The 69,420-nt window shown below is 41.0% G+C and overlaps 3 protein-coding genes across 6 annotated transcripts; 2 read left to right on the top strand and 1 right to left on the bottom strand.

Annotated features, from left to right (window-relative positions):
• The first annotated feature begins 13,053 nt into the window (after positions 1-13,053).
• Positions 13,054-21,225, top strand: lgi3 (leucine-rich repeat LGI family, member 3). The gene is made up of 9 exons (XM_031300758.2): positions 13,054-13,860; positions 14,710-14,781; positions 15,377-15,448; positions 18,039-18,110; positions 18,238-18,309; positions 18,604-18,773; positions 18,862-19,026; positions 19,559-19,649; positions 19,804-21,225. Exons 1-9 carry the CDS (start codon positions 13,658-13,660, stop codon positions 20,531-20,533), a joined length of 1,647 nt encoding a protein of 548 aa, XP_031156618.1. The 5' UTR covers positions 13,054-13,657; the 3' UTR covers positions 20,534-21,225.
• A 541-nt stretch (positions 21,226-21,766) lies between these two features.
• chmp7 (charged multivesicular body protein 7) lies at positions 21,767-28,915 on the top strand. Its single transcript, XM_031300754.2, has 10 exons — positions 21,767-22,427; positions 22,538-22,709; positions 23,112-23,297; positions 25,579-25,712; positions 25,945-25,993; positions 26,074-26,193; positions 26,287-26,385; positions 26,490-26,547; positions 26,634-26,867; positions 28,184-28,915. Exons 1-10 carry the CDS (start codon positions 22,165-22,167, stop codon positions 28,237-28,239), a joined length of 1,371 nt encoding a protein of 456 aa, XP_031156614.1. The 5' UTR covers positions 21,767-22,164; the 3' UTR covers positions 28,240-28,915.
• Positions 28,916-31,840: 2,925 nt separating this feature from the next.
• Positions 31,841-42,151, bottom strand: ccdc92 (coiled-coil domain containing 92). 4 transcript variants are annotated; one of them, XM_035998074.1, is made up of 5 exons: positions 42,067-42,151; positions 41,705-41,903; positions 38,549-38,723; positions 35,555-35,596; positions 31,841-33,841 (listed from the first exon to the last, which is right to left on the bottom strand). In XM_035998074.1, the coding sequence occupies exons 3-5, from the start codon at positions 38,682-38,684 to the stop codon at positions 33,033-33,035; spliced, it is 987 nt and encodes a 328-aa protein (XP_035853967.1). In that variant the 5' UTR covers positions 38,685-38,723; positions 41,705-41,903; positions 42,067-42,151; the 3' UTR covers positions 31,841-33,032. The 4 variants fall into 4 exon arrangements, with proteins under 4 accessions (XP_035853967.1, XP_031156615.1, XP_031156616.1 ...); XM_031300755.2 differs by having other exon boundaries at positions 38,549-38,720; positions 42,067-42,150; XM_031300756.2 differs by having other exon boundaries at positions 38,549-38,720; positions 41,705-41,906; positions 42,067-42,107.
• Between the last annotated feature and the right edge of the window lie 27,269 nt (positions 42,152-69,420).

The raw sequence follows: 69,420 nt of genomic DNA, 5'->3' as shown, positions 1-69,420 counted from the left end.
ACCGCGCTTATTTTTAAGACATTGTACCTTTAACTGCAGGGCGCAGAACGCACATTTAGAAGGTAAAGTTTTTCTTTCCAATATTGGTTAAAAAAAAAACAAATGGACAAGGGATCTTGAGGTGAAAATAGAAATTTTGTGGGCTGATGTCTGGAAAAATGCAACATCATTTCTGTGCTATTGAAGCATCATAATTACAGGGAATGCAACAAAGTCAATGGTTGGAAATTTCAAAAACATTATCTTACAGCAAAATTGGCATACCATTAACAAACATGTATTCTTGGAGATCTGCATCATTAACCAAAATAAAACCTATTTTTCTTTCAATCTGAATAGGAACAAAAATGATTGGGTTGACTTATACCTGCAGAGTGGATCAGTGAGCCACTTCTCATCAGTATTACTAAATTGAATGGGTGGATTGGAACATAGCACATGATTTGTTATTATATTTTTTTATATTATATAAATGTTTCTACTTTAGTTAAACCTTATGTTCTCTGACAAGCTAGATGAGTTTAACCACCCATCAAAGAAAAGCATTAAAATCAGAATCAGAATCAGAAAACCAAATACATGTGTCATTTCATATTACTTTTAAAGGTGCTGTAGGTAGGATTGCGAAGATCCAGGACTTGTGAAACATGTGAACATCAACAACTTCTCAGTCCCTCCCCCCTTTTTGCTAAAGCCCAAAACGTTCTCCTAAGCCCCTCCACCCACAAGAGAGAATGAATGTGTGTGCCCCCCGGCCCTGATTGGTGCATCTGAACGGCAGTGGCGGTGCCGGAGATTTTCTTTTGCTGGTGCTATGGGGTGCTCGACGTTTCAGTGAGGGTGCTCTAAAATTTAGAGTTTCCCTTGACACATGCAAACAATACACACACACACACACACACACACACGTGCGCAGATATGCACCCACCTCAGCCACGGTTTACTAAGCGAGCGAACAAGAGGTAGAGAGAGATTGATTTATGTTTTTTAACTAAAGTTAAAACTAAAGTTGCTGATACAACAGCACCATAAAACTCTGATTAGCCCACCGAACATATTTCAAATACCAGCCAACAAGTCAGGTTTACACAATCATTACTGCAGCTGTCATACAGTAGCATATATTTGCAGAGAAGTAATGCAGCAGGCCAAATACACCACAGACAGCCAACCACACACATAAACACACATGCACACATCCTCACACAGTATTCATACTTGCACACATGGTAAAAATAATGTAGTCATTTCTGTATATAACAGATAAAGTCTCCACAGATTCACGTTTAGGGAGTAAAAAATGACACTTTGCTAATGTTACACTCATTTCGCTAATCCTAACGGCTACCAAATGTTGCGTTGTTCTTCTTCTGTGTAAATACGTTATTGCGGTGGATTTTTGCAAATCGCACTACAGGCTGTAGGTGGTGCCAGAGGAGCCAGATTTTTTTTTTTTTAAATGACCTGCTTCATGTAGTTCTACTCGAACATAGTGCCAGTTTCAGGAAATATGACAGAAAGTTAGTTTTATAAGTCTTACCTACTGCACCTTTAACAGTAGGCTACATGAAGCTGGAACAATACATTTAGGTATTTATTGTATACTTGTCATAATATTAAAGCTATAAACATTACTATAGCTAGCTAACTATGATGTTGATATTTGTTTGTTTTTTTAATGTCTCGACAACTACTGGAAGAATTATCCTTCTTCAGACATTCAGCTTTATTTTGTGTTTACTGCTAATTAGCAAATGTAAGCATGCTAATATGCTAAACTAAGATGGTGACCACGGTAAACATTAGATTTGCTTAACCAATGTTAGCATTGTCATTGTGCGCATGTTAGCATGCTAACGCTAGCATTTAGCTCAAAGCACTGCTGTGCCCAGTGCCCACAGCCTCAGAGAGCAGCTGGAATGTGCGCGTGCCTGAACTAAATGTTTCTGCATGAATGCATTGCCATATCCTGAAGATATAAATGACTAAAAATCAACACATCATCGGCAAACATACATGTACATTTTTCCTAAAAAGTCAGTGATACGAGCAAGATGAGACCGATGCATGTTTAGTTGGTGGCCTGTTAGATGAATTGCTTTGTGTTCATATTTACCAGAGATTGTTTGATTGATTCCAGTTTAGGATTATCATCTCTAGGTCTAGAGAAAAGCCTGAGTCTCACCATTAATCTCTACGCTGTGCGTTTCCTCTCACTGGTGACAGATGACCTGCCCTTCAACTCTCTGCCACCCTGTGGAGACACATCGTCAATCAGAGTATCATTCTCAGCCGCAGTTAGGAGAGAGAGGGTCCTGGGAGGCTGACGCCGGTGATGATGGTACTGGTGATGGTGTGTATTTGTGTGTGTGTGTGTGTGTGTGTGTCTGTTTTTCTGCTTATTTGAGCCTTCAGGAAAACAAGGAGCGGTGACATCAGCCCGTTGTTGTGCACCTCTGTCTCCTCACAAATGAACTGGTTATTTATGGGAGCGAGGGAGGAGAGTTTAGTGGAGGGGAGCTGTCAATGCACATGAAGGGACAGAGAGGAGGCTTACAGCAGTGCCATACTGGAACTCATGAATATCATTCTGGCCAGCGTCCATTTGCAAGGTGAAGGAGACATGTCTCTTGTCCTTGCATTCCTTCCTATGACTAGGAAAGAAAAAAAGAGACCTCAGACATGAAGCGTGTGTGGGTAACCGCAGCAGACAGGCTTAGCCATAGATTGTTGATTTTAAAACAGAGGAGGAATTTTAATTTTCTGTTGTTTGCGCACCCTCTTTAACACTAGTCAAGATGATGAGCAGCTGTTTTGTGTCTAAGTGTGGCCACTGTGGTTTTGGGTGTAGTTCACTCTTGAGGACCTACTTTTCAGCAGATCAAAATATGTAATACTTTTAATTAGGGATGCACAGATACAGATACCAGTATCGGGTATCGGGTCCGATACTGTGCTCATGTACTCGTACTCATAAAACTACTCCTGCACCCAATACCAGTTCATGCATCACTGCTTGTGACGTTAGTTAGCACTACACTTGGCAGCAGGTAATGTTAACTTACCGTTGGCTAATAGCTTGCCCTAAACACGATTAAAAATCATAAAGCTAAACGGTCTAAATTGTCGCTGTATTTCACTCGAAAGGGTTAAAACACCAGTTGTCCCGGTCCGGGATGTGCAACATTCTGTAGCTAAAGAAACAGCGTAGCTTACGGTAGATGAAATGCAGATTGAATTTTCCAGACGCCATGGCCACTGCCGGAGTTGAAGATGATGGAGAAATGAACATAACACAGGCAAAATGTTACCACACAGGTGACCTCATGCTTCCCTGAAGTCACCTGTGTGGTAACATTTTGCCTTCCCCGTGAGTTATGTAAACAAGCCATTCAATTGTTAGAACTTTAATGGTGTTATTATTTTTTTATATATTGGTATTAGTACTCATATCAGTACTCGGTCGGCAAGTACCTAAATGTAACTTGTACTTGTTGGCCTGAAAAAAAGTAGTGGTATCGGTGCATTCCTACTTTTAATGATATTTTATAAATGTTTTGTCACCGGATGTCAAAGTCTCAGTGCTGCCTCTGTTGGCCTCCTGAAGCAGAAAATGACAGTAGACGAAGGCGGTGGTGTCCTCTCCTCGTCTGTGCTCTTTGGTTGTTGATGTTGACTGTGTCTCTCCACAGTGGGCCCGGGCCCCTGTTTGTGAGATGGCTGTCTATTTGACAGGTCCCCGGCGCCCTGGCTGCTCTGTGGGACAGACATAACAGAAGGGGTGAGCCCGGGGCACAGCCTGTCTCTCACTGCGTGTCTCACTATTGTCTCTGAGTCGCTGCCCTTTTCCTTCTTTTCTCCACATCACAAAAACCATAAGCAAGTTTGTGGGGAAGTATCCGTTCCCTACACTTCAAGCATTTTGTTAAACTCAGTTGGATAAAGTTTAAATGGGATAACACTTTAGATTACAGTCTGCAAATTGCAGTGTAATTATTTAGAAATTATTTTGTAAACGATTTTAATTTAATATGGAGTATTTAGTACCCTTATTACAAACTTTATTACACTGTATTGGACAACATACAGCATAAAGAATACTTTGACATTCATTAATTAATCACATATTTCAACTCACTTATTATGAAAAGCATGCTTGAGGAATTTCAGCTGAGGTGATAGATGTAACGTTTTAATTCTAGTAAACTACGATGAGGACAAAGCATTGAGAATATATTATAAGTTCCCATATCACAGTGTAGGTCCAGGCTGTGAAATAATGTGCTCCCTTGTTCAGCCCTATTTCACTGTAATTATAGTGCAGTTGGTTTGGTTTGGTTTTATTCTGTCGTGACCTATACAACAAACTTCCAAATATTCACCAAAAAAGACACAGTTTCAACATTAAACATGGACAATTACTGTGTTCGGTGTCCTAAGCCCCCAGCGCCGTCTTCCAGGCAGCACTGCCTGGAAGGTACTAGGATTAGGCAATGGTTAGGGTTCGGGTTAAGGTTAGGGTTAGGTGCTTAATACATCCATGGTTAGGTGCCTTGAAGTCGACGGTCGCAGCACTGCCTTGAAGTCGACGTTGGGGACTTAAAACACCATTGAGCGACAATTACAGTTAGAGTATTTCAAATAAAACTATCTTTACCCATATTTACCCATTTTTCATGGTAATTTCAAAGTAAATGTTGGGTATGTAGGTCATGATAGCATTACTGAAAACAATGGGGAAAACAACTATTGTGAAAGGACATGTAGGCTTAGCATTTTGGTCCACTTTTTGGCACTTTGCATGCACCCTGTAAGTATTTTTGTATACTGGGTAATAAAAAAAAGTTCTTAAAGTTGTTGTTATTTATTTCGAATTTCCCCTTTAACACAAATGTGTTACCCTATTCCCTGTAAATGTTTCTAGGTACCTGTATGCACAAAATAACATTGAAATTTATGGACTGTAATCCAAAACGTTACTGGATAAAGTCTGCAAAAGTGTCACAAATGATTGAAAATAAGAATCGTTTTGTAGCAATCATTTCTAGTAGCAAAATATATCTCTGGCATGATTGCGGTAAGAGTATTTATGGCGTCTGGAGGCACGGGTGTGGTCAGGTAAATGAGATGGGTGAGGGTGTTTGTTTGGTGTCGAGCTAGCAAGGGGGTGGAGAGGGGGCAGTGGTAGTGGTGTCTGCCCGACAAGTTGTGTGTTGGCGTCCATACAAAAACTGACGCCTACAGGCATGGCTCCGCCTCTTTCCCACCAGATCGACTTTCTTCAGCACAGGAATGAGACATAGACACCTCCTCCAGGCTGAGACATATAATCTGGGCCTGTCAGGGCCTTTATCAAACAGGATCAACTGGTGCGCTGGGCCTTTCTCCACAATCCCCACAGGCAGCAAGATACCTGCACACGCATTCCTTCGACACATCCCTATCCCAAGAGGCGTATCACCTATCTTTTATGGCAGCTCAGCTCGAAGATGAGGGGGGAGAGCTGGAGTACAGTTGCTCCTCTGCATTGTCCTGATTGAAAATGAAGACAGCAGCATGGCCTTCGGTTTGGAGGATTCTCTTGATCCCCTGAGTCTCAAAATGTCAGAATGCTGATCAACAGAAAATCCCTGTTTAGAAAAAACTGATTTTGTGCTTGTTTTGTCACTGCGGCGTGTTTCCATTGCAACGATAATGACAATATGACCTGTTGATTGTCAGAGATGAGTTCAGCAGGCCTTTTTATAGCCCCTTGAGGATACAGCAGCCCACCTGAGGGAGCCCTCCTTGGCTCAGTTGTTTCAGCCCATCACTGTGAGTGACCAGATAAAAGAGGGTATGAATCAAAGCAGCAGCGTCGTTGTGCACAGAAGTCTAATCATATCACGCGCCCCTGAGCCATATGTCTTTGTACTCTCTTTAATTGAATTGAGCCCAGGATGAGATTGGCTGACATACCTTCCAGTGACTGAGACGCACTTTAGAGAGCGAGGCGGGCAATAGGAGCAATTTGGGATGGTTGTTTTCTTGGCACAGTTTGGTATAAAATCCTTAAAGGTATCCCACAGCCTGCAGTTTCATTTCACAGGTTTCATTGCTGTTAATAGACTTGCCCAAGGCACCAACCTTTATTGTCAAATATAAAATAATTGGGAATTTTATTGCCGTGTTTGCAGCCCGACGATTGCTTATTAAAGACAGACTCATCAAACATGACAGATTTGTGCTCAGCAAGGCTTGTAGTGACAAACACTTACCTTATTGAATTTCTTGTCCACATGTGAATGCATTATTTGCTCCTGACTCACAGAGGAGGACATCTGACGTCAACTTGTCCTCAGACTTGGCCAACTGAATCACTGGCATCTATCAGCAAGTGGCCTCATGAAGACACATGAAGATCAAGTTAATGATTTAATGCCTCCGAATTGCCTCTTTATTTGTGCCCTTGTCCACCTCTGTTAATCACTTTGTATAAAGAATTGCAGAAGAGGTGCAGACATGTCAGTATCTCCAGTATAGAAACACCATAACGTGTGTATACATGTTTGAGTGAAGTCCCAACACTTTTGTGACTCCTGTATGAAACAACATTGCCTGGAGCAGATGGGATTTTCCCTGAAAAGAACTGAGGTGAAACACATTTGGTGTTTCTTACTATTTTGTTTTTCCTGCTTCCTATGCAACCAGGAGGCTAAACCGTGAAAACCAAACAGAAATGGAAACAGACAGACAGAGAGGTCTTTTCAGGCTCCTTGGCCCATAATCAGAGTGGGATGTGGGTTTAAAACCAACGTTCAACGTGGTTGTAATGTAGAGTTAAAGTTGTCCAAACAGGGTTAATTCCCGGCGAAGCGGGCTGGCCGCTAAAGAGGTGAGAAGCTCTGATTTTAGAATACATAGGTGCCAAACAGCAGAGGATATAATGAGATGGTGAGAGCCTGGCAAAGGAGACAGGAACACTTTGTGACTCATTTTTGCCAAACTCAGCATGGCCAAGTGTTCCTCCTAATGCTGTGCTCTCAGAGCAAGTGGTAGCTTGGCTGAACTTCTTTTATTACTTAAAGTTGATATGAAACGAGGGTGGCTCAAGAGGCACAGCTGTTAATGTTATACAGTACTTGACTGAGAGATGTGCTGCTCGTGGAAACACACTGAATCCTCACAGTTCGTCCTCACTGCTGCATTTATTTGCCTTAAAGTGGCTATAATGGATATTTTTAAAACAATGTGTAAATGACGTTGTGGAAACAGGGTAACAATGTGAAAGGGGTCGCTAATTCAATCAGGAGAGACTTTGTTGCAGATATGCAAATATTTATTGAAATAAAGCATAATATGAAATGTACAGAGTCTTTGGGGATTAGACTCCATCATTAAAAATATTTAAAGGGGTATAGAAGCCAGACATATTCCCCAGATGGAGCCTAGACACTGGTGATGGCGGAGAGGGAACATACTGGAGCATTTAGCAGCTAAGCTGTCGATTATTTGCTCAGGAATTGGCAGAGACCCAAAACAGAGCTAAAAGAGTTGTACTTACATTCACCAGGCTGCCTGAAACACGGCTCCAAATGAATGATAATGTCGCACACAACTGCTGGATGTGTAAATAAGCAACTGTTTGCTTATTAGCCATATCAACTTAAAGGACGATTTGTGTTCACAACTTGTTTTTGCTGCCCCAAGTTGCCAAAAAAGTACGTTTTTGCAGGTTTAAAAAAACAATTAAGATACATTTAAACGAAATAAAAAAATGAAATACAGTACATTAAAGGAGCAGTGGGACAATTTGCGGAATATGCTTCATCACTCTCTTTTCCCGATAGTTAGATGTCTCTAATATCTGTACGCTAAATATGAAGCTAGGGCCAGCAGCCGGTTGGCTTAGCTTAGCATGGCATAAGAAGTGGAAGCGGATGGAAACAGCTTACCTAGCTCTGTCCAAAGGTAAACACAAAAACTCCACCTACCAGCCCATCTAAAGCTAATTAATTAACACATTTACACTTAACTAAACAAAACAAGACATTACGTATTATTCAGTGAGCATTAGAGGTCCTGGTAGGCAGACAGGGCCAAGCTACCTGTTTCCCCTTTTCCACTATTAAGCTGCTGGCTCTAGCTTCATACCAGTATTTACTGTACAGGCATGCGAGTGGTATACATGTAACTCTCTGCAGAAAAGTAAATAAGCGTATTTCCCAACATTTTCAACTATTCCTTTAAGAGTTGCTGCCAAAGTTGTTTTGTATTTTAAAATACAAAACAGTTGCTTATGAAGACAAAATGGATGCATTCTTAACTGATTTATTTCACAGCACATTTTCCAAATCAGTATTTAGACTGAACCCTGTGATTTAGTTAAGTATACTTGTATAGAGAGAATTTTGTGGATTAATCTCAGCAGCATTTCAGATTCCTCAGCCTCACACAGGGCATGTTAGGGTTTCCAGCTGCTGTTTCATGCTCCGTTCTCTATGCCATGCAATTATACTGGTTCCCACCGGAGGTTTGGATTGGGTGGAGCTCAGCAAGGAGTAAGCTCAGGCATTAACTGCTCCTTACTGAGCGCAACTTACATGAATCCACAAATACAGTTAGAACAAAAGAAGCTAAGACACACGCAAACACACTGCACCAGAGCACAAAAGAAAATGAACCATAAAAATAGCTGCTGTACAGGAAATGGCATTCCTTAACTGGATAAGGCACAAAGAGACGCCACCCATAATTTTGTAACTGATTCACATGTGAAATCACTCTCTGTAAAAGTGTCTGTTACGTGCAATGAGGCCTCACAGACGGAGAGATTTCTGTTCAAAAATATTAGATTCTTTGGAAGCCCTTTCACATCAAACTGTGCCAAAGCAAAGAAAACGTCTCACAGATTTAAATTTTTCCAGAAGGACATTGAGCTTTTTCTCTTTCGTCCATCAAGAAAATGCTTTTTACTTAATTGCATAGCTTATGTCAGAGAACATGACTGAAAGAAAGAAAGAATATTTAAGGGAAAACTAAATCAATGAATTGTTAAATATTGTCTCAATAGTTATCCCCTGCTTTAAAATTAGAACAGAAAACTGCTGCTTTGGATCAGATGTTTAAAACAACATTCTGTTTCCCTGCTGCCTGTCTGGGTTGGGAACAATGTGCTGAGACCTGGGCACACAGTGTGTCGCACGGTCTCTTTGCTTGTGACAACAGAGTCCTTGTAAGGGAGGCTGGTAATGACTGGCACAGAGGCTGCAGCCATGCCAGTGGCCATTCAGCCACCCTGCACAGTCACCTGCCCTGGAATGACTTTATTTTGCGATCAACAGCGCCCTCTGGTGGCATGAGCCTGAGTCACAGGGACATGTCTTGTGTCTGTTTACTTATCTGTTGTGTGTGCATGAAATAATTCAAGGCAAGAAAACAGAAATTAATTCTCACACATTATGTTTCTAATGGTATTAAAGTGCTCATATAATGCTAATTTTCAGGTTCATAATTGTATTTAGAGGTTGTATCAGAATAGGTTTATGTGGTTTAATTTTCAGAAAACACCATATTTTTGTTGTACTACACATTGCTGCAGCTCCTCTTTTCACCCTGTGTGTTGAGCTCTCTGTTTTAGCTACAGAGTGAGGCATCTCACTTCTGTTCCATCTTTGTTGGGAGTAGCACATGCGCAGTAAGTACTGCTAGCTTGTCAGTTGCAGAGCATGAGGGAGTGCCACGCTAGCAGCTAGGCGAGCGTTATAACGTGTGTTACAAAGTGACGCATGTTCAACATGGAAGTAAAGGCTGGACTACAATAGAGCTGTTTGGAGCAGTTTGTGAACAGTGTTTTCTGTTGGAGATGGTAAGTCCCTTTGGGGTGGACTATGGGCTTTCTCACTTTGTAAACCTATAATGTGCAAAGGGGAAAAGCCAAAAAGCACAATATGAGCACTTTAAAGCAAAAAAAAGGAATTTTTTTTTAATCTAAAATCATATTAAAGGCAGGAGTTGATTTTACACATTAAATAAAGGATGTGCAGGCTTTCCTAATAAACAATGTATAAAAGTAAGCCCTCTTATTCATACCTTATGATCCACTACAAGTGTGGGTCTGTGTATCTGCAGAGACCCTGCCCTTTTACTGTATTTTCTCTTTTCTTCTTATTTTGCTGTGTGCAGGACGTTTATGGGCGTCAGCAAAGAGCCTTTGGGCCCCACATGGGTGCGTAACTCCCAGCCAATAACAGCGCAAGTAGTTCATCACTCCCAGGTTGTTAAATACCGCCGCTTTGTAATGCCCCTCGGCATTTGATACTGACACACAAGGCACCCTTTAGCATCTGTATTCTACAAAGTATTTGTATTTGATGACAAATGGGCTATTATTACATTGCTGTGTGTTTGTGTGTGTCTTCAAACACACACAGACACACACAGACAGGATGAAGCTCTGCATTCATAAACGATCCGGCAATGTGGCACCTTCATGCAGGGTTGTGGGGAGGTATGTGTGTGTGTGTGTGTGTGTGTGTGTGTGTGTGTGTGTGTGTTTATTTTTACTTTAGAATGTCACCGCAGTGAAACAATCAGAAAATAAGGTCTAATTCACGACCTTGTTCTTGGTAACGCCAAGGTAATTTTTATTCACTCTCTAGGTCGCTGGACCACCGCTGCTCTCTCTTTCTCTTTAGCTCATTGAGCCAAGGAGGGGGCGCCATCTTTGAATGCTGTGTTGAAATATATGATACCTTTTAAGGTCCCATAGTATGCTCATTTTCAGGTTCATACATACTATTTTTTGGTTTTTACTAGAACATGTTTACATGCTTTAATGTTCAAAAAACACATTATTTCCATACTGTCTGTCTGATTATACCTGTATTTACACTCTGTCTGAAACGCTCAATTTTAGTGCCTGTCTCTTTAAGACCCCCCCTCCTGAAAAGCCCAGTCTGCTCCGATTGGTCATAATTTCCGGGTCTTCGGCATCTGTGCTCTTGGCATCTCTGCACCACCATTGCAGCTGGGGAATGACTGTAACGGCATTGTAACAGCACTTTCGACCTATAGTATAGTTGTGACATCACAACCGTACAGAAGTCCTGACGGCTCATTTGAAGGCCCAGTTTCTGAATATGGGCTGTGTGCTTTTCTCTGTGGATTGAGCGTTATGATACTTTCACAGTATTTATATAGCACCTCACCTGCTTCATAATCAAAAATCTCACTTTTTACAATACAGGACCTTTAAGATTTACACTCACCTAAAGGATTATTAGGAACACCCTACTGATACCGTATTTGACCCCCTTTCACCTTCAGAACTGCCTTAATTCTTCGTGGCATTGATTCAACAAGGTGCTGGAAGCATTCTATAGAAATGTTGGCCCGTATTGATAGGATAGCATCCTGCAGTTGATGGAGATTTGTGGGATGCACATCCAGGGCACGAAGCTCCCCTTCCACCACTTCCCAAAGATGTTTTATTGGGTTGATATCTGGTGACTGTGGGGGCCATTTTAGTACAGTGAACTCATTGTCATGTTCAAGAAACCAATTTGAAATGATTCAAGCTTTGTGACATGGTGCATTATCCTGCTGGAAGTAGCCATCAGAGGATGGGTACATGGTGGTCATAAAAGGATGGACATGGTCAGAACAATGCTCAGGTAGGCTGTGGCATTTAAACGATGCCCAATTGGTACTAAGGGGCCTAAAGTGTACCAAGAAAACATCCCCCACACCATTACACCATCACCACCAGCTTGCCCAGTGGTAACAAGGCATGACGGATCCATGTTCTCATTCTGTTTACGCCAAATTCTGACTCTACCATCTGAATGTCTCAACAGAAATCGAGACTCATTAGACCAGGCAACATTTTTCCAGTCTTCAACTGTCCAATTTTGGTGAGCTTGTGCAAATTGTAGCCTCATTTTCCTATTTTTAGTGGAGATGAGTGGTACCCGGTGCTGTCTTCTGCTGGTGTAGCCCATCCGCCTCAAGGTTGATTGTGTTGTGGCTTCACAAATGCTTTGCTGCATACCTCGGTTGTAACGAGTGGTTATTTGAGTCAAAGTTGATCTTCTATCAGCTGTAATCAGTCGGCCCATTCTCCTCTGACCTCTAGCATCAACAAGACATTTTCGCCTGCCGCATACTGGATATTTTTCCTTTTTCAGACCATTCTTTGTAAACCCTAGAAATGGTTGTGCATGAAAATCCCAGTAACTGAGCAGATTGTGAAATACTCAAACCAGCCCGTCTGGCACCAACAACCATGCCACGCTCAAAGTTGCTTAGATCACCTTTTGTTCCCATTCTGACATTCAGTTTGGAGTTCAGGAGATTGTCTAGACCTGGACGACACCCTTAAATGCATTGAAGCAGCTGCCATGTGATTGGTTGATTAGATAATTGCATTAACGAGAAATCTTACAGGTGTTCCTAATAATCCTTTAGGTGAGTGTACATATCACAAGGAGTCAGCCTGTGAAAACAATTATATGTCTTCTGTGGTTTTGATGAAGCTTTTTAAAGTTTGAGAAAATAACCCTGATGATGTAATCAGGGTTATCTCGGATTGGACTTTACGTGTTACAAACTGGATGCAAAAGTTTGAAAAACGTGAGTGTACCAGACAGGGAGGGTCAAGACGCTATTGAGAATGCATTATGGGAATTGTAGGACCCAGTGGAGTTTGACCCATACTACAACCCAAATCAGAATATCACAGATTCTGCTGCTTTTATTTAGACCATTCCTTTTTAATCTGTCTTTCGCAAGTCCCCAAACCTAATGGAAGTGCAATATTTAATCACTGGAGCATCCCTTTAAGGGTGTTGCTCATCTTCTCTGTCATCTTAAAAGTAGTCTTTAAATTACAAATGCTAATAAACTCCCAGATCTAGCTATTTTTCTGGTACAGCACTCATTTATTCTGTTAAGTTTTTGGCATTCAAATTTGCTTCATCAATAGTGTTTCTTTATTAGTACCATCATGCTTTGAAAAAGTCTCAGCACTGGTTGCTGTTTAAAGCTGCCAGAATACAAACACCCTCCCACGCACACAGCCCCTGACACATAGATGCATGCACACACATTTCCCCCTGCATCCTTGATGCCTTATTTGTCTGCTCTCATGACTGCAGCAGCTCAACACAACTTCACACCTGATAGGAGCTCCACAGAACATGACAGTAAAATCTTCCATCATCCCTGACCCAACGTCCTCACCCCTCTCTTCCTCTCTGCTGCTGTTGTTCTAAGGTTTTCTGCACGTGCGATAGTAAATAATTCATTGTCAGCTACGTGGCTGCCTACAGGTCCTAGTGCGGAGAAATCAGCCTTACTCGTCATTCTTGCAGTGTGCACTCTGGCAGCGGCCCCTGAGAGAGAGAGAGACTGAGAGAAAGATTGCACAGATCCAAGGAAGCTGCAGAGCACCCACGCCCACCGAGGATACACAGTACTGCCCTTACTCCCCCTCCTCCCTCCATTCTTCTCTCTCTCACCCATCCCCTCTTTCTCATGCTCAACTCTGCGCTCAGCATAATCAGAACTGCTGGGGTTGTAGGCAGGCTGTCCATCGCCTCTCAACAAGCCACTTGCCACTGAGGAGAAACTTCAAGAAGCTCATCCACACAGCTTTTCATTTTCCTCCTGCTGAAGGATGCTGGAGCTCGGACAGAGATGGACGAGGCTGATCTTCTTGTCGCTTCTGTGTCTGTGTCTCTGCCTGCCGAAGGAATCAGACGCCAGGAGAGCCCCCAAGATACCCCGCTGTCCTGCGACCTGCTCCTGCACCAAAGACAGTGCCTTCTGTGTGGATACCAAGGCTATCCCCAAGAGCTTCCCCCCTGGAATTATCTCCCTGTGAGTCCAACTTTTGTGTGTGTGTGTGTGTGCTTTTTACAAAAGCATCTTTTCATAACCTGTATGAAGTGTGAGCAATATGCAGGCACAGATGGCTACATCACTGATGTCACCCTACATTATGTAATGATGCGTGAATCCCTACTTGTCTTTTAATTACCTGAAAGTGAACATAGGTATTGCATTAACAGAGAGTTGTTTACCAGACAGCATAAAAATAGCAATGTCCATTTACTGTAGCATATGCTGAACTTAGTTTAGGGGACACAGCAGTAAAATCCTGTCGAGCTCCAGGGAGAAATACCAACAATAGATTTCCTATCTCACTGCAGGAGACCTGCTTCTCCTCTGAGAGATCTAATCTTGAAGAGACTTCAGACATATGCTCAATAAATGGAGCACATGTAATGAAAAGGAAAGCTTAACACTTGATGGGGGAGGGTTGTGTTTTGAGAAGAAGGTTACAGGGTGCCCCCTTTCATGAGATTCAATTAAATTCAATTCAATTTTATTTATAGTATCAATTCATAACAAGAGTTATCTCAAGACACTTTACAGATAGAGTAGGTCTAGACCACACTCTATAATTTACAAATTCCAATAATATTGACATATCGCCCGTGGATTGAATATTAAGTCAAGGGAATTCCAGAGCACAGGCTGGTGGAGGTGTCCTCATTTTAGAATAGAGAAGAAGCGAAGAAAGAACTTGTGTGTCCTAGTTTTGAAAAGATTTAGCCCTACTTGATATTTCAACTGCATGTGAGAGAAGAAATAAAAAACAGTTTATGTTGTGAACAAGACATTTTCCACACATCTGATGATAACTGATGTTTTTTGTCTGAACAGGACGATGGTGAATGCAGCCTTTACCACGATCCCAGAGGGAGCTTTCTCCCACCTTCACCTACTGCAGTTCCTGTGAGCGTGACTTTTTAAACACCGTAAACTCTTAATTCAGTAGCTCTCTCACTAGTGATTAAAAATACAGTCACAACACTTAGTGTCACACGTATGTTTTCACACAGCGTGATATCGTAGCACACGCAGACAGCTTTTGTTTTGCAGTGACAATGAAAGTGACTTCAGCTACTAGAAATGAATGGTTATTGAAAGCAGTGGTGACATAGCAGTAAAGTGGCTCTGTATCAGTGTCATTGCCAATCACTGACTCCCTTCAGTTCTGCTCTGCCACACAAAGGGCCGTTTATCTACTCAGATGCAATCATGAGTGTGTGGTCACGTCCGTGTGTGTGTGTGTGTGTGTGTGTGTGTGTGTGTGTTTTTGTGCAGGTCTGCGTGTGTTTGTGTAAATTCCAAATTCATCTATGTGTTTACATAAGATTAGCTTTATAAACTGTGAATGTTTTATGTGATAGACTGTATTCACTTCTTTAAAAAGCATTTTTAAATTAGCCCAAAGACCAATGAAAATAGATGTTTAGCCCTCTAGCTTCAGTTGAACGTGTACAACATCATCTATTATGACTTGATAATTACTGCCTCCTTTTTGCAGGCTCTTAAACTCCAACACATTCACCATGATTGCTGATGATGCCTTTGCTGGTCTGTCTCACCTGCAGTACCTGTAAGTGCCTCACTTAAAAGTGTGAACTTCAAAGATGAGTTTGACCTTTTAACTTGCTGTGTTTTGGTGCACCTGTTTTTTTAATATTGATCAAATGAATTTATACTACTGCACATGTACTGACAAAAACCTGTTGCTCAGGAACAGTTTTAAAGTGAGACTATGCAACATTTGAAAAAAAGAAGTAGCACATACTTACTATTAAAAATGGGAAGTTAAATTCATAAGCTGTAGGTAGGCCTGTAAAAAATATTACATACCGTAATAGAGGGTTTTCACCGACGTCACGTTCTGGGCGGTAACCTGGATGCGCGGCCATATTGGAGGCACTCGGTGTAAACAACTGAACGGAGTAATGGAGTATTGTGCACTTTGGATACTTTAATACTGTATGTCTAAACAACAGAAAAGCTCATCAAAATGCGTCCAAGATGCAAAGGCATGGAAGGACTTGGAACACAAAAAAGGCGTGATATTTATTATTTTCGCGATGTTTACTGGCGGTGCAGATCCCTACAAGTTGGCTCCCTATCCATGGCGACCCGGTGATTCTTCCTTCAGTTGCATATCCCGATATAGTCAACTACCTGGTTTTCTCGCTGAGCCCATACACAGCGGAAGACCTTAAATCCTACAAAAGTTTGGAGGCCTATAACCAGATGGTGTGTGGATGGGTGAGGGAGATGCAGTACCAAGTCATTAACGACCAATGTGTTGTGAAGGCCAAAGCAAGTAATACAATAACGTCTTTAATCAACCTAACCTTAACTGTATGATATCATTATGATAGTCAAGGTGTAGCCAAGTGACTCTCAATAGTTTTTTTTTTTTTCATTTCAAAGACCAAACAAGACAGATTTTTCCCTTGTAGATCCTGGTTGAGCTTTGCCAACCACAAGTGCCTCCTTTCCTCTGATAACTTCTGGCATTCCTCTCCCTGGTTTTTAATAACTTTTGGAAGTCGATAATATTCCAAATGTTTTTCTCGGTCTGACCTATTGGTACAACCTAAAACACGGCAATAATTAACCATTTTCCTTGACGCCGTTCGGGATCTACTTCAGTGCCTGTGCTTTGTCGTGATGCGGAGTACCTCCAACATGGCGACTTCGGGTCTGATGACGCGTCGTGAAAACCCTCTATTGTCTAATCGCAATTTTTTTTTTTTACAAAATCGCCGTTTCTTTGTTCAACCGCAATTAATTGCTAACATTAGCTAAGGTCCTAAGGGGTATGTATGACTGTTGATGGTAGTTGTCAGATTCATGTTCATTTAAGAAGAAATACAATGTTTTATGATAATAATGAGGCTTGGTTTCGTTATAGGCTGTGTTACTACATTATCTGGGTCACATAACAGTGATATAACCAAAAGATGTATCCTGGGATTCATTCAAAACTTTAATTTGTTTGAAAAACTGAAAGAGACAATTATAACGTTAATCACAATTATTTCTTTGACAATTAATTGTACAGTAACATTTGGAATTGTTACAGCTCTAGCTGTAGACCTTACTTGGTCTGGTAGGACCAGTAGGTAATATCGGCTAATGTTAGCAAACATTCACATATATACTGCTGTGTAATGAGTCAGCTTGCTGACTTTGACTCTATATGCTTTACTTCTACTAGTTTGACATCATGCTTTGCATTTAGCGCTATGCTGTAATTGTTAAGCAAAAGTTGCTGAAACTTGCTGTAATGCAGAGATTTTTTGCACTCCTTTCTTTTCTATCATGCATTGTGAATGAGTAATTACAGTAGGTGGGTTTATTTTTTCTGCAAAGTGAATAGAATTAACCTCGAGGCTGCACTGTAAGATTTCAGGATTGGACTCAGTACTCACTGCAGTATACCAAAAAGAATGCCAAAAGTAAAACTGACAATAAATCCTGCTACGACAGCGAGCACATAGCCTCTGTAGTGTGATAAAGCTGAATATGCCATTCTGTGAATTGATAGGCTTTAGAAAGTAGTTAGCTGATGGCTCCGTCATGGCCATGCCTCAGGCTGCTTGCTGTGTGGCTTTGGCGGCAGGCCAGCCATCAGGCCTCTCTGCATCACTGCTAATACCGTCGCTACCTGCTGCGAATGCTAATAAAGTCACACTTTTATATCCAGCCACCTCCAAAGAGTCTGCACATGCTGTTTGTCCTCGACTATCAATAGACAAAACGTAGACCGGACGGGATCAAATGATGCTGACACGCAGACCTTTGTAATACTCGCTGCACTCTGTGTCTATATTTTTATCATATGATTCAAAGGCATGAAATTAGCTTTTACCATAAGTCATTCCGTTTTTTTACTTTTTCTTTGCAGTCATTCCACTGATTGTACCACCATTCATTTGTTGTCAACCCAGACTCATTTCTCAAAACAGATATGCCGTAAACCTTTTGATTATAAATCCACCAGATGCAGACTGTGCTATTACTGACATAATTGCTGCTTACAGTCACACTCTCACACGCACTACTGTGCTCTGCGAACAAGCATGACATCCTATAATACTGTGGTTGAATCCCAGAGGTTGTCATCACTGTGTGACATGTATGTACAGTATGTGAGTGGTTTGTTCTCTCCTCAGGTTCATTGAGAACAATGACATCCAGGCTCTCTCAAAGTATACCCTCAGAGGACTCAAATCCCTGACTCATCTGTAAGTATTTTGTTGAGCTAATAAGATGGGAGAAACCCTGTCTAACATTTGTCACTTTGCACAATAGATTAAAATACATTTAAAAACCAGAACATTTGAAAAAGACTCCACTTTTTTTTTAAATCAGATCTCTCTCAAACAACAACCTGCAGCAGCTGCCAAGAGATCTCTTCAAACATCAAGACATCCTCACAGATTTGTAAGTGTGCCTTCACTAAAATAAAAACAGGGCTTGACAACCTAAGAGCTTTGACCTTAACAATCTGTCGCTACAAAACACTGGTTTGCTGGTGCTCCCTGAGGGTTTTAGTGGACTACCACACTCATCGGCAGAACTGTCTGGATCAAGTCTGTGGTTTGTATCTGAGTCAAACCATACTGCTGCACAAAAACACTTGTGTCTGTTTTCTTCCTTCCTTCCTGTTAGGTTTGGAAGATTTCTGTTTGAGCCATTTGAGATATAAACTGACTCTCTCCCCTATCTGTTACTCAGAGACCTGCGGGGGAACTCCTTCCGCTGCGACTGTAAAATCAAATGGCTGGTGGACTGGATGGAGAAGACCAACACTTCTGTTCCTGCTATCTACTGTGCCAGCCCCTTTGAATTCCAGGGACGCAGAATCCACGACCTCGCACCTCGAGACTTCAACTGCATCAGCGCAGGTTTCACCTTCTCTCTTTCGAACACTTTTGGTGGTGACTTCTTGTTTTGCTTGTAGAAGTATTCTAACTCTGCGTTATCTTCCCATAGATTTTGCTGTTTATGAAACCTTCCCTTTCCACTCTGTGTCAGTGGAGTCCTTTGAGTTCAATGAGGATCAGTTTGTGGTCTTTGCTCAGCCTGACTCAGGGTTCTGCACCTTGTATGTATGGGATCATGTGGAGATGGTCTTCAGGATGTTTCATAACATTACCTGTAAGTTGCTGGCTATGAAAGCATAAATATTGTACCAATTTATGTTTAAAGATCCCCTATTATACTCCTTTTCAGTGTCATATTCGTACTCTTAGGGTCTATTAGAATAGGTTTATAGCTTTGATGTTCAAAAAACACATTGTGTGTTTTTTGCAGCTCTTGGCCCGCCTTCTCGAAAAGCCCAGTCTGCTCTGATTGGTTAGCTGGCCCACTCTGTCGTGATTGGTCACTGGACGGGCTGTGCTTGCTCAGGCAGCACCTATGAACCGCACATATGAAAAACTGGGCTGGCATTCTAAATCATTAATTGAGGAAATTCAAACAGGAATGTGGGCGAGGTGTTTCAGGCAGTGCTGTCTGTGGGAGAGAAAGCTCCATTTGGAGTGAAATGTTGTTGTTTTTTTGTACTTTATACATATATAACATACATAAAAAACTATATAACACACTTAAAGACACTTAAAAATCCAAAAAAGCATAATAGGGGCTCTTAATAAAAACTTGTTTATTCTTCTGTGTATGTCTGTTGCAGCCCGCTCTGCTGTGTACTGCAAACCAGTGGTGATAAGCAACAGTCTTTACATGGTTGTTGCTCAACTTTTTGGTGGATCTCATATCTACAAGTAAGGCTTGCAATATAATCTTTGCAAACAGCTAGTGACCTGTTGAATTTCTCATCTATCTCTCGGCAAGAAAGCAAATAAGCATATTTTCAAGAAGTATTATTATTTTGTGGAAAGCTTTAGGAACACTATGCCAACCTTTATGTTATCACAGGTGGGAAGAGGACCCGCAGCGCTTTGTAAAGATCCAAGACATTGACACCATTCGTGTGAGGAAGCCCAACTTCGTGGACACCTTCCAGCTGGATGAAGAGTGGTACTTCGTAGTAGCAGACAGCTCAAAGGCAGGTTCCACCAGCATTTATCGCTGGAACAGCAATGGTTTCTACACCCACCAGTCCCTCCATCCCTGGCACCGGGACACCCATGTGGAGTTCGTTGATGTTGGGGGAAAGCCTCACCTCATCCTCTCCAGCGCCTCTCAGCCGCCTGTGGTTTACCAGTGGAACCGAGGCCAGAAGCAGTTTGCATTCTTCTCCCAAATCACTGAGCTAGCGGATGTGCAGATGGTTAAGCACTTCTGGGTGAGGAAGGTTCTTTACCTTTGCCTCACGCGCTTCATAGGTGACTCCAAGATCCTCCGCTGGGAAGGGCAGCGTTTTGTAGAGATCCAGACTCTTCCATCGCGGGGCTCCATGGCAGTGTATCCTTTCACAGTGGGCCTCCGTCAGTACCTCATTCTCGGAAGTGATTTCTCCTTCTCCAGAGTATACCTGTGGGATGACCTCACTCAGCGCTTTCAGCCCTTCCAGGAGCTTAACATGAGAGCCCCGCGAGCGTTCAGCTTGGTATCTGTCGACAACAAGGACATGTTGCTGGCTGCCAGCTTCAAAGGCAACACCCTGGCCTACCAGCACCTGGTGGTGGATCTCAGTGCTAAGTAGACACGCTAAAAGAGCGAAAAGGAGGCGTGTCTAAGCATTCATCAACATGTGCCAAATAAATGAAAGACTGCAAAATGTTTAAGCCATGTAACTAAAGGTCACCTGATGTTTTAAGCGAGGCAACTAATTAAATGATTCATCTATTTTTATGCACTGTCCCTTAACATCTGAATGAAATAATGTGATAATACACAGCATCGGTAACATGCCAACATAAGTGTCATGTCATTGCTTCTGTTCTGCCAACCATATGTTTAGGCCAATTCTTTTTCAAAAGTACTATACTGTATTGTATACTGCACTTTAATAATGTGAAAGGTATGTGCATGTGCATTGACTGAATTATTCACTGGATGAGACTGAATATTGTAACTGACTTTAAAACTATAAAAGTTTCGTAAGTTGCACAGTGTAGTCTATTTGTGTAGCATTTTGCATGACACGGTAAGAAATGATATAACTATGTAAAACAAGCAATACTCACCATTTAAATAGCCTACTTTGAAATCCTTGATTATGTTTATCTTTATATATGAGAAACCTTCGAATTTGTTTTAGATTTAATGTTCATTCTGCAATAATTGACATGGGATCAGAGAGGCATGAGCAAACTAAGTGAGGGGCCCCAAAATTAACTGAAAATGTGAACCTATTGCTCTTCAGAATTTAAATTTTTAAATATGATCCTTAAACTTTGTTATAGTTCCCAAATCCCCCATCAGTGGGATGTTTTGGGGACGAGGGTAATGAGAGAAATTGAAATTGAAAAATTGGGTGCACTATAGCAATCTTGGTGATTATAACTAATAACCAATTTGAGAGGTGTTGTGCAAACATTGGGGAGCAATAACAAGATCAGAGAATGTATATTTAAGTTATAAAAAGTTCTAATAATTTCCTATGTTTCTGTGTATGTATAGTCACAAACTGTATTTAATTGTTGCTGTGTCCATTTGCACATGGAAGGGTGGGTGGCAAGTGGGTATGATTAAATCCAATTTATGGCCCCTTAAAGGTCCTGTGTCCTGTGTTATGTGGTTAGAATTGCTTCTTAAAAACCACAATAACCCCAAAACACAACGACTGTTATATGTTGCAGGGATGCTTATTAAGTGCCCAAATTGCGTGTTCCTAACATAGAGGTTCGTAAGGCGCTTGGTTTGTTGTTCAGGGTGTCTGCGTGGGTGGAGTTAGAGCATTTGCTTTTTGAGCAGATATCACCGCTTTTTCGCACGGTTCTGAACTCTAAAACTCGCGCGACCATATGTTGTTGTTGTTGTTGATATATGAAACGTTAGCTCGTGTTAGCCAAATGTTAATGCATCATGGTGAAGTGAGGGCTTTGCTTTGACAGCTGGCAGCGACATGCGAACCAGAAATTAGAATTAGAATTTCCCCTCGACAGACTATATTTTATCTTACATGACGTTAACGCTACAGTGATATTTGTTTCCCGGAAAGAGTGAGAGCAAGTGGTGCTAACCTAACGTAAATAGCTAGCTAGCTAGCTCGCTCACGTTAACGTTGTCTTTGTAGCGTTACGCTAGCTAACGTTAGCGTGGGTTGTCTGTTTAGCATAACAAGCAAGTCGGTAAACAGGTTACGCTAAAGTTTAGACTTCGGTATTGTAAATGTCTAACGCCACAGAAATTACCTTACCGCCCGAATGGGACGACGACGAGCGGATGAATTTTATGTTCTCGGACTTCAATGAGAACCGAGATGTCAACACGACGGACTGGGACAGTAAGATGGACTTCTGGACGGCTTTGATTCTCAAAGGCTGCAGGGACCGAGGCACTGTGTGTGTCAGTCTGCAGGAGCTGAACAAGACCTTTAGGAGGAAAGAAAAATCACCGCTGGGCTTGGCGACTGTCATCCGGTCCATGGCCAGGTAACGTCTACTGTTATTGTGTCAGCTCTGTCACTACTAACAATTAACGAAATGTATCTGAGTCAATCTGGTTACTAACGTTACATCGCTCGTATTATAACTTGTGCCAGATGTGGGAAGATCCAGAGGGAGTCAGAGTTTGCTGCCAATGTGGACTGTGGCTGGCTATCCTGGGGTGTTGGCCTGCTGCTGGTAAAGCCTCTGAAATGGACCTTCTCCACTCTTCTGGGAAGCAGCCAGGTGCCTTTGGAGGAGTCTTTTGTTGTCATTGAACTAGTGAAGGTTTGTTTTTTCTGATGTGATTTTTAGAAGCACTACAATACAATACTATCATGATACGTGAGACACTCTGATTTTTGCATTTTAAATATACTTATTGCAGTAACATGCTGTGCATTACATTTATCAGACGTTCCCATATATTAATCATCCTTCAGTTTTTGCAACAGATGTACAGTACAACACTACACACAAATTAATTCTCTAAATAAAATATAGTATGCGTCTGAATAAAACTGAATCATGCAAACTAGTGTGTGGAGTACTGTACCGCCACGCGTACTTTGATCACATTTCAACTTGCAACCATGCTGAGTGGTTTCTCTTTTCCCTTATCTCTGTTATTTCAGTCAGACAATTAAGGTTATTGCTAGATATAAAGCTCAGCAATTTTTTGTTTTCCAGGAGAAAGCAGCGGAATTACTCAAGGTGTACCGGGGCAGTGAATTTGCGAGCCGCTCCATCCTGTCATTTCAAGAGCTGTGTACTCTCTCCTCTGATGTCTGTGCTGATGAGAGCACCCTGTGTATGGCTCTGCTGCAGCTGCAGAGGGACAAGCAAGTGACGGTTTCATTGCACGACGGCGAGAAGGTAAACAAACTTGGCTTATTCAGACTCTCTACCGAGCTGATGTGTGGTGAGTGTCTGGCATCGCAAGGCTGCTGTGCATCACCCAGGTGGGTGCTACACACTGGTGGTGGTAGAGAGTAGTCTCCCCCCCCCCCCCCCGAAGCGCTTTGAGTGTCTATGATAAAGCGCTATATAAATCAAATGAATTAACTTTTTGCAAGTTATCTTTCAGTAGGCATGTCCCGATCAGCTTTTTTGGCCCTCAATCCCCATCCAATTTTTAAAATATTGAATATCTGTTAAAAGCCCTTCTAGAGACAGGTGTTGCGAATTAGCCATGGCTATAAACACTGTGATACAGGCATCGGATTGTTCTTTATGTAATCATCTACACTGCTCAAAAAAATAAAGGGAACACTTAAACAACACAATGTAACTCCAAGTCACTCACACTTCTGTGAAATAAAACTGTCCACTTAGGAAGCAACACTGATTGACAATCAATTTCACATGCTGTTGTGCAAATGGAATAGACAACAGGTGGAAATTATAGGCAATTAGCAAGACCTCCCCAATAAAGGAGTGGTTCTGCAATTGGTGACCACAGACCACTTCTCAGTTCCTGGCTGATGTTTTGGTCACTTTTGAATGCTGGCGGTGCTTTCACTCTAGTGGTAGCATGAGATGGAGTCTACAACCCACACAAGTGGCTCAGGTAGTGCAGCTCATCCAGGATGGCACATCAATGCGAGCTATGGCAAGAAGGTTTGCTGTCTGTCAGCGTAGTGTCCAGAGCATGGAGACGCTACCAGGAGACAGGCCAGTACATCAGGAGACGTGGAGGAGGCCGTAGGAGGGCAACAACCCAGCAGCAGGACCGTTACCTCCGCCTTTGTGCAAGGAGGAGCAGGAGGAGCACTGCCAGAGCCCTGCAAAATGACCTCCAGCAGGCCACAAATGTGCATGTGTCTGCTCAAATGGTCAGAAACAGACTCCATGAGGGTGGTATGAGGGCCCGACGTCCACAGGTGGGAGTTGTGCTTACAGCCCAACACTGTGCAGGACGTTTGGCATTTGCCAGAGAACACCAAGATTGGCAAATTCGCCACTGGCGCCCTGTGCTCTTCACAGATGAAAGCAGGTTCACACTGAGCACATGTGACAGACGTGACAGAGTCTGGAGACGCCGTGGAGAACGTTCTGCTGCCTGCAACATCCTCCAGCATGACCGGTTTGGCGGTGGGTCAGTAATGGTGTGGGGTGGCATTTCTTTGGGGGGCCGCACAGCCCTCCATGTGCTCACCAGAGGTAGCCTGACTGCCATTAGGTACCGAGATGAGATCCTCAGACCCCTTGTGAGACCATATGCTGGTGCGGTTGGCCCTGGATTCCTCCTAATGCAAGACAATGCTAGACCTTGTGTGGCTGGAGTGTGTCCGCAGTTCCTGCAAGAGGAAGGCATTGATGCTATGGACTGGCCCGCCTGTTCCCCAGACCTGAATCCAATTGAGCACATCTGAGACATCATGTTTCGCTCCATCCACCGACGCCACGTTGCACCACAGACTGTCCAGGAGTTGGCGGATGCTTTAGTCCAAGTCTGGGAGGAGATCCCTCAGGAGACCATCCGCCACCTCATCAGGAGCATGTCCAGGCGTTGTAGGGAGGTCATACAGGCACGTGGAGGCCACACACACTACTGAGCCTCATTTTGACTTGTTTTAAGGACATTACATCAACGTTGGATCAGCCTGTAGTGTGGTTTTCCACTTTAATTTTGAGTGTGACTCCAAATCCAGACCTCCATGGGTTGATAAATTTGATTTCCATTGATAATTTTTGTGTGATTTTGTTGTCAGCACATTCAACTATGTAAAGAAAAAAGTATTTAATAAGATTATTTCATTCATTCAGATCTAGGATGTGTTATTTTAGTGTTCCCTTTATTTTTTTGAGCAGTGTATGTTTTTTGTATCTGTCCCTATTCAAATAAACAACAAATAAATAAAAATAAATATCTGCTGATACCGAGTCCCGATCCGATAACTTAACTTTAACAACCGCATTTTGGTTAAACCCTCACAAAATCCACTTCTACTTATTATGGTGTAGAACTTACTGACGTAAGTGATCGAAGTAAGGTGATCGGAGTGACTGCCGATCCCCGATCACTTAAAAATGCCCGTATCGGCTCTGATCTGATCAGGACATCCCTATCTTTCAGCATGTTTCAGAGAGTTTGTCCTATGAATGCTTGCGTAATGTTTTATGTTTCAACTGTCTTCATGTGTCTTCTTTACAGATTGTCAAGTTTTGTCAGCCTGGGCAAGCTCAAGTTTCCCTCGTCAGCGATGTGGATATGGGGATTTACCAGCTGCAGCGCAGTGAGAAGCTGCTGGAGGAGCGGGTGGAGAAACTTGGCCTTGAGGCTGACAAGTACATCAACTCATAATATGAACTTACATTAGACATAGAATTAGTATTGATTGATGACAAAGAAAATAGTACTGTTATTTTAGACAATTACATGTACGTATGTGATTTTCAACTTGCTCCCGTTAAATAACTAGTACTATGTGTGCAACTCGATGCTGCATTGCTTTTTAATGGTTCTGAAAGTCAGAGTTTCTTGTGATTATTACTAAAGCTTTGCATTGTCTAATTGCAGGTGCAGAGAGGAAGCAAGGGTTCTGCTCCGGGAAGGGAAGAAATCACAGGTAAAAAATATATATTTATTGTGCACAACCAAATGTCCTAGCACTGGGTTGATTGGTAATATTCACTGTCTAACCCACAGGCACTGAGGTGTTTAAGAGGCCGCAAAAGGGTAGAAAAGAGAGCCGACGGCTTGTTTGCCAAACTGGAGTCCATCAGAGGAATCCTGGACAGAATTGCCCAGTCACAGACTGATAAGACGGTGAGAGGCAGAATGAACATCAACACTCTTTTCTTTGTGTAGTTAGCGGAGTTTGTTGCCAGTATTGTTCATGTGTGCTGAACATGTTTGTAGGTTATTCAAGCCTATCAGGCCGGGGTGTCAGCCCTGAGACTCTCTCTTAAGGATGTGACTGTGGAACGTGCCGAGAGCCTCGTGGATCAAATCCAGGAGGTACAGTAACTGTTTATTTAAATATAATTCATCGTATGTTTTATTCCTTCAACTGAAGCTTACATTTAAACATCTTAATGTATCTTTTTATATGATTTAACCAGTTATGTGACACTCAAGACGAGGTCAACCAAACTATATCCAGTGGCGTGAACGGCGCAGGTATGAAATACTGTTAGTGCCACATCTTTGATACATTGTATATGTGAATATCAAGGAGGTCTAAGTTTGTCATGTTTTTTTTGTAGATGCAGACATAGATGAGTTGGAGGAGGAACTGAAATGTTTGTTGGAGGAGTCAAAGCCTGATTCCGTCTCCGGTTTACCTGAAGTTCCAACAAAAGGTCTGCGACCCTCGGGGGAGCCGGGCCTCCCTGGTACTGACCTGCTCAGTTCTCTGCCTGCGGTACCTTACACACACCTGGATATTACCGCTGAGCAGCTGGAGGAAGAATTAAATAAGCTAACCCTTACAGATTCAGGTGGGCACTTTCAGATCTCTCTCTCTCTCTCTCTCTCTCTCTCTCTCTCTCTCTCTCTCTCTCTCTCTCTCTCTCTCTCTCTCTCTCTCTCTCTCAATTTCATGTTGCTTTATTGGCATGACAAAAAAAATGCATCTGTGTTGCCAAAGCATAAGAACAAATATATATATATATATATAACAACGACAAGAAGTAAATACATCTGATATAATAATTCAAGTAAACAGGATAATTATGATATAAATGCAGATACTAAACAGATTCTGTGCATGTCCCTCAAAGGGTACATTGAAACAATAATATATATATAAAAAAGAATACAGATAAACAATAAAAAAAAAATATATATATAACTTGTATAAATAATTCTTATATATACAAGTTTCTATTTATTTAGCCTTGTATTGTGGCAGGAGAAGACATATTTAGCTGCTAGCCATGCCGTGCTTTTATCTTCCCCTAATAAAAAAGGAAGCTTTTTGTCCTCAGTGTAGGTAGTGAAGCCTGGTATATATTCTTCAAATTTTTGGAAATATTTGGTTCTTAAGTCTTCATATTTGGGACATGTACATAGGAAATGTAATTCTGTTTCGATATCCTGGTGGCAGTGTGTACAGACTTGTTCCTCTCTTGGTCTCCACACTTTTAAATGTCTACCTCTTTCAATTTCCAACTCGTGGTCACTGACTCTGTATTTTGTTAAAATTCGTATTTCTTTTGGATTTTTTGTTTTCAGATATTCGGCCAATTGGATCTCTCTGTTCAGGGATTGATAACAGAGGAGTTTGTGTTGTATTTTATTTTAATTTTGCCATTGTTCTGTATACTCGTCTTTTAATTTAGTTTCAAATCTTTTGATTGAAGACTGAGGATTGTGTCTGTGGCGGCTCTGAGGCTCCGTGTACCTGTCTCTCTCTCTACCTGTCTGTCTACTACTGACTGTGTTTAGCTCCGTGTACCTCTGAGCCAGCTGGTCCAGGGGGTGGACATCTGAACACCGCTGGTTGCTCAGGAGAGCTTTGTATGCAATGGAATTTTTATCAGCTTGATTTAAATGCTGCCAAAATTTAATTGACCTTTTTTGGATTTGAATTTTCAGAGGGAATATACCGAGTTCTGCTCTGCATGCATTGTTTGGGGTGTTTGGGATCTCTCTCTCTCTCTCTCTCTCTCTCTCTCTCTCTCTCTCTCTCTCTCTCTCTCTCTCTCTCTCTCTCTCTCTCTCTCTCTCTCTCTCTCTCTCTCTCTCTCTCTCTCTCTCTCTCTGACTGTAACATACAAGTTGTGAAGTAACACACAGTCATCACTCTGTCCAGGCTTTCAAAAGGAGAAAAGGACATCGCCTGCCAAGAGATTAGAGTCTGCACAGTGACGGCACAAGCAAAACATGGCAAGTTTGAAGCTCTGCATCCACATATCAAACTGTATCGCTTAAACATTTTCTGTGAGCCAGAGTTCATACAAGTAAAATAAAGTACTAAGGAAGTACATTAGCAATTGCTAAATCATCATATTGTAAGAGTTAAAAAATCACTACTAGGATGAAAACAAGGCACTTTCCTTCAATAATGAAAATAAAAATGCCTTTACTTTGGAGGCATACCAAAAAGGATTTTTAAAATATTTTTTTCCTTTTTGTAAATTAACATGCTTTTCAGCTTGAAAGTTTTTAGATCTGCTCTGCCATCAGGATCGGAAGGACCTCTAGGCAAAAGTGAACATTTTAGCATTTTAAGATATGCTCTTTGGTATGCCCCCACTAGGAATGCTTTTAATTTTGTGGTATGTTTTGACGAGAGTGTAAACAAGTATATTTGTCGTTTGTAGTGTGTGTTTATTGATGTCCCTCGTTGACAGTCATGTAAAGTGTATTAAGTGGCCTTTTGAACTGTAAACGTGAAACTGAAAGTAAAGTGAATATTATGCCAAAATGATTTAATCAATACATATATTTAGTCTCACTGCAACTTCCTGTGAGGACTGAGAGGCCTAACTTAAGTGAGTTTAACCAAATATGTTTTCTCAAAATAAAATTTATTTTAATCACTTGTCTGCAGTGGTATTAATATGTCAGTGTCGGACCTGAAATGAAGGCTATTTTAACATTTGTTTATTCCAGGGGCGACACCAATGTAAAACGTGCCATTGCATGTTTTACCATGATTTGACCACCAGGGGTCACTGTTATTCATACTGATATTTAGACTCAACCAGATAATGACCTGCTTGTTAAATAGAGCTAAAGTGGCTTTACTGATCATTTTGAGCACAGCCTCTTTATGCTTTTTAAATATAATTTACAGCAAGTAGCCTTTAAAGTCTGGTTACACATCTAATAAAGCCAATAGGGTAAACAAAAAAACAGCTCTGCTTTTGTATTGTGTCAATGCACAATATTGACCTAAGACTGTTGATATGACCAATATTAGTATATATAATATTATAACAATATTAGGAAACATACTCCCATACTTACAACATACATACAGTAGCAGAAGAAACTGAAAATGCCAGATTTAGGTTAAAAAGATATGTAGGATATTTGAGAGGCAGAGACCATTAACATGTAATGTGCTGCAGATGACTGAATACTGTAATAGGAATGTGCTTTGAATTAATGAAGGTAAGTAGTTCTGATTTATTGATGCCTGCCATAAATCCACACCAGGGATGATATTGTATCAAAATCCTTATTTCAAGATATACAAATTATTCGTATCGATTGTCCTTTCCTTTAAACTTGTTTAGTGCTTCTTTAGCACTTATAATACTAAACTTAGCACAAAAAAGTAAGGACATTTGTCTTTGGTAGATTATTTCTCTGTGGTAACAATGCTTTTTGGCAATAAATATACCGTTGGAAAGCCTGTTTAGTTCTCTTTCAAATGGTGCCCCATTTGTAAGGAACATGCATTTGTGGGATGAGCAGCAGTGCTGAGTATGTGGGTTGCGCCCATGAAAAATTTGCCAAATCTTCTCTGCCAATGCATACAGCTTATTCTGCCATTGACTCGTTTGGTGGAATGGATGATTGAAGTTTGAAGAAACAAGACATATTGGCAATTGAACAATTTATTCATTTCACAAACAGGAGCCTCAGTAGCGTGTGGAAGAAGCATACACAGCCACAACAGCCTGGCACCTCCTCCTCATGCTGTCACCAGCCTGGTCACACACTGCTGTGGGATGGCATCCCATTCTTCGATCAGCATTTCTCGCAAGTCAGCCAACGTGGTTGTGTTGGTCACTCTGGCACGAACAGCACATAAGTTTATGTTTAAGACTAGTTTTTAATGGATCTGGAGAGTCTATCAGTTAAAAAAAAAATAATCACATTATCAATCCTGGCTCTTGTAGGCTCACATGAGAGTCTTTGCATGTGACCAACCTTAATTCTTCAGTTTTTTTAGGAGACCAACCATTTCCAAAGAAGTTATTATCAATGGGCATTTCAGCAGCTTCTAGTTTATTTTCAGTTCAGGAAAAGAAATCCACAGATTCAATGATGTATCACTCTGAAGTAACCTGATGTGCATGTCCTATTTTCCATAACTGTAACTTCCATCACTTAGCTTTTACTGTGATTCGAGGACACCTAGTGGCCATCTAGCTGAAGTACATACACGTCTGTAGAAACACGTGTATTGATGAGATTGGTGTCCCTTTTCAGTTAACAGCAGAATCTTCACCATAATGTTATTAATATGATACTGAATGTCAGTGGTTTAGACCAGAGATCTTCAACAGGTGGTCTGGGATCCATAGGGGGCCCACCAAATTATAAGTTTTCTTTTTTGTTTTTTTTAACTAAAAAGTCTTAACATGAATCCAACATATTGTTAACAAATATAAATCAACTTATTTGTGGAAAAAAAAACACATTAATGATAGGCTTACTGGCCTATAGGTAAGGTAGTCACTAAAGTAGCCACCCACAGATACAGTTCATCCTAAAGATCACATGTATGTTTAACATGATAAAATCAGTCAATTATTTTAATAGCTTAGTATTTTATGCACTAAAAATGTATGTATAAAGGCTTTAGGCTGCCCACACGTTATTGTAGGCCCAGTTTAATATGCAACTTCAGGGTTTTCCCTACCTTTATGAATTTTGGTTCAGCACCCGAGCCCTTTTTGGGCACCACCTAAGCTGAATGAACGTAGAAGACTTGTCTCAGATCTAATGATTGTAGTCGGTCCCCAGTGGACATCTTTAGCCACTTTGAGTGTTATTTATTATCTGCTCTAGCTTTTCCAACGCTTTAGACAGATATGATAATAATAATGGTCCAAAGTGATGTGCATTTCTTTTTATTGAAAAATGTAACATTTCCATCAAATACGTGCACCTAAGTCTTTCACAAACCTAGGGAAACCACTGAACTCTATTTTAAACAATATACTGTATAGGCTGAGTCCTTTGCAGCGGCCTGGGTTCGAATCCGACCTGCGGCCTTTTGCTGCATGTCATCCCCTCTCTCTCTCTCTCTCTCTCTCTCTCTCTCTCTCTCCCTCTCCCCACTTTCCTGTCTATCCACTATCTAATAAAGGGAAAAGCCCCAAAAAAGAATCTTAAAAAAACATATGTCCCTGATCCGTCTCTCTACGTCAAGGGGTCCTTGGGTTAAAAAATGTTGAAAAACCCTGGTTTAGACAGATAATCCTTAGTAAGGTCACTTTCCTCCTCCTCAATCAGGAGGAATCAGCTCTGAAGTGCACTTTAACAAGACACTTTACTTCCTACTCATCCATTGGACCTGCTCAGGGATTTGGCTTGTACATAAAATATCGTTACTGTTCTCACATCTTGGTATCAGTAATTACACTATTAGTTACAGGGCATGAGGGGGCATTGAAGGGTTCGAGAAGTCTGTTCTGGAGGCTCGTAATGGCCCAACACCTTACTAAGATACCTAATATAGTCTTTTCCTTAAATTTGTCACCCATCTGTACACACAGAAACCAAGTAACCAAACCAAAAATGCATTGCTTTATTGTATTGAATCATACGTTCACTTCAAGGACACGTGATATTAATTTGAAAAGCAGGTTATTAATTGATTATAATTACCGTCATGTTGGTGGTGCAGTGATTACTGTCAATATTTGAAGTTCTTTTGTGTTCCCTATTAAACAATAAATTAAAAAAGAATTCATTACAAATGCACAGCCTTTATAAAGTACAGGTAATAATGTCACAAAATCCTATTACAGCAGTGTTTTCAAAAATGCCCTTGTATCACAAATAACTTCAACGGATATTGTTTAAGCCAGAACTTAATTCTCTCAATGGCCTTCATTGTCTCTCTCTGAAACACACACATTCTCTCTCTCTCTCACACACACACACACACACACACACACACACACACACACACACATACACACAAATGTACATCCGGTTCCCCATCCTTTCACACTGCATTTACACATGTGCACTGCTGCTGTTTTTGCAAGCCAACAAAAGAAAGGTGAAATTACAGCTCTTTCACCTTTCGCCAGCGCATCTCAATTGCACATTATGCAGCTTGTACTTACAGTAACGTTATTATACCGATATCACAAGAAGATGAAAGACATTCAGGAAATATTAAGTTTAATAATTTCACTTCTACCCTATGCAGCTGCAGACATCTTGTTATATAGTTTGTTGATATGTCCAGACTGTTGTTGAGAACATGGAGCAGACAGAGATATGTAAAGATAACTATGAGCCATGACTACACTACACAGCTTGTGTACGGTTGATCCGGTCGAGCAGGCACTGATGCAGATATTTGGCTGAGGATTCGTTGTATGCACCACATAAGACAGAATGAAGAGAAAGTCTAAGCAAAAAGTCAAGATGTGTATAGTCTCACATTGCCAGACCTATCTCCACAGCGTTGTGGAATAAGTAAGATGTGTATAATACAAGATCTCATTGGGTTGTAAATAAGAAACATTTGGCATGCTTTATAGTAGTCCTTTTCTAATGTAGATCAAGAAAAACACAAGTCTTTATGGTATACCATGAACAAAATTATAATGATGTACTTTTTTTCATATTGCAGTGTTGCGTAAAAAGCAGGCTACACAGTGGGTCAGGCTCCTTCCTGCTCTTGCAGTATGTGTATACAGTAGATGTGTGTTTGCGTTGATGTGCATGTTAGCATTGCAGTGTTAAACTGTCCTGTCGGCTCCCGAGCGCTTCCGCACAACCTTTTCGTCTTTGACCTGGTCCACTGCCAGTGTCTCCAGCTCTGCTAGCGGTGGGGCCAGGGGAGGGGTGCCATGTGGGATGCGATGCGCCACACCCACATGAGCCCTGTACTGACGGTCCCGAGCGGGGCTGTGACGAGGGCTGGCCGTAGCACCCAGGGGAGCCACAGGGGAGCGCTCTGAGGCAATAGGAGGGATAACGGCAGGCCGTTCTCGCACTACCTGCGGTTCGGGAGAGTCTCTCCCAGCCTGAAGGAAGGGTGTGGGGTCAGGCATGGCGTCTACTGTCTCCCGCAGAACCAGCCGCCTACCGTCCGGGCCAAGCCGATACACCTCTGTTAACTCTGGGTGAAGAGGCTGGGAGAGACTCTTCTTCATGCGACGCCGTGGGGTTTCAGGCTGCCTGTCCTTGGATGGCGGAGGCGTGGGCTTGTATGAGGTGACCGGACTAACGTTGGGGCTGGCCTCAGATGAACTGCCGGCTAACAGCTTCTTCTTGGTGGCGTGAAGCTGTGAGGTGAGGTAAGCAATAGTGCTCGCTCTCTGCTCCAGCTCGCCGGACAAAACAGCCAGCTTGTGGCTCTTCATCTTGAGTTCCTCCAGGTACTTCTTCTCTCTCTCCTTAATGGTGTTCTCCAGGACAGAGATCATGGCGTTCTTCTGCTCAAGGTCCCTGAGCAGCTCTGTGTTCTCCTCCTCCTTCTTCTTCAGGTGGGCCTCCAGCTCCTCACATCTCCTTTGCAGCTCCCTGCAGCGGGCCTCACTGCTGTCTGCACGCGCGCACACACACACACACACACACACACACACACACACACACAAAAACCTGTTAAAACAGCAGCTAAGCAGCAGGCAATATATTGATACTATATCGATATCGTGATATTAGACTAGATATCGTCTTAGATTTTGGATATCGTAATATGACAAGTGTTGTCTTTTCCTGGTTTTAAAGGCTGCATTACAGGAAAGTGATGTCATTTTATGAACTTACCAGACTGTTCTAGCTCTTCTGTTATTTGACTTTACCTACTTAGTCATTGTAGCCACATTACAGATGCTTATTTATCACAAATGTCATTGTGTAAATATATTTTGTGAAAGCACCAATTGTCAACCCTACAATATCAATATTGAAGTATTTGGTCATAAAATGTCATGATATTTGATTTTCTCCATATCACCCAGCCCTACAGATGCATACATGTAGTAAACAGTAAACATAAGTACACATAAATAAGTGCACACAAGCAATGCACAGAGACAGAGCGCAGATACATTTATATTCCCAGACCAGACCAATCATTAGTACATTAAGCACAGGCGCTGACTATGGACCGTCTGTCAGCTGACAGAGGCAGTATGATCCTATGGAGACTCATCTGCAGTGGGCAAAAAGCTCCAGTCTCACATTACAGCTCTGGTAGATGGCAAGGGCACTGCTCTCCTCTGAGCCACATCACCCTGCCCCACCCAGTTCCAGCCCATTCCGCCATGTTTGTATGTGTGCAAAAACCGGGGGATAAAATACAATTGTGCATTACATATATTAGGGCTGGAGTGATATGCTTTTGTCCCATTCGATTCTTTCAGGATACATGGGTGCATTAGATTTGTATTGTGATTTTCACTTATTGCGATAACAATAACAATGAACAAAAACAAAAGTTGAATAATAACACTTCTAGAGACAATATATCAAGAGACATTTCTAAAATATATATATATTTATTTTATTTGTTAAGAAGTTGCTTTCTCTTGGTACATGTTTTTACCCCAGATGGAGCAGCTGAGCCCTGCTGCACTTAGCAGGTTGCAGGCTGTGCATTAGCGCTGTGACAGATAATCTCATTTCCTGTCCTCCAATCTCTGAGATGTCCCACGCTAACATAATAGTGCCTCTAACTGGATGCCCTAATATTGCTCAGATGATCTCTGCAAGCCATGTTAAAAAGCCTGTAGCATACGTATAGTGATCCTGGTGAGACGCAGCATGCTTCCTGTTGAGTTACACACATCAGTGGGCTCGTCACTAGCATGTACATAAATGAAAATGTATGCAGCCTGCCAGGGGCCTCCCTGACTGTACTCTGCTGTACTTCAAGCCAGTATAAAGACAGTGGAGCTGGGGCTGTCAGACAGACCAGTGACTCCATGTCATGGCCATGGCAACGTCAGGGGAGGGGCAGTTGGCAATGAGCAGTGGGAGCTCTCATGAACAGCAGGAAGTCCCACAGTGCAATGCTTCCTGGGTGGGACTTTGTTACTGGGAAACAGGCAGAGAAATGCAGAGTAGTGTGGACGCGAGGCTTAATGTAGCAAAAGATATTCGTTTTTAAACCAAAACGTGGTAGTGTTGATGTAGCCTAAGTCAACCTAATTCGACACGGTGCAAGAGCAAATTAATTAAGTGACACAAAACATTGAATGTTCGTGGCAAAACTGATGTGCGTGTGTACTATACAGTGCATATGGAGTCTTACCTGAGGGATCAGAGTTTCTCACAGTGAGCTCATAGGTCAGATCTGTGAACAAAAGGAGAGAGTTACTTGCATGTGTGGCCACCAAGGGGGTAAGCGTCTGTCAACAACCCGTAGATCCTATGGCGGCATTTTGATGCTAACAAGCACTCACCCGCCGTTAGCATCCCATTGACTCCCATTCATTTTGACGTCACTTTGACAGCGAATAACTTTACATCTGAAGCGTTTAAAGACTCTATTTGTCCATTGTTTATTTCTAAAGAAACATGACAATGTATAAAAGGCTCCATTACCTTGTACCTCACGTTATGGCTCCGTAGCTGGCATTTTTGTAAAAAATAGGCTAACGATTGTGTCATAACCACGCGACTTACTGTCGCATAGTAGAGGAATTACCGTATAGTACAGGAGAAGCTCGCAGGCAGTTTCGACTTACATTAGCTGTTTAATTTAATTACTAATGTTAACTAGCATTTTAGTTAGCAATAATTAGCCTGTGCCTATGTTATCTCCTTACATATACCTACGCTCTCCATCTCTGCAAAATTGGGAATGATTGAGATTTCTCTTGGCACAGCTACCAGAAGACTTCCAACTTTCAGACAGGTTGCTCACGTCAAATTTACGTCGTCTCTCTCAGTTTGAGGCTGCGCAGTAACGCTCAGCGCTCACCAGAAAAGTGCTTCTAATATCCTTCACTGGTCTCCGTCCGGAGCAACGGGATCTGTTGGTCCAGCTTATATACTGTCTATGGTGGCCACATGAGGTTGCAAAAGGGCAGCTATCAAACAGCATGCTCCTCACACAGACTAACTAGCAGCAATGCATGTTTGGGGTGCTTTCCATATGGCAGAGTTCTCATTTAACAAGATTAGTGAGAGTTCCACGTGAGCTTTAGTGACAGGTTAGCTAAGGATACGGAAACCAGGGACAAAGCATACAATGTCCTGTTTTCCTGGGTGTCCATCTTGATATTATCCCTTTGTGGAAGAGTATAACTATTACTGGTGGTATGCTCAATACAGGTTTTGTATCGCTACAGTGCAGGGTGTACTCACTAATGCTTGAGTGCATTTCCCATATGTAATCACATTCGCTCTAAAAGGTTTAAAGTGTAGTGGCACCACAGCGTCTTGTTGACTTTTGGTCCCAAATATCCATTTATAGGTAATACATCTGTCCCAGTTATTAATTTAGGGATACTTTATTGTTTATTTTGCTGTCTTTTCATCTGTTTAAAGGACGCAAAACTAACCTAGGGGTTATTAACAGATGTGTACCCACTCTGTCGCTCTCTGGGACATGTTTTCATGCTAATCGAATGAGTTTTTAGCTTGCAAGACGCTAGCGCGGCCCGCCGATTAGCTTACAACGCTAGTATTCGGGGCACAGGGAACGTAAAAACAAATCGCTATTTATACCATTAAAAAGGCTCAAAATATCACCAAACTTCAACGGTAGCATAATGAGGGTCCCTAAATGTTAACCGAAGCATTGAGAACTTTGTAAGCGTACAGACAGTTTATTGAACGAAGAGCTGCGGGAACGGGCTACGAGAGAGAGAGAGCTACCGGTAGTCAATGCCGCAACACAGCCTCGTACTTCGGGTAATGGGAAACTGGTGGTGTACTTGCGGACATTGTGAAGCTATGGCCACCGAACAGGAGTGTCTGTGTTGCACGGAGTGAGACCTGTTGCGTCGCGACACCCAAGAGACGCAGTGTTTTGTACAGTCTGAAGATTTCCCCTCTCTGATAAACAGGGCTGTACTTGAAACTTTTTCGGCGACCCAGACTGGAGGGACCAGATGGACACTTATCCACTGAGTAAGTACACTAGACAAGTTATGCAGAGTGCGATTATTTCAGCTATATTGAGCAAATTGCTTTTGATTTTAGTTTGCATCGCCAGCTGTAAGTCGTGACTGGTTTCCAAGACGGTGGCGACATGTAAACATGAACGCAAGTGTCTTTATAATCTATCTTTTCAATAAACTGTCTGTACACTTACAAAGTTCTCAATGCTTCGGTTAACATTTAGGGACCCTCATTATGCTACTGTTGAAGTTTGGTGATATTTTGAGCCTTTTTAGTGGTATAAATAGCGATTTGATTTTACGTTCCCTGTGCCCCGAATATTAGCGTTGTAAGCTAATCAGCGGCCCATGCTAGCTTCTTTCAAGCTCCAAACTCATTAGATTAGCATGAAAACATGTCCCAGAGAGCGACAGAGTGGGTACACATCTGTTAATAACCCCTAGGTTCGTTTTGTGCCGGAATTGTCCTTTAAGGCTCTACAATAAAAAAATACATGGCCGTGGAACGGAAGGTAGACCTAGCCTAAAAGGAACACAACTGCGATTAAACCACAGCATTAACCTCTGACGAAGTCGTCAACGTAGAATCACGAGAGAGTACAAAATTCAAAAGTGCGCAAGCGCTCTCTCCCACACGTCGACACGTGCGCACTTAGCGAGAAGATGAACCGTGATCTGAAAGCAATGCACCCGCGGTCAGGGTTCAAAATTAGCACTATCCAAATGCTGGTAAAATAGGCAAGTGGCTGGTAGATTTGCTTCACTCATCAGCCAAAAATAACAATGCTAATCTATTGAGTGGAGGAAATTTTAACATTCACAAGCCATTTTGCTGGTAGCAAACCGGCAAAACGTATCACAGAAGAGACAAAAACAAAGTTGCTCTCTCTCTCTCTCTCTCTCTCTCGATTTATTAATTGGCTTATATACTGAATGCATGTAATATGAGTAAATCAATTATAAAATGTGAGTTAATTCATAATTCAATCATTTCCATGGTGTTTTATTTAGGCCACTTTTCACTTTAAAATTCTCGAAATAGTTTTATTGTAGAAAAACATTTTATAATTGGGACAGCCAGCAATTACTAGATATCCACTAAGGTGTTCTTCTCTAACGTGCTGGTTTTACCCAGCAGCATGACGAGAAGAGAGGTGGCTCCTTGTGGCCGTGCTCACCTGTGCATTGCTGTTGTAATCTGCGGATCTCTGCGTGTAGCCCCTTCAACGTGTTGGCATGGTCCTGCTGGAGGAAGAGCAGGTTTTTCTGCGCACTGTGCAGCTGATTTTCCAGTGTAACATTTGCTGATGCCATGGCTGATTATGTTCAGACACACACCAGCCTTGCAACCTCCAGACATAAGTAAACAAGGTGGAAAAAAAGAGAGAAGGAGAAGAGAATAAACATAAAGTCCATCCAACTGGCAAACAGGCCGTTAATTCTCACTCTTTTGCCTATAAACAGCTACATTTTGGGACGTGCTCCAACTTTGCTCCGTCTGCCAACTAGTCACATCAATCTGCTTTAGATGACAAATCAAAGTAATCACTATTGGACAATACCATCAAACCCATTCGCAATGGAGGCCATTTGACAGTTCAACTAACCATATAAATGTAAAAATTGTAACCCTGTCCGACTGTGTCCGTTGATAAAAAGAGCACCAAACATTCTGAGGGAATTAAGTGAGGATGCACATTTATTACAGTAATATGCAGAGCAGGTGTGTAGGCTATCATCATTAATAAGGCTGGGTCAATGCTAAGGTTGTAGCAGAGAAAGCCTAAGTGACCATAAACACAGTAGGCACATTCCGTTTTTGTTTGCTGTAATAATGAACCAATCACTGACATGAAGCTGTTGATTGAGAAACTGAGAGTAAGCAGTGTGGGCCTTCAAAACTCAGACGTCTGATAGTAAGAATAATCTAATATACACTAAATCAAATCCACACCGTATAATGTAATTTGATTAGAACATACAGTGGAAATATTCTTCCTCAGCACAGAAGACAATAAAGTTCAATTCTTTCACTGGAATTAAAGTGGCAAATTAGAAAGTGTAGTGTGTAAAAACAGATGGCAGGAATACAATCTCTTTCTGTTACAAATAATTCACTTTCAGTTTCCATACCACAGTCAATAACAAAATCAATGATGAACACTTTTGACATATACAACACAATGACACTGGGTGTGGCATGAAGGCTGCCAGTCTCAAGCAGGCCTCTTCCTTCCCTTCCCTGCCTTGCCCCACCTTCCACCTCCCTCCCTTCACTGGATGCCCTTGTCTCCAGAGCCAAGCCAGAGAGAGAGAGAGAGAGAGAGAAACAATCACTTAGTCGTCCCCGCCAGACATCTGTACTGGGCTGAGAGTTGAGAGCACATTGATCCCTGCAACAGCCCTCCTGAGTGCAGAGAAAGCATCTCCCTGCATACATAAGTGTGCTTCAATAAAACATCCTAGAGCTTCTCACTCTTACATAATCAGCTCACTAACATGAATAATATATCCCATGACACCACGCTGGACACACTTCCCAGTTCCAACAGTCTTCTGTGTGTGGTTTTCTGTTCATTGCTGAGGAAAAGGAAAACATGTGATAATAAACACACAAACTGGTGATCCCAAATAGAGTCAGTGATGTATCATAAAGGCTGAAGAGATAATCTATTATTGATGAGTAATATGGAGTCCTTCCGATAAACCCAGCGCTGCAAGCATTTCTCTCATCCCAGCTCTTTCCTAGAATAGCTTGGATAGCTTTCCATTTGCAAAGACATGACCTCACCTCAAAACATGGCTCATGCCATGGCGTGGAGGGGACAGTGGTACAAAAGGAGTATAGAACTTTAATGAATTAGAGAGAGACAATAAAGTTTATGTCTCTTTGTTCAGAAACAATGTTTATGGCCAAATGCAACTCTATCAGTAACTGTTATAAAAGACAGAGATTAATGTCAAACCAGAGTGACTCCGTCGACTCTCTGTGTATGTATTATCCTAATACACAAACCAGCAAATTTCCCCATACAAGAGAACATTAATAATCAATGACCTGCAGCACCATGAAACATTAGCTAGTAGCTACCATCCTTAGCCTAAACAAACAAACAAACAAACTAACAGACACAGCTTAGAAGTCACTGGTATTCCTGTCATGAAGCTGTTTCTTTGCACAAAGACCTGCATTTTCTCTAATTTTGTTGCTAGTATTTTAGATAGAAGATAATAATAAGTAGTACTAATCAACCAACTCCTAGCACACGTCTATATTTAAGTAAACTTCAACATCTGAACACCTCCCACGTCAACAATAATATAAAAATTGCAACAGCAACTAAAGGTTAACCAGTATAACCATTAAAACACTGCTTACAGGACGTATGCTACGCGTAACCCGGGAGAGATACTTTCCACGGCACTTTCAATTTCAGCACCTGCATTGCGGACAGCACCCCAAACCCACATTTCACAGCAAACCGCTGCTGGTCCTGACAGGAGCTGCCAGAGGATCATTACTTCACACAAACGTTATTGTCAATCTTCATACAGCGATATCATTTAGGACATGAATTTCGTTATAATTATCAAACAAAACGGGTCAGGCGAGCGGTGTCTGTGAACCACTTCACAACATTTCACATTCCTTGTTGTTTTATGACCTGATGTACTGTAAGATGCCATCACTGCATTTCCTACGGTCATCACAAAGGCTGTCCTTGCAGCTAATGTTATGTACTGCAGCTGTCCAGGGAGGAGCTGTCCAGTTTAAGAACCGAACACAAGCTAGCCCCAATATGTGCAATAATGAACGTCACACCAAACTCCCTTTACAACCCGTCACCCAAATAATAACCTGCAATACACAAAAGGCAATACAGCATTCGTAGAATATAAACAATGTTTTTTTTTTGACATTGTTGAGGAGTTCTGGTAAATTCGGCATACGTTGAATCCCCCACGGGACTTAATTGTAATACCCGGGGGTTTAGCAACATTGGGCACATATTCGCACCTGCGACAAAATGATTCAACGATTGAAGATGAAAAAACAACAGATATAACAGGCGAACCCCTTTATAAGGGTTAAAATACAACGTTAAACGAAGTCAACCTGTTTGGATGAATGCCGATAGCATGCCCGTTAAAATAGGCAAAATAAGCTGTACTGCTTTTGCAGTGATAAAAAAAATACAGCCATTTTTAAATGTCTTTGAATGAAACAATCTCTCCATACAGAGGAAGTAGCCTACGTATGAGACTTTAATTATGCTAGCCTAGCTGAACAGCTAACGAGGCTACAACAGCACATTATCTTATGGAGAGCTTACCTTATGGCTAAAAATACGCTGCCGTCGAATATCTTGCAAAATGTTAAATGTTAAATTGTCGCTGAACAGACTAGCCTCACCGACTAAGAGCGTTCTGCCTTGCGGGGCATGTCGGTGATGCTGTCAGGGGCTCGCCTTGGTCGGGTGAGAGGGGAGGGTGGCTGGCTGTGTCAGTTTCAGTTCCTATCATCTCCCTGAGCTACTAGACAAAATAAAGCGATGCATCATGGGAAACCAGGGGACAGTATCTGGCTTAAAGACATCAAATCACGGTTATTTCTAATCGTGTCATTCAACATTAGCCATTAGAAGTACAACTTGTTAAAACAGTACAAAGAAGCCGCTATACAGGTGTTACTAACCTTATTTGAGATGAAATGTTGAAGCAGCGATTGTCAGGGACGTGCTACAGTTTTTAGTCACCAGCGTGATCACCATAGCAACAGAATATGTCACCTGTTCCATAGTGATGCATTCTCGCCATCTAGTGACAGCACCGGAATATATCAGTACTGCAATTTAAAAACAAAAGTCAGATTTCTGATACATTTCTTAACGCTTACTACACATTTAAGTGTCAGATTTAATGGCCATCTTGTGCCAAACTGCCAGATGAAGTAAATTAATGAAAATAAATGAAAGCTGTTGGACAGAGTACAGCTTGTGGTGGACAGCAGAGGGGAGTGTTGCCCTTCAGTGGCAGATTAGGGATACTACAAGAGCATACTGTGACGATCACTCCTTCTTATGCTTTTAATTTTCTATTTTTTAGGAAGTATTACAGTGATTGGTCTGATTATATCTGTTGCTTTATTTATAGTTATTCATGTTACAAATTAATCTATGAATCTATTCTATTCTCAAGTGGTCTTGTCATTACAAAGTAGAGGTGATGTTTTGTGAAGTGTGGTATTTTTATTCATTGACTTCCCTAACACACACACACACACACACACACACACACACACACACACACACACACACACACACACACACACACACACACACATATATACAGCATCAAAGTGCATTTGCCAAATTTAGGTGTGGCGTTGCTTCCCCTTACTAGAGAAAGGGATAGCAACATATATATACCTCAGTTGATTGATGTGTAATAATGAATCAATTAAATCAAAATGTAAATGATTCTTTGACACTATATTGCATGTTTGTTTTTTTGACTCCAACAAGTGTATTACTTGTATATTGTTCCAATGTTCTTGTGTTGGACGCTGAGTGCTACATTAATAAAATGTATTCTATTCCAAACTACACTTCCATAGATTTTCTATACTCAGTTTATTATAGTATTTAAATTGTATGTTATGTGTGTTTATTACAGTATATGCATTTCATTTGATTTGTTAGAATTTCATCATAATAAATTGTACAATTTACTGCTCCCCATGCACTTTTCCAGAGGTATAATTAAACTTTATCTAAGTGATATCAGCACTTTTGACTCTGAGTTTCCTAGTCTGAGGTATGAAAACTTGGGAAACAGTAGCCTTTTCATACTGACTCATAATATCTCCTTAAATTATTCCTGGCAAGAGAATTTCCTCAGTGACATGGCTACTGCGTAAAATGATACAAACCAAAAACAAAAGCATTAGTTTTCATTCCCAACCTAAGAAAGAAGCTCAGGTGTAAAAAGAAAATATCTCGTGGAATAAATGGAATTATTGTCCACCTCCAGAAATGTTATTTTTTGGAAGCAGCCTTTAATCTCTCCCCGGTTTTGCATGTTTGTGAAAGGGATTAAATTCTTTGCATTTCTTTATTTTTAGTGTTTCTGGCACGCTTCCCAGCTGCCTGCAGAAAGCAACTGGTTGAGGAGAAGGTAAGTTATCCTCGCTCCAGGAAAAGGGAGGTGAAAAATAATTCCCCAACAGAGACCCCAACCTTCCTAATTTGTTTTACTTACACACTGCTAGAGATCTCCATATATCATATCAGGTAGTAAAGTAGCTCAATGAGAGAAATCAACCAATTAAAACAAGCAGGATTGACTTTGGACTCATGCGGTGACAGTTTACAGTCATTGTTATTTTGCCCTTTGCCTGCGGGTGATCCGGTACTGGGAAGGAACCAGCTGAGAAATGTCCTTCATACAAACTGGCCAATGCCTGTCTCCCACAGTGGGATTTCAAGGCTGAAGGTTCAGCCTTATTGTCATTATACAATACAGGATTGATACACACACAAAACTTGTATGAATTCAAATAGAATTAATCAATAAAATAGGTAACAAAATAGAACAAAGTATATGAAAGTAGCACTATGTACGAGGACTTACATATCTATCTATCTATCTATCTATCTATCTATCTCTCTTGAATATATATACTTGAGGTAGTAGTGGGAATAAAGGTAATAGTTTTTTTATAAAGAAAAAGAGGAAATACATTCTTTCGAACACAGCCATGCACTCAAAAATGTTCCAAGTTATGCCATACAGACGGTGGCGAGGGTGCTGGATGTGGGCCCAAAATGTCATGTGTTATACTGCTGGAAAAATAAGTAAGAGTGAACTATTACGCTTTTGTTACCACTTCTGGCCATCAGTCACACATCAGTGAGTGTAAAAAAAACAAACTAATTTAAATCATGTCTCATTGGTATAGTAGCTGGATTGTGAACAGATAGTGCAGGTCCTTGTCAAAATTGTGTAATTACAAATGAAATCGAAGCACATGGCAGCCAGTCTCAAATGGCACTGTTTTACTGCCTCTGCTCTGACTAGCTGCCAATACCAACACTTCTCAGGTTGTAATAGTTTTACAGTTATTATATTGAGGTTGGCAAGACAAAATGCCTCTAAAACTCTGAAAACCTAATTTAATTTTCCAAGACCTTTTTTTTTGTCTGTCCAAAGAAAGTCATAATCACTCAACTGTTTAACTGACTTTGTCATTTATGGGAAAACTTCAAAGTGAGCCACTGACAGTGCGATGGCATTAACTTATTTCAACTTTATGATAGTGCATTTAATACTGGATATACAATATCATTCTGTGAAATGTAATTTTTTTACGTCTGCTATATTATTTTTTTTTTTAAATAATTTGAAATCATAAGTGTCCTCATAATCTCTAGATCTAGACTACAGTATAGTCATTAAGTATACATGCATGCACATACTTACCATCATCACCTCCACATACAGGGGTACGGCCTTGTAATGCTGCTTATCATGTTTTAGACAGATGTTGAGTCTATAACAGACATTTGAATCACTGTTACTGTAAATGGAAAAACCCAGAGACTTTTCTATTTTGATTTGCTCTGTGCTTGTGTGGTATGGAAAGTATTGGTCCTTTCAAGTCCTTACACAGTATCGACAGTATGAATGCCAGTAGCATCTGGACTTTATATGAGGCCATTTGAAAATTAAGGGGCCAGAATATGTGAAAGGAGCACTTAAAGTAAAGGTTATTTCAACAGCAATCAGCTTCTCTGACAAAGTTTTGTACCTTCCAATTAATTCATGTCAAATTTACGAGCTGACAAAACATAGGTGAACACATAGAGGAAATTATAGCCAACATGTTACATAGGGCCCACATGGAAAGCCCTCCTATGGAATCATTTCAATGCCACTGCCAAAATATTTCTGCCTTTATTCTGGTAATGAGGGTGGACTGCAGGAAACCAAGCTTTCTATGCAACTTTTTTTTTTTTACAGTCCAGTGAGAGCAGAGTGCTGCATGCCATTTAAAGTGACACTTTAATTACTAGTGGTTAATGGACCACTAACACCAGACTTTGAAGTGGCTGTAACTCAAGGTGCCAGCACAGCCAGCCTCAGCAGAGAACATGTGTGCTATGGTACAATCCTTCCACACCATCTGTACAAGACACGCTGTGATAAGACACACAACTCATTTCAAATGAGCTAATGAAATAGAAAACATGAAGGCTCACAGGAAAAATCAAAGGAAAAAAGAGTATTCTTCCTGAAAGTCTGGATATTCTAAAATCTAAAATAATAGTTTGGAGACTGCAGAAGCATTTAAAGTAAAGCAAGTCACAGATAAAACTATTTTCATTTTAGAAGTTAATGTATGATGTGTTTGTTAATTGCTTTATTGATTTATGTCAAATTTTCAGAGATAATGTATAATATTAATCATAAATGTTACCATTTACAGTAAAGTATTGTACAATGACAGAACAGCAAAACAAGTACATCACACATGTCTTAGATTAGACAATTAAAAGCAAGAATATTTATATACAAATAAAAAAACAATAAAATTAGAGTAATTTGGTTACATTACATTTGGCTGCATCCATAGAGACTAACACATTTCTAATATATGTGTAGGCTACACAACAGTGTCATCGGCATACATTTGCAATTCTATCCCTTGACACTGTTGTGGGAGGCCTATGGTAGGGGGCCAAACACTGATCCTTGAGGTACTCCAATTGTATACTTCATATTACTGGAAAGACAGTGATTTTCAACATTATCTCTATCTATATGGTTTAGGGATATGGTGGGGAAAAAAACCTGCAGTTCTTTCCAGTGTTCTCTGTGTCTCTGTGGCTCAGCCAGCCGCAGCTGAAAAATCCGCTCTACTTCCCTATGGAAGAACTACAGAGTGCTCAATGCCGTTCACAAACTTGCCTGCTCTCGTCTCCTAAGTTGCAAATTAACTACATTTCCAGCGAGAGGATGTTATGGGTAAGATCTTTTTTTACAGTGTACATATTACAGTGTTTTGGCTGACTCTGATAGTCAGCCATATACATTCTCAGCCAGAGAGAGGCTGAGACGTAGATCGTAGAGAATATTGCAGTCGACAGGGAGCCTCCAAAACCTGAGCTGCAGAGAGCAAACACCGACTAGTGGTGCCTTTGCTTAAATTTCTTAAATGTTCACATATACCATCACTGTTTGGACATAGCATATTTGAAGAAGTGTAGCTCTTTATAGTATCAAGTACAGTTTTATTCTGAGCAAACTAATGCTTCGGGCTAACTTGGGTGGTAAGATTATGTGTAAAGCCTTTTTGTGGTTTGTGGTGGACACTCTCTTCTTGGATTATCACAGTTTGGTCGACAACCAGAAGAGAAGCAGAAGCAGACATGCCTTTCCTGGATTGAGAGCAGTCATAAAATCCTCCAGGCTCCTATTACGAACACCACCACTGTGCACCACCATAATCACTGCTCTGAGATACAGGCCAAGAATCTCCAGAGAGAATTTTCCAGAGAAATAAGAGACTGGTTGTAGATTTTCAACTTCATCCGGGTGTCTAGTCACAATAAGGATGATAATTCTGCTGACTTCTTCATTTCATGTGCCCATGGGTTGAGTATTCAAAGAAGGGATCTTTGAACACTCGATGTTCTAAAGCAGAGACAGCATGTCCCTGAAATATAATCCATAACATTTTAGCCACCAGTAGTGCCAAAATATTTATGTGTAGACACTCTCACTTTCATGTAAATGTGCTTAATGAAAAGGTTACAGACACTCTCAAACACTTGCTAGTGCTTGGTCTTTGCTTGAAATGTCTTTGTGGCTGCTTGTGTCCTTGCAAAGATCTGTGCAAGATGATTGTGACTCCTGTTCAAAACATAGCGTGGTAGCTTCTGCAGAGTTTTGTCTTGACCAGATTTCCCGGCGTGTGACCGTAGTGCTCGTGCACGCACACACTTTTTAACGTGAACATGTGCCAGCCCAGGTCAGACATAGACACAGACAGATTAGACACAATTTTTCCAACAGCACACATAGGCCTACTGCTTACAACATAATGGGGTATCTCAGTTAAAGGAGAATTCTGGTCGATTTCAACACGTAGCTCTGTTGTTTGTAAATTTAGAGTGCTGTCAGTAGCAAGAAAAACGAAAACAATCGGTGCTGCCTACACCGTGTTATCCTCCTGCTAGCGTTAGCACCCAACAGGCTTAAACAGGGCAAGTTTTAAACTTGTTTTTAGCCTCTTAACATGTTCAAAATGTCATTACAAGTGCCTACCCATGTGAAGTGATTCCTTCCGAGTGAACACAGTGAATCTGACTGCAGTAGATGTGAAAGAAATGCATGAAAGTTCTGCCAATTCAGCTCTGTTTAGTTCCAGTGTTGAGATGGCAGTTAAGAGTGCTTAGGGACCGTCTACAAACTACAACACAGAAAAGAGATACAACAAAAATATGTAGGCTATTAATTTAATGATTAAATAAGGTAGTGTCGCCAAACTTACCTCAAATATAACTTGTCTCCTGCTAGTTGTACTACAGCACTTACTTTTAAAAAATAAGCATATGCCTATTTTTGAAAATATGTTTGCATCTCTTTTCAGTGTTGTAGTTTGTAGACGGTCCCGAAGCACTCCTTGCAGTATCAACACCGGAACTAAACAGAGCTGAATTAGCAGAACTTTCATGCATTTCTTTCACATCTACTGCAGTCAGAGTCACTGTGTTCACTCGGAAGGAATCACTTCACATGGGTAGGCACTTGTAATGACATTTTGAACATGTTAAGTGGCTAAAAACTAATTTAAAACTTGCCCTGTTTAAGCCTGTTGGGTGCTAACTCTAGCAGGAGGATAACACGGTGTAGGCAACACCGATTGTTTTCATTTTTCTCGCTACTGACAGCATTCCAAATTTACAAACAACAGAGCTACGTGTTGGAATCGACCGGAATTCTCCTTTAATATTCATGATTCATTCTTGGTATGTAGCCTACATTAGCCCACTGGCTAACACTGGCACATTTACAGAAATGTTGATTAATGTGCATTGTCCTAATCAAATAAACTTACAAACTTAAACAAACTACATATCTAAGAAATAATAGGCTATTAAAAGACATTGAGTTTGGGATAAACTTTATTTTTCAGAATTAAAGCATTCTTTTGGAAAATGCACCCACTGAACTTGTGAAAAACTTTGTGAAAAGGTATTTTTCATTGCATGGCACTAAACGAATTATTTGGAACTGCTGCCACAGGCTTGAACTAAAGTTATGGTAACACTTTATGGTAAGGGTACATGAATTATGAATTCATGCATGAATTCATTTATGATTTGTGCATTACTTCATTCCTTTATATCTTATGAATCATCAGGCTCATAGCCTCTCATTCATGACCTCATGCATGAACACATCAACTAAGCATTAGGTAAGATGGGTAGGCTACATCATTATGCACAAGTTGTGTTCAAATCAGAATTTGCGCAATGATAACCACATTTTTTTGCAGAAAGATTAATAATCATGATCATGCTTAATAATTCATAATGATGTGCCCATGTACCTAATGCTTTAGTTGTGTTGTTCATGTATGAGGTCACGAATGACAGACTATGAACACATCAATTCCTGATGATTCATGGGATATTAAGGAATGCAGTAACACATAAATCACTAATTACATAATGAATAATAATACATAGCCTACATAAATTAATTCATGCATGAATTCATAATTCATGTACCCTTACCGTAAAGTGTTACCACTGTTATTCTAACCAACAACACACACACACACACACACACACACACACACACACACACACACACACACACACACACACACACGTAATCTAATTTGATAGAGCAGATAGCTTCCCTATTGGAAACATTCATTCCATATATTTGTTAGAGGAGTGAATTTGCTCAAGAATCAATTTGTTGGCTGAAAGCCTACTGTGAAATTGCGCACGTGTGACGAGTATCTGCTTCACATTTTAACGTCTGTGGGTTGACTCTCTACGGTTCTCATGGGCTTTATTTAAGTCATAACGTGAAAAAGTGTAACGTGGTTTAATGTACCTAAACAACGACCAGTGATCACCAAATTTCTCTCTCATATTGCTCCTCATAACCACTGAAAACTGTCAAAAAAAAAAAAAATCTAACCCAAAGTCCAATTATAATGGACGTTATCTGACATTAAGCGGTTCTGCTTCATTGAAGCTATTGTAAGGAAAAAGCTTAATGTGGTTTAATGTATCTAAACAACGATCAATGATCGTCAAATTTCTCTCTCATATTGCTCCAGTTATGAGGGGCAATATGAGAGAGAAATTTGGTAATCATTGATCACGTTTTAGATGTCCCCATTTCCACCCAGCACTCGTCCGCTGACTTCCCAACGGACCTGGGGGCTGTTTCACAAAAGCAGAATATATAAATCCAGGATAACTGATAAAGCGAGGCTTGACTAATCTGTGCAGCCTGGCTTGGTGCGTTTCACGAAGGCCAAGCCAGGCTGAGGAGGACCGACTAGGTTGAGCCAGGCTGAAGTAATTCAGATAGATGCGCGTCCAAGGCTTTCCTCAAAAGACCGCGAGGTCGATCACAGATTTACTGATGCCAAAATGGAGAATACGCATTGTACATACTTTATACACATTGAGCAGCAGCTTCTTGTGGAAGTATGATGATGTGAAACACATTTTTTGTATAAAAAGAAAAGAAACACGGCCGCTGTAATGAAACAGCGAGAGAAAGCGTAGCAGACGATCACGGACCGACTGAATGCGTAAATAGCCTAAATATATACATTAACTGACCACTGCTCTGAACTGAAACCGTCATAATCATTCCATTCAAGGATTAGGCTACTAATCATTTGCACAAATTAACAGTTGTACTCTTTGCCTTAAAAGTAAGCAGAAGATAATGTTACTCAGGAAATTTACCATGAAGATCAATTTTCTACAATGCTAGAGTATGATGCGTAAATATCTCTTTCACTCTGTTCCTCCCTCTCTCTCATGGGCTAAAATATAAATTTAAGTCATATTAACTTCCACTCATATTAACTTCCACTGCTTTTAATGCAAAGTGTACAACTGTTTGCTTTTGCAAATGACAGTGACTCATTGAATGGTTTCAGTTAAGAGCAGTAGTTCTTACATGTATATTTTTTTTATATTTACATTTACATTTACATTATATCATTCAGTCGGTCCGCTATTATCTGCCACGCTTTTTCTCGCGTTTTTTTATTTTTTATAGAGGACGAGTTTCCTTCTCTACATATTATATGCCTTGCTCCCTTGTGGACATAGAAAATAAAGACACTAAAGAAATTGGACTCTAAAATCTAGAAACTATAAAGATAATTAAGTGATAAATTCCATGCACACTGTAAACATGAATGGAACAGAGTATATTCATCAGTTATTCCCCCCCCCCAGCAAAACATAACATCAAAAACCAACCATGTTCTTTAAATTGTACAATCCTCCCAAATTATAGTCCCAGTTTACTGGACAACACAATTTGTGTGCTAAGAATGCCAAATACCATGCACATGGAAGTGGAACAAACATGATCCTTATTGTTAAAGAATTAAAAAAAATGAATCAACTAAAATAATTCAAGGTGCATTGGTCAACTATAGAAATGTGCAGCATTGTATGTATTGCCCTTAGTAACAGACTTAATTTAAAACACATTTGAAATGTTATCAGCCTTTTCTATTATCTCAACAACTGCCATAATATATTCATCAAACTTCTAACAACAATATGAACAGCAGTCTTCATACAGCAATATAACAGTAACAATGACTGTCACATGAATAATTAGTAAAAAAAAATTATGGTCCCAACTTTAAATAATAACAGTACTTAAATGAACAGTAATATGCGCTTGTTGTATTTTAATGCAGGCTGATAACAACAGGGTAAAACCACTGCTGGGTGATCAGAAAAGGTTCCAGGATTAATAAATCCTGGCTGTTAGCCTGGTCGGGAGCAGGCTAGCTGCACAGAATAAATCTCCATGGTGATTTATGTGCCTCCACTTTCGTGAAACCGAGTCAAGGCTTAAATCATCCAGGATAACTGATAAATCCCGGCTTAATCCCTTATCTTGGTTTTGTGAAATAGGCCCCTGGAGGGACTAGTTAAAACAAGACAGAGGCATTGCAACAATGTTTACAAATATAACCTACATTGTAACGCTGGCTGCACAGACTATGCAGACCGCTACGATTGACTGACACACACACATTGTTAAAATCATACGCTAGACGCTTTATTAGTCTTTCTACATGGGTTTAGTTAGTGACCGGGCTATAATAAGACCACGTCGGTTATGTAATCGCTGACAACCGGGACAATTTCATAGTGGTTGGTGTAAACCGCGACATTTTAGTGTCCCAACAGGCTTTTGTCAGGACTCGGGACACGCAACTCAGAATCGGGACTGTCCCGGTCAAACCGGGACATCTGGGGCCTGTTTCACAAAAGCAGAATATATACATCCAGGATAACTGATAAAGCGAGGCTTGACCTAGTCTAATCTGTGCATCCTGGCTTGGTGCGTTTCACGAAGGCCAAGCCAGGCTGAGGAGGAGCGACTAGGTTGAGCCAGGCTGAAGTAATTCAGATAGATGCGCGTCCACGGCTTTCCTCAAAAGACCGCGAGGTCGATCACAGATTTACTGATGCCAAAATGGAGAATACGCATTGTACATACTTTATACAGAGTGAGCAGCAGCTTCTTGTGGAAGTATGATGATATGAAACACATTTTTTGTATAAAAAGAAAAGAAACACGGCCGCTGTAACAGTGAGAGAAAGCGTAGCAGACGATCACAGACCGACTGAATGCATAAGCAGCCTAAATATATACATTAACTGACCACTGCTCTGAATTGAAACCGTCATAATCATACCATTCAAGGATTAGGCTACTAATCATTTGCACAAATTAACAGTTGTACTCTTTTCCTTAAAAGTAAGCAGAAGATAATGTTACTCAGAAAATGTACCATGAAGATCAATTTTCTACAACGCTAGAGTATGATGCGTAAATATCTCTTTCACTCTGTTCCTCCCTCTCTCTCATGGGCTAAAATATACATTTCCTAAGTCATATTAACTTCCACTGCTCGCTTTTAATGCAAAGTGTACAACTGTTCATTTTTGCAGCTGACAAGTGACTCATTGAATGGGTTCAGTTAAGAGCAGTAGTTCATACATGTATATTTTTAGACTATCATTCAGTCGGTCCGCTATTATCTGCCATGCTTTTTCTCGTGTTTTTTATTTTTTATTTTTTATAGAGGACGAGTTTCCTTCTCTACATATTATATGCCTTGCTCCCTTGTATATATGGACATAGAAAATAAAGACACTGAAGAAATGTGACTCTAAAATCTAGAAACTATAAAGATAATTAAGTGATAAATTCCATGCACACTGTAAACATGAATAGAACAGAGTATATTCATCAGTTATTCCGCCCCAGCTAAATATAAGGTCAAAAACCATTGAGGTGTCCTCTCCCTGTTGTTACATGAATGTACAGTAGCCTACAACACTAGATAGTTACTGGTCCAGTGAACTAAGACTATAATTTGGGAGGATTGTACAATTAGGATATGTTCTTTAAATTGTACAATCCTCCCCAATTATAGTCCCAGTTTACTGGACAACACAAACGATGTGCTAAGAATGCCAAATACAATGCACATGGAAGAGGAACAAACATCATCCTTATTGTTAAAAAATAAAAAAAATAAAATGAATCAACTAAAATAATTCAAGGTGCATTGGTCAACTATAGAAATGTACAGCATTGTATGTATTGCCCTTAGTAACAGAATTCATTTAAAACACATTTGAAATTTTATCAGCCTTTTCTAATTATCTCAACAACTAATATATTCATCAAACTTCTAACAACGATATGAACAGCAGTCTGCATACAGCAATTTAACAGTAACGATGACTGTCACATGAATAATTATTAAAAAAAATATGGTCACAACTTTAAATAATAACAGTACTTAAATGAACAGCAACATGCACCTGTTGTATTTTAATCCAGGCTGATGACAACAGGGTAAAACCACTGCTGGGTGATCAGAAAAGGCTCCAGGATTAATAAATCATGGCTGTTAGCCTGGTCGGGAGCAGGCTAGCTGCACAGAATAAATCTCCATGGTGATTTATGTGCCTCCACTTTCGTGAAACCGAGTCAAGGCTTAAATCATCCAGGATAACTGATAAATCCCGGCTTAATCCCTTATCTTGGTTTTGTGAAACAGGCCCCTGGTCACCCTAGCTGTGGTGCCATGTCATTTCTCTGACGTTCCACTGTTACAACCTCTCAAATTCCCTTTGGTCCTACAGCCCACTAGTCCGACGTCCACCAGCGATATTACGAATCCCACTATGGGCACGCCAAGACCCGCCCTTCAATAGCATTTATAGGCCAGCCGTCCATGCTTACGCAAGGTAACGTAACCCCATTTGTACAGGTCCTATCCAATGACCAATCGGCTATCCTAACCTTAAACACTCGAGGTCAAATGTCTAACCCCAACCAAGCGAGCTGCTTCGTAGGGTGGGTCTTGGCGTGGCCATAGTGGGATTTGTAATTTCGCCACCAGCGAGACGTCGGACTAGTGGGCTGTAGGACCAAAGAGAATTTTTCGGGTTATTGAGAGGTCAGAACAATGGAGCATTGGAGAAATGGGCAGTCCCCACTGGCATACAGACATGAGAGGGCTATCAAACTTCTCACATAACTATTGGCAAGAATGTGAATATGCGCATTTTCCAAAATGTCGAACTATATTCCTTAAATGTACATGGACGCTGACAGTGGCCATTTCTCCGACGCGCCATTGTTCCGACCTCTCAATAACCCGAAAAATTTCCTTTAGTCCTACAGCCCACTAGTCCGACGTCCCACTGGTGGCGAAATTATGAATCCCACTATGGCTACGCCAAGACCCGCCCTACGAAGCAGCTCGATTGGTTGGGGTTAGGCATTTGACCTTGAGTGGTTAAGGTTAGGATAGCCAATCGGTCGGGGGATAGGACTTTACAAATGGGGTTACCTTGCGTAAGCATGGACGCCTGGCCAATAAATGCTATTGAAGGGCGGGTCTTGGCGTGGCCATAGTGGGATTCGTAATATCGCTGGTGGACGTCAGACTGGTGGGCTGTAGGACCAAAGGGAATTTTTCGGGTTTTTGAGAGGTCAGAACAATGGAGAGTCGGAGAAATGACATGGCACCGATGTACTTAGCACTTAGCAAAATAAGAAGATATTATTAAATTATATTTTTGTACCTTATTGTAAAGTGTTACCTGGCATTGCATTGACAGACATTCAGTTTGTGTTTGCTGTATATGTTATTGCCCTAATTTAACACAGGTAGGCATGTTATGCTGCTCTTTCCAGAGTGTGGAGCTAGCAAGCATGGGATATATGCTGATATATACATTGTCTGCTGTTTATACATCTCAAATATGGATGTTAGTGCCTGTGTGATCTCCAAAGGCCTTGGGCCCGCTCCAGTCGAACTGGGCGACTCATCCTTTAGTGCAGGACTCCAAATAAAACAGAGCTGCCTAGCCAAGCAAAACCCACTACAGAGCTATTTTCCATCATCTGTGTGGCCAGGCAAAATACAAGGAAACCATTTCAACCCTGAGGCCTTCCCGGATCAAGAAACACTACATCAGTCAATGACGAAAAGGCCCAATCAACACACTGTCAAGGCCCTTCCTAAAGTTGTCCACTTCCTCTGAGGGGGGTAAGTAAAGGGGCCTCTCCCAGCAGGAGAGCTGCTTCACAAGCTCTGCACACCCCACTCTGTCTGAACCTTCCTGAACTGAAAACATTTGCTTTTTAACATTTTGTCTTTTTTTCCTTCCCACCATTTGAGTCAGACACATTTCACCCATATTGACAACATCCTGAGTTCCCACATTGGTTTAAGACCTTCCAAGTCACTTGGCAGATATCCTTCACACTGGTGCTATGTTCACCTGTTGCCCATGTCTCCACGAGTCTTCCAGCTGCTTTCTTTGCCGGCCTGCAACAGGGACGTCTCTCCTCAGTGTGGCTGTAGTGGCAGGGTTGTCAGGGCCTCATGGACGGACTTGACTATCCTCTTTCAAAGAGGACTGAAGAGGACCACAAAACACCCTAGCCCAGCTGCTTGGATGGAAACCCAACACCAGCTGGGCTCTGAGAGACCAGTCAGCACCGGAAAGCCATAGATTATGGCCTCCACTGCCACACCATCTTCAGTAACGCCACTGTCGTCCTTGGCTGCCAGTCCACCCTTCTACTTTAAGGAAAGGCTCCTCTGCGATAAAAGTCTGAACATTTCAAGGTCTCAGATGGACGATGTGGAATAATTTTGAAGAGGAAAACCAATATTCACTGCGTTTTTGAATTACTGTACAAATAATGTTGTTATTGTTCCATCCACAGAACTTTCCCTTTCATGGAGCTGCAGCATTTTTGATTGTTGGACTACTATTCTATAATTTTCAAGAGCTGATTTAACAAGCCACTCAAGATCTTACTGATGATTCCTCCAGTGCATACTCTGCTGTTTAGTGGCAAATGTGATTGAGTTTCATTTCAGGAAATTCTTTCCATGCGGTATTTTCATTCAGGCAGGGGCACAGCTCTGCCTTGAAACTCTATGACAGGCCAGCTCCAGTGTCCCAAATATGCAATGAAAAGAGTCTTTATCTGCCACTCACTCAAAGTCATTACCATGAATGGCACCTTGCCAGAACACTTAAAGTTTACATTGCTCAAAAAAACAATCAACAATTTGACAAAATATATGCATTTCCTTGTATAATACATTACCTTTTCATTTAGATGTGTCTATGCATATTCAACATTTAAACCACTGTGATGATAAACTGGTGACACATGCAATAGTTTTTATAGACTGTAATTTTAAAATACCATTTTATTTTCCTGGGGCAATATCACTGATAAACACACCTTGACATAAATCACTCCTTTGACGGTTTTGTTTTCGCTCCTGAAGGAACAGAGCTCCTAATGAATCAAGTGCTTGGCAGCATTCAGCAATATCAGATGATACAGTGTTCTGACTTGCACCTCTGAATGCCCTGCAGTACTGTAACAAATGCAACACAAGAATGTACCTGTGTGACATTAGTGCAGAATCAACATATTAAAAAGCACAAGTCCAAAAAGGTCAGGCTGACACATGGTGCAAAGACAGCGCAACATATGGTGTGAAGCAGCAGTGTGAGACCAACTGTGGACTATACAGTACATATCACTCCTCAAAAGTCTAAAACTGTCATCATCTGTGACCAACAGTCTACTGTTGTGGTGTGTGATGAAGGACATTATACTGACAAGAGTGACATGCATGAAACAAATTACACAAACTTGATGGAGGGAAAAATTGGAATTGGGGGTTGTGTAAACTAAGCTGTCTGTGCTGTCGACTCACTGCTGAGTGAGCAGCAGGTGAGCCGTCAAGGTGAAGTGAACAGGGCAGGAACAACAACAAGCTGCCATCACAGCGCTTGCCCCAAAAATGGTAATTACTTAGTATAATGGACAGGGGGAGCAAGGTTAGACCATTGTTTGATTAGCACATTTAGCAATTTTTCTGATATATTTTACATATTATATTTGTTTATGGTAAATAATTTCATTTGTTGAGTATTTATTTGAGAGTTGCATAATGCTAGAGTAACTGAATGCTTGCAATTTTTTCTTTTAACGGATAGCTCAACATTTTGGGAAATACACTTATTCGCTTTCTTGCCCAAAGTTAGATGAGATACCACTCTCATGTCTGTCCAGTAAATATAAGGCTACAACTAGCAATGGGTTAGATTAAGGCTTAGCTTAGCACAAAGACTGGAAAAAGGGCCTGGCTCTGTGTGAAGGTACAGATATTTTTTTGCCTACCAGCACGTCTAAAGTTCACTATATTCACATGTTATATATTGTTTGTTTAATCTATGCAAAAGGACATTGTTTTATGGAGGGTTATGTGCCAGATGTTAACCAGTAACTTCTTGGAGTCTAAACCAGTTGCCTGGTGACGCATAAAATGACGAGTTATCATCTTTATTCTTTTATTTGTATGGACTAAACTAGAACGTTGTAACATATTAATTAGTGAGCAATAGAGGTGTTGGTAGGTGGATTTTGTTACCTTCAGAGAATACCAGGCTATCTGTTTCCCCCTGGTTTCAGTCTTTATGCTAAGCTAAGCTAATCAGTGGCTAGCTCTAGCTTTATAAAACAGATATGAGCGTGGTATCAATCTTATCATTTTACAGTGGCAAAAAAGCAAATAAGGATATTTTCCAAGATGTTAAACTAATTCTTTAAGACTTTTTGGCAAAAAAAAATTCAAAAAACAATCGTAGCAAATATTGGCACAAAATATTAGCATTCAGCGGTTTTCAGCTCAAAACATTTTCAACTTTCAAACGTCTGCAAGTTGCAGGTGAGACAGACAGAAGGAAAAAATGGGAGCACAGATGATGCCCGGCACTGAGGGCAATAGAGAGGCGGTGTGTTTGTGCACATTCCTGGAAGCCGCAGCTCCCGCTGGCAGGTTGTCCTCCGCTGCCTGTTAGCTCTCCCAGCTCCACGTGTTTATGTCTTGGGTTTCTCTCCTTCTCCCTCTCTCTCCAAATATTTTCTAATGCCACTGAAGAATGTTCGAATGTTGTTGAAGTATTGAAGTACTCATATCCAATGAGCAGGGTCGTTCTTTCTCTCCGCTTAATCCCACTGACAAAGAGCAAATGTTTGATTGAGGGTTCACTATCTGGGTCAAAGCTAAGATTGTGGCATAAATGTAAACAAAAACATGATTTATTTCTATAACTTACTTAGAAATATTTGCTTCTGGATTACCTTGAATGGCTTCTTTGTTGAGTTGAAGAATGTTGGCTAAAAATAAAGCAGTGGTGTAATGGAGGGTTTCTGTGGCCCCGTTGGTTCTCCTGCCGGTGGGCTGAGAGTGGGTCTGCAAGGCCTCTGTCTCTCTAATTCAGCCCACATATATTCCTGCGTTTTTCATACATAAATAAACAGAAACCACACAGTCTGGCCACGACATGACAGGGAAGGTGTAAACTACACAACTGCAATGCAGTAACCAAGCCTCACAGAGCTCTGGTATGGTACTCAAGTTAGATGGAGACTTACTTATAGCTGAAGTTACAGCCAATAGTGTGAAATCACTGTTAGTGGAATAGTTTGACATGTTGGGAAATACGCTACTCGCTTTCCACTCTCCTGTCTTTGTATGGAGCTGAGGCAAATAGCTTAGCTTAGCTTAGCTTAGTTTAGCATAAAGACTGGAGGCATGGTAAACAGCTAGCATGGCTCCGTCCAGAGTATAGCAGTCACCAGCAGAGACTTCAGGGGGTCAATGCCGTTCGCCAAGAAAAAGTTATCAGCACAAAACTACACATAAAACCACAACTACTCTTTTTTTTACATTTGTACTTGTGCATGGATTAAACAAATTATATATAATGTGTTAATTGGTAAGTTTTAGAAGTGTTGGTAGGTGCATTTTTGAACTGAGTGAGCCAGTCTAGCTGTTTTCCCCTGTGTCCAGTCGTTATGCTAAATTACAAGATAATCTAATTGTCTCCCGGCTTTGGCTTCATATTTACAGACATGAGAGTGATATCAGTCCCCATCTAACTCTCAGAGGCTCTCAAAGGCAAATAAGCATATCCCAAAATGTCAAACTAATCCTTTATTGTCTTCTCACCGGTTACCTTTAACCGATACCTAGTGTACTCAGTCATCTAGGTTACGTAATATGAAGCTGGAGATGGTGATGAGATCAGGTCATCCTAGCTTAGCAAAAAGACTAGAAGCAGGAAAAACACCTAGTCTGACTGAAGGCTACCAGCACCTCTAAACTTAAAAAAATTACAGTAACATTTTATATTTTGGTTGTTTGTTTGCAGTAAGTCATCTTCTCTCATCTAACTGTTACATTTAACTGGCATATAGTGCAGCAGTCAGAGGCAGTAACAGAAATGACACAAGTCCAAATAAGCTGTCTGGAACATATCTACTTACTACTTTGTCCTCTGTGTGTATGTGTGTGTGTGTGTGTGTGTGTGTGTGTGTGTGTGTGTGTGTGTGTGTGTGTGTGTGTGTGTGTGTGGAAACTGTAGCACATACTGTGTAGGCTTTTAAAACTTATTATGTATAACTTATACTTTTAATGGCTGATATATAGAATTTTAAAATCAGATGAAAAAAATCATTCTTAATGCTGAAATGAATAACCTTCTTCAAAAGTGACATAAAAATAGCTTCTACAACAATAATAGTTGTTATTATGTTGTACTTTTCCACATGCAGTACCAGATTTCAATATGTGGAAATATGCTTGGTTTCTTATGTTGAATGTATCTTCTGTTTTTAATTCTCTGAATATGAGAGGCTTTACTGAAAGACTCAGCCCATTTCTTCTCTTCAGACAAGTTTCCTTCGTTCCCACAGTAATTCTGTCTCCTTTGGGCGGAGAGGACACATCTGCTGCAGCCGTGCAGACGCATTGCTGATGATAACTGCAGGTAAACTCGCTTATTACCGCACTGAAAATAAAGGGCTGCGGCTGCCAACAGGGACAACAAGCGTACACACCACACACTTGTTTCAACAGTTTTGATAAACAAGGCATAAATGCTTCAACAGGACGGCATATTGAAGATCTGTGGAAGTATATAAACGGTGGGATTTGAGGGTGATGTGATGTGTGTGCACAGCTGGCACATTCAGTATATTTAGATGTATACATTTGGCAAATTTCTCATTGCAGTGGACAGATCTAGGACTGAAGGGGGGCTGCTCTGGACTGTTTCAGGTGCTGCCAACATCCCAGAGTGGAATATTTACTCACTCTAAAACTGGGGAACTGGAAGCCAATATCCAACACCAACCTGTGTATTTAGCAGCTGTTTGCTCAGGTGAATAAGCCATAATTGAGGCCTTTTCTGCTTATTCAGGGGCTTACTGGTAATATTATAGAACTATCTTCCTTTAAAAGCTGGGATTCAGAGTTAACAGCTCACACAAAATAGACCCTGCAAAAAATCTGGCTAAAAATGTGCTGTAGATGTAGGACATATTGCTCAAGCTCTTTTTCGAGTCTCTATTTGATGCCTAATATAGCATGCAAAGTGGACTGGTGATGTGTTGTATTAATAGGTAAACCCCATGTATCATCTGTTGATGCAACATAATGATCTGTTTTTTAAAATAAAAGCTCCTTAATCCAATAGCAGCTATAAACTATTTTACTGAACCACTTTACAGGAGTTTTTCTTTACAAGTTTCCCTCAATGAGAAGAAATGTCGAGACTGGCTGATGCATCCAAGCGCTAAAAAATAAATCCCACAGAAATAAAGTAATGTTTTATGGGAACAAGTAGATTCATAACATGCAAGCTGTAAGGGACATTTTCCATTCTAAACATGAGCCACAGAGGAAAGTGCAAATGAGCAACCAAACAGCTGTTAAAGTTTACAGTCCTGCAGCAATTTAGTCATACATTAAAAAAGCAAAAACCTTAAAGAAGTTGTTTACTTGAGGTCATACATGACAGCCCATGCTGTGAGAATAAGACAGACATGGGGGAGAGACAGTGAGGCAGCCACCTTTTCCTATTTGGGATCACAAATGTTCAGACAATGTGAGTAAACTTGTAAAAACATTTAAACACTGAGGTAAAGTTTTTAAATTCCCCAACAAACTAGTGCCAATCAAGACACTGGCATTCAATCGTAGACTTACCAAAGAGTGACTTAGGTTTCCTCCCACATTGGCTCTTTAAATACAGGATACAGACTGAACCTTTTTTTATAGATGTGTTTATTTGCCAAAGAAAAGGTCCACATTGACATAATCTGAATTTAAAACCTGTCTGTGCCACCAGCAGGTCAAAGTTTTCACTTACTGGCTGCACTGGCACAACATTTTGTACAGACATGTCATGATACTCGGAAGATGAAGCCTACTGACTTTGGTGATCCCCTTTCTTTTCCTCTTGTGCCTCCAGCAAGTCGACATTTGTGGTTTTGAGTAAAATGTCTCAACAACTATTGAATGGATTGCCATGAAATCTGGTATAGACATTCATGTTCCCCTCAGGATGAATTGTCATAACTTTTCATCCAGTGCCATATTCTGACTGTTAAAACTAAGTTAGAGTTCTCTTTTCCACAATATGTTTTAATAAGTCCTGCTTTATTGTACTTTAATTTATTTTATTAAGTTGGTTTTAAACTTCTCTCCACCAAATGTGTCTGTACTTTCTCATTGTATAGGTCTTTTTGTTTTTGTTGCTTTGCCTGTAAAGCACTTGGAATGATCTCTGTGTATGATAAAGTGCTATATAAATAACTTACCCTGCCTTGCATTTTTGTTTAGTGCTATGGTTTAGTGCTAATTAGAAAATAAATATGTTGCATTTAGCTCAAAGCACCACTGTGCCAAAACTAGGGCTGGGTATCGATAAACAACCCAGACCGAAATACCCCAGTACCAAGTAGTATTGAAACTTAAAAATGTATTTAAAAATGATACCTGCAGTCGATCCTTTTTGTACTCAGATCTAGAAAAAAATTTTCTTCTTCTATTTAATACTACGTGTGATTGGCCAACTACCACAGCAGCTACGACCCATACAGTTTCTGCTGTGGTGAAGTCAACTCCAGCCCAAATAATACTTCATTGTACAGTTTTGTACAATTATTTAATACATATTTTAATACTTTGATTTGATTTCATGTATTCATGTAAAAATCATTTGGATGCGGAGGAGTGGAGGTGACATTTTACGCAACGGAATGTTTCCGTTCACATGATGAGTATCAAATGAAGTAGAACATTTTTTTTATCAAACTTACTCTTTTGGTATCAATATCACTTTAAAGGTACTGGTGTTGGTACTGGTATGGTACATTTTTAAACGATGCCCAGACAGCCTCACAGAGGCACTAGCATGGCTGTCGACTCTTAGTCTTGCGTAATAATTTAGGATGGGTTTTAAGAAGTGGATTTCACTTTAAAGCAAGTTAGTAGTACTTGTATCTTTTTAATGAACTTGTATTTAATTGTCATAATTAGTTTTCCTACACTCTTTCTCTGGCTAGAATAAAAAACAAAGTTGTGCTTTCCATCTCTTATTAGCTGTAATAGAAGCCTCCTGCTCTGAGAAATGTTCTGCATCCGCAAATGCACAGACCTTTGACATAAAATAACACCCTGCTCCTCCTAGACATGCCTAAACATACACTCACAAAACCACACAGGCTTTGGCATGGGCTTGTCTGCATTCATCTGTACGAGTCGTTAGATTGCTGAGTCACAAAAAGCTATAAGCTCTGAACTATAAAGAGCTATATAGCTGAGAACATAAACTGTTGGATGCAAATATGGCTGTAAAATGTATTGCCTCTGCGGTCTTGGCTTTGATGCAGGCGAGGATTCTTGTTCTCAGTCAGAAAAACAGGACAGCAGTTACCGCAGACTGCACCAAGTTCAACACCAACAAATTACAAAAATGTACGTGCTTTACTCATATAGCAGTCATACCCTGTCATGTCTTTCAAAAGTATGTCAGCCTAAATCTAAACTTGTAGTGCATGGTGTCAGTCTTTGAGTAACTGGCACCCAAGTTTATAAGGTACAAAAGACAGAAAAGAATTTTGTGCTTAAAAAGTGATCCACTATTTGAGCTATTAGGTGACGCTATTCCAGCTCTCCTCTGCTTTCCCTCCCTCTGTTTGTTTGTACAGGTGCACACGCATGATGTATGTGTTACAGCCACTGTGTGACTGAGCACTGACCCACTTCCACCGTTTGGCACGCCGGCACTGCTGCCTCTGTCCTGAGCAGAGAGACCGTGAGGCTGAGCAACAAACAGCCCTCTGTCATTGGAAAGAAGCTATACTTAGTTTGAATGGCTTTAAGTAAGTAAGTAAGTAAGTATCGATAGATTTCTGAAGTCCAAATGTGTATTTATAGTACTGTATGTCCACATGGAACATATGTACCATTTGAAATGTGCACACATGCACATAGGCTTCAGAAAGGCCTGTACTGTAAGCGTCCTATAGCACTACTGCTATTTAGATTAACACCTTGGTTCTGCTGCTGACCCAGCACACCACCTTTAACCAAGCATTTAACAGCAAGAAGTTTGTCAAAACACAGCCAGAGTAATAGGTGGCAGAAACAATTGGCATGGTAACCATCAGGTTGAGGAGGGCCTGATGGGAAAAGGAGAGTGAGGCGCATAGTTTGGAAGCAGCTTAATTAAACCTGAACTTCGGGGTTAGCTTATATGAGCTCCTGTGCCAATTCAAGCATATTAAAAGCTGGAGCATCCCAACGCTGACTCCCTTTCTTCAGAGCAGCACTCCCCTGCCTTGTCACTTTTCTGTTCCACGCTTGACTGTTAATCAACATCGTGGAGGCTAAAGACATTGGCACATTTCAAAATTTTGAAACAATAACATTATCACACGTATGTATGTAGGGCAGAGACAGGGGTTGTGATTGGCAAGATGTGTATATTATGGCAGGGTGCTGGAGAGAACAGACCTCCTGCTTTGAAGGATATACTAAACCTCCTGCCTAATGGATCTTTGTGTTATTCAAGAGAAGAGAAGACTCATTAGAATCATGCACATTTTATTTGAAGCTTTAATAAGGTTTGGTTCAAAAATATATAGTACATTTTATTTCTCTGTGCCAAAATCCAAACAGGCCACTAGATGTCTCCTGTCACTGCTTACCAATACACTCAGGCTCAAAGCTTTGCATTTGTCTAGAAGTGCATGATGGGCTTCACTATAGCCAACTTAGATTAGCATCACTGCATGCCAAGCATTGCACCAAACGGCCAAAGACAGCAGATATGACTCCACGTGTAGCTAATATATTTGAGAGTTGTGGATTGAATACGAAAGATGCAATCAACTCTGAAACAGGTTGTCGTCACCATAACGAAAAAAAATAATAGGTGTGTGTCATAGCGAAACAGGCATTCTGCCCCCCATTAAAAGCAGTGGAAGTTGGATGAACAAGCATAGAACAGAAACAATTTTTTATTTTTAAAAGAAAAAAGAAAAGCCCTGTATAAATTGGCTTCATAGTATTTAGGCTGTCCTCCATTTTCTTTGAGACTGCAGGTTATTTTTTTGTCCATATCTCACTGGGAGCAGGAGCTGTTTGCTGCAGGGATACACTTTAAGGGCTTATGGGTAAACTTTATGAGCCTTGTGCCACACATTCATCCCCACAACAAAAAGACACTCACAGACGGCTGATATTGGCTGACATGGCCAAACGATAAGCACAGAGCAAACAAAAATGTGTAGATATAAATGGACATTGCAAACAAAAGCATTCAAAGCATGTGATCTGACCTACTGAGGCACTTATAAGTGAATCAAGTTCAGTTGGCCAGTCCACGTCCCTGCCATCTTTTTTCCCAGCTTGGCCATTAAGAGCTAAGAGTGGCGTGTTTCCCTGCCAGCTTCATGTACAGCAGCTCTCAGACCTCCGTACTGCATCTTAATGGTCTAAATTACAGCACTCCATTTGATGGCTGCCTGGCAGAGAGGGGGTTCCCACACCTGAAAGCTGACAGGGCAGTGAGGCTGATTGCTGCTGGCAGAGGTTAGACTGCCGCTGCTGGACAGGGAACAGTCATTTCGGGCATTAGCTGTAGAGCTATTCTGTTCACAGACGCAACCGCCCCGGTCGCCCCCTCTCTACTTTCTGGGAGGAGGCCAACCATTTTGGGTGTACGCCTGTTTTCACAACGCTGAAAAGGAACATTCTGACAAGCTGACATTCCTGTCCAAAAACAAGTGACAGTTGAGCGTAGGAGAAGGTTTGTTGGGGCGTTAGGTCTCGAGTTGACTCCCTTTGACCTCAAACTGCAGGCGGATGGGAAAGCAGGCACAGCTCCACATCAGGGACTAAATGGACAACTTCACTGAGTGGCTGCGAAACTGGGCGGTGGTGAAGGGTGAGGCTGCTGAAGTATATCAAATTTAGCAGTGAAATCTAAATACATGTCAACATTGAAATCAAGTATAAAGTCTCCTTTAAATAAAAGCTTGAGCTTGAAACAACCCAGCTCCTTTTTTTGACTTACAGCAGATGTTGCATTTCGTGGGACATGAGTCAACAGACTGGGAGGTCAGTGGAGGGAGGGCAAATGAAAGAGTGACACTCTTCCCTCCTTTACCAGCCATCTTTCAGGTGCACACAATACACTATAATGCTTTTATCTTACATGGTCATTTTTTAAACCAAATTCCTGATCTGCATACGGTTTATCGGTGCAGCAACCAAAAACACTACTAGGTCTGCATCAGATGGAGGTCTGGCCCGTGTTCACTGAAGCATGGGCGAGCCCGTCCAAAAGAGGCTCAGGCAAATTGGTGTCAGCTGTTGTGATCCTCACAGATTTGAGGTGCACCACCAAGAACTGATTTCAGTCTGTTTTTTTTGTTTCTTGGGATGAAGTAGTTTTGCTTCAGTTTCAGAAACAACAGTGAACACAAAACACTGTTCACTGTTGTTTCTATTTTGCACTTGAGTACCCATTTTTGTTGTTGCAAGTCTGTGAGCAAAGTAAAGGGCTTGCTGGAGGCTGCTGGAGCACAGATTGTGTGTCTGCTGGGGCTAGGAGCAGGGCTCCTTCCTGTCTCTCGCAGGATGTGGGGTATCCTGTCTGGCAGCAACAGAGAAGGGCGTCTGGCTTCAAAGGCAGGAGGAAGTGGTCAGGGGATGGAGAGAGGTAGGCAGGACAGGGGGAGGAGGCAAACAAGGCCAGAGACTGAGCCCTGCAGCGGTAAATGGTCTCTAAAGTTCTCTTTTTTTTTATTCAGCACATTTCGACAAGAACTCAATAAGCACACCGTGTTAACTTTATAAAAAAGTACAAATAGGACAGCAGTCTTTAATTTCTGACAGAGATGTTGTGCTTCACTAAATTTAAAGGAGCACAGAAGCACAGTCTGACATTTCAGATGCGTACTAAAGAGGATTCTCATAAAGTACAATACTGTATTCAATGTTGTTACTGTAATAGCTCAATACAGTACTCATAAGTGGAGTTCAGTTTCCTTCCTACGGACCCTTGTTCTATTTACAAGTGAGGGGGCTCTCTGAAAGACGCTTGCAAATCTTGACTTCGAAAATATGTGCAGTTGGCAGTAGGAGACGCACCCTGTTCCACTGGCATCTGAGTCAAGCTATAGTCAGTGGCAAATGTGTCAAGAGGCACGTATGCACGCAAACAAACACACACAGCAAACAAATGGGAGAGAATTAACAAGTGTCAAAGGACAGATAATGAGGAGGACTAAAGCAGGGAACCAGGGAGGGAGAGAGATACCCTAACTACACATGTAACGGTAAAGTGTGGGGCTTTTAAACTCATTACTCTCTCCTATAATTTTATGCTTCTCTTGCAGACTGACTCGCAGGAGATCAAAGGAGAAGCAGAGTAGGAATCAAGTAATTATCACTTAAAAGATGAAGCATCTTTGCTTGCCTCCGCTGTAAACCCTTTTTTCCTGTCCACATGTGTTTGACATTAGCCATCCTGTTGTCCCACATTGGTAAAGACATTCTAAGACCACTACAAGGGCCTGACTAAAAGGAGGCCCAAGGCACAAGAAAGCCTATTTATAGACCTGGGTCACAACGAGCTGCCACTAATTAGTCAGGTTCATCATGGAGCGGGAAATGTAGTGAAACATAGAAAAAGAGAAATGCTGACTGTAAAGGAGTCAAACCGGGTTGCTGGAAATGGGTTTACATTTATGGCAGATGTTGTGAAATACAAAATCTGCTTCTAACATTCCAATCTGTCACTTCACCTCTGTGAGGTCATGTTTTCGGTTCGGTTTGTCATTTTATTTATTGGTTTGTTTGTCTGTCAGCAGGATTAAGAAAAAACAACTGGCCCAATTTTCATGAAACTTGGTAGAAGGGTGTAGCATGGGCCAAGGAAGACCCCATTACATGTTGAAGCAGATTCGAATCACAGGGCAGATACACAAATAATTTTTGACTTTTGTTAACATTGTGAGATAAGCATTTGTGACTAATATTTCTAATTATTCCGGCACCACATGAATTGGTGTCGGAATAATTAGAAAAATGATTTCCTGACTGGGAAAATTCACACTGCATGCAACATTTCTCAGAGTGCCCTTCTAGTTTAATTATTCATTATCCTCACTATGTAGTTTATAGCTAAAAATACTTGCTTTGTAATCTTCTACAGTACTTGTACTTATACTAAAATGGTAAGCAAATACTGTATGTGAGAAACAAGTCAAGTCAGTTTTATGTATATATTAAAAACAATAGGAGTTGACCCAAAATACTCTCCAAACTCTTTTAGCTCTGTTTGGGTTTTCACCAACTCCTGAGGGAAATATCTGTCTCTTTATCTGTTGAACGCTCCACTGTGTTCACCAACTTCACAAGCTTTGTCTGGGCAGGTAGAGTAGAGTCTGTTTACCAAAGCTTTTTTGCTAAAAAAAAAAAACAGCTGCATGAGACTAATGAGAGTGAACCAAAACAGGTACATTGAGGGCAGAAATCCAAAACAATGTGTGTAATGTAGGCACTAGCTTTTGATTAGGAATAAAAATGACAACATTTCTGATTCTGCTGCATTGATTTGTATCCTTTTGTTTTTTTTGTGTGTATTGTCATAACTGTCCATTATGATTCCAACAATGTCAAATCATTGGAGTACTCTTGTAGATGTTCCAACAGTCAGAAGATTAATGCTCTCTGGCAAAACTACCCTGGCTACATAAACTATAATTTAATGACATTTGATTAAAAAATGTATTAAGCAGGTGTGGCTATTAGTGTGAATGTGCTAGTTTTTGTGACTGTCCAAAGTATATTACCTTTTGTCCAGTGCATGCTGGGAATTCCACATCTTCAGCAGTCTGCACACTACAGAGACTTGCACTGCAGTCAGACATTTAAACAAAAAATATATTAAAATACAATGGGCAGTAAACTCGACTGAGCCAGAAAAGTAATAATATACGTCCATTCAAGTACAGTTCCAAAATCCACTAATGTTGCATGTGGTGCGACTGAAATACTTGGCTGGAATCGTATTTGGTCTGTGGCTCGGAGATGGGGGAGTTACTCTTCACAAGAGCAGAAACATTGGAATAACAAAATGCTCCTGATGCCAGAACCTCCTCATAGATCCTGCCAGGGTGTCAACATGCCCCGCAAGAATGTGCTGAGCTTCACTCTAGCCAACGGTCAGTCAAGCATATGTGTGTGTGAGTGTGTGGATATGTTCCCTATCTGTGGGATTGTCTTCCTTTATGTGTGTAGGCGAGTATGAGTGGGGTTTAGGGTGAGACAGCAGGAGACGTGAGGACAAAGAGCTCAGGTAAAAGAGGTTGTTTGGTGCTGGAGGAGGACAACCGCTGATAACAGTAACCAGTACAGTCAGTACACTTACATTGTAACTACTGTCACTACTTTGCAGTATGAGTAATGAGACCAGATTCATGCTATTATGTCAGTATGTACCCATCCTTCTGAGGTGTCCTTGAAAAAAAAACACTGAAACCCTCCCAGCTTTACGTCTTGAACATACCCTGATGTTTCAAATTATTATCAATAAAGATATTTTTCTGATTATGTTTACAGAAGAATATTATTAATTCCAACATGCGCCCTCAGGAGTTCTTAAGGCGTGGATTATGGGTTAATTCTAAATTGTGATGGTTAAGGCATTCTGTACACACATATGTGATACATTACATTATTACCCTGCAACAAGGTGCATCTTGTCTCACAATATGTGAATCATACCTCAGTCCTCATTAAGGGAACTGGGAGTGGAATGTTTCA

This window comes from Sander lucioperca, chromosome 2, assembly GCF_008315115.2.
Source record: "Sander lucioperca isolate FBNREF2018 chromosome 2, SLUC_FBN_1.2, whole genome shotgun sequence".
Taxonomy (NCBI): domain Eukaryota; kingdom Metazoa; phylum Chordata; class Actinopteri; order Perciformes; family Percidae; genus Sander; species Sander lucioperca.
This window is presented reverse-complemented; position numbering and strand designations above follow the sequence as displayed.

What these genes read in the sequence shown, in the direction of transcription:
- lgi3 (XM_031300758.2), top strand. Translation starts at nt 13,658, where the DNA reads ATGCTGGAGCTCGGACAGAGATGGACGAGGCTGATCTTCTTGTCGCTT. An exon ending in CCCCCTGGAATTATCTCCCT is followed by an intron (nt 13,861 to 14,709) that starts GTGAGTCCAACT and finishes TTGTCTGAACAG; the next exon opens with GACGATGGTGAATGCAGCCT. An exon ending in CTCAAATCCCTGACTCATCT is followed by an intron (nt 18,111 to 18,237) that starts GTAAGTATTTTG and finishes TTTTTAAATCAG; the next exon opens with ATCTCTCTCAAACAACAACC.
- chmp7 (XM_031300754.2), top strand. Translation starts at nt 22,165, where the DNA reads ATGTCTAACGCCACAGAAATTACCTTACCGCCCGAATGGGACGACGAC. An exon ending in GTCATCCGGTCCATGGCCAG is followed by an intron (nt 22,428 to 22,537) that starts GTAACGTCTACT and finishes AACTTGTGCCAG; the next exon opens with ATGTGGGAAGATCCAGAGGG. An exon ending in TCGTGGATCAAATCCAGGAG is followed by an intron (nt 26,386 to 26,489) that starts GTACAGTAACTG and finishes TGATTTAACCAG; the next exon opens with TTATGTGACACTCAAGACGA.
- ccdc92 (XM_035998074.1), bottom strand. Translation starts at nt 38,684, where the DNA reads ATGGCATCAGCAAATGTTACACTGGAAAATCAGCTGCACAGTGCGCAG. An exon ending in ATTACAACAGCAATGCACAG is followed by an intron (nt 35,597 to 38,548) that starts GTGAGCACGGCC and finishes TTTTGTTCACAG; the next exon opens with ATCTGACCTATGAGCTCACT. An exon ending in GAGAAACTCTGATCCCTCAG is followed by an intron (nt 33,842 to 35,554) that starts GTAAGACTCCAT and finishes GCGCGCGTGCAG; the next exon opens with ACAGCAGTGAGGCCCGCTGC.